The sequence below is a fragment of the Ambystoma mexicanum genome, chromosome 6q, assembly GCF_040938575.1.
Source record: "Ambystoma mexicanum isolate Mex_15411 chromosome 6q, UKY_AmexF1_1, whole genome shotgun sequence".
Taxonomy (NCBI): domain Eukaryota; kingdom Metazoa; phylum Chordata; class Amphibia; order Caudata; family Ambystomatidae; genus Ambystoma; species Ambystoma mexicanum.
The window spans coordinates 916,572,999-916,645,087 of NC_090937.1; positions in this window are offsets into that span (position 1 = coordinate 916,572,999).

Genomic DNA, 72,089 nt, shown 5'->3' on the forward strand with positions numbered 1-72,089 from the left:
GTGGTCGCCAAGAACGAGGACTTGGAGGGACGGTCAAGAAGAAATAATGTAAGGATAAAAGGGTTTGCCGAGTCCACCCCCATCGACAATATGGAACTCTTTGTGGAATAATTGCTTAGAGAGGTTCTCGACGACCCCCCCCCCGTTACAGATATGCTTATGGTGGAGTAGGCCCATCGCTCTCTTGCGGCCAGACCTCCCCCAGGGGCTCCGGAGAGAGCCATCATCGCTCGCATATTCAATTATCGGGACCAGGACATTCTGCTCCGAGCAGCAAGAGAAAAAAAGACCCTACGGTAGGGCTCGGCAACAATAAGACTTTTCCCAGACTTCAGCCAACAGGTTCAAGATCAGCGGAAACCCTTCCAATCAGCAAAAAACATCCTGAGAAAAAAAGATATTCACTACTTGATGATGTACTCCGCCAAACTTAGGGTTGTCTACAAGGGGAAAACTTTATTCTTCACTTCACCAGAATCTGCGGAACGATTCGGTTTTGGGGTCCCGGATCCAAAGGCCTCCCCCCATTGACCATCCTAAAGCTGACCCGGTCGGGTCTTAATTCTTTCCACAGCCGCAACCTCTTTGCTGACCCCCCGGCGTGTTCCGGGGCCTCACTCGGCAACCTCTGGAACAATAACTATGTTTGGAAATATTGAAATTAAAAGTTAAAATGTGGTATTTGAGCCTCTCGCCACTGGGAGGCACAGCGGCCGCTGGCACCCCCCTATGCCAACTCCACCCCTACGACAATCCACTGCGGGGTCCCTCAAGGATCATGCACTGCACCCACACTCTATAACTTATTCACCAAGCCCCTCTTTGACAAACTCGACTCTTACGGCATCACATACACGAACTACGCAGATGACACACAAGTACTTCTACCTTCAGGATCATACAACAAAGACGCTACGGCTCTCCACACAATCTACTCCACTATCAAGGCATGGATGGCAGTTACTGGCCTCTGCCTCAATGGAGGCAAGACTGAAATCATGATATTAGGTCAACAGAACACCCTAGACAAATTTGACAAACTGTACGCTAACTTCTCCATTGACAACTCCATCATCCCCGTATCCACTACCATAAAGACTCTGGGAGTATACCTTGACTCCTCACTATCTATGACTAGACAAGTCAGCGCAATAACTTCCTCCTCTGTGCACACCAACAAACTCATAAACGCCATCAAGCCCTACCTCTCCAAACCCAACTGCCTCTCTATAGCGAGAGCAACCATTGGAGCCAAACTGGACTACTGTAATGCAATCCTAGCAGGCACATCAGCCAAAAACCTAAACAGACTACAAGTCACGCAAAACAATGCTCTCCGGGCCGCTCTCAGTATCCCAAGAAGAGAGCATATCACCCATGCCAGGCACTCAGCCCAATGGCTCCCGGTCAAAGAGCGGATCACTCTCAAAATCCTCACACTCACACACAAATGCCTCTCTCTCTCCGCCCCGTCCTATCTATCAGAAACCATCTTGAAACCATCCTCCTCCCGTCCCACCAGGACGCAATACTTCAACCTACTCTGCATCCCACGCATCAAAAAAGCCAAAGCCGGAGGTCTAAGCTTCCCCTACATCGCAGCCAAGACCTGGAACGCTCTTCCTGCAGACATTAAAGCGGAAAACTCACTCCCTGTTTTTCGCAGGAAACTGAAAACCTCATTCCTTGCAAAATAATAGGAAACTTTCAGGAATCCTTGTAAATATACTCTTCTGCTAATGTGTACATGTCTATTGTAAATATTGTAATTGTATGTAAATATTGTGCCCTACGTAACTAAGACATTGTCTGTAACAAGCGTCACGATTCCCACGGGCTGACGTGCGCTCTACAAATCTGAATAAATAAATAAATAAATGCCCAGCGGCATCTGATCAAGTTAAAGTTTAGTGGTTGGAGTTGAGTGGGTGGGGGGTGGGATACATTGGCCGGTAGGTTGGATTTTCTGGCGTGGCGGGAGGGTTTGGGTAGTTACAGTTATGCACCAGTTGGGGCCCCTAGTTCAGTCGGGAGGGATTGGAGGGAAACTTCTTCCAGGACCCTTGGATCCTTTGTGCACTCCGCATTCACAAAGCACATAAAATGTCTTAGACCAGATGGAATATTGTTCATTGTGCACTCGACATTCACAAAGCACTTAAAATACCTAAGGCCAGACGGAATACGCGTGTCTCAATCATTGGGTAATGCCCACAATCTAGGAACAACATGACACTCCCTCAGGGGGTACCCACCCCCCACGAACACAATCATAACCCTGATTACATGGAACATCTGGGGTCTCACCAATGGCAAAAAGATGCGCCATATCTCTAATTACGTGACTAATCACCATGCTAATGTTCTCTGCATGCAGGAAACCCACCTGGGTAAGGAACATAACCTCCCAGCCCTGGCTGCCTGGGGTATCCATAGGTACTGCTCATTGCACAATACCCAGTTACGGGGCGTCGCAATATATATACATCGCTCGCTGGTGGCCGGGAAGATGGGGGGGATGGTCTGTCTTATTCATAAATTTATACGGTCCTAATTTTGATTCCCTGGAATTTTTCCAGTCGTGCTCCGAACACCTATGCACATTCCCAGGATACGAGGTGATCTGGGTGGGTGATTTCAATCTTGCTTTATCATTATCACTGGATAGGTCCACAACGTCTCAGACGTCCCTTACCCATGCAGCCCAAAAATAGCAATCCATTGCAACAGACTACACCCTGGTTGATATCTGGCCCCTCCACCACCCCGACAATCGCAAGTTCACCTTTCATTCAAGTGTACACTCCAGCTCCTCCAGAATAGAGTATATCCATATGTCTTCAGAACTGGCCCGGACGTCAGCAGCGATTCTTCCCTGTACCCTGTCTGACCACTCTCCGGTCTTGGTACAGTTCACAGGCCCGATCACTCCCCCCATGCAACTCTGTTGGAGGTTCTGTGCCCGGGCACTAGGAGATGTAGCTTTCCGTGAGGATATGCGTCGGCCATCTCCAAATTCTTCCGACTAAACATGGAATCGGTCCCCGATCCAGGGATTGTCTGGCAAACGTTTAAGGTGTATATTCGGGGCTGGTGTATATCACAAGAGGGAGGTGTCCTTAAAAGCATCCATAAAGCTATTGCAGCCAAAGAAAAAGATATAAAAAGCATGGAGCTAAGGCAGACCCAGCTGGACCCCCCCCAACTCCAATCTACCCTGTCGGCCATGCGCCGAGAGATACAGACTCTAATGGACGACGAGGAAAGATTCCTGGGCTACCAGATACGGGGAAGGGCACATCCGAATAGGGCTCTGGCCTGAGCCATCAGGCAGGAACGCCACCTGGACCCCATAATAGAAATAGAGTCACCTGAGGGGGAACCCACTAGGGACTAGGCAGGATAAATGCTGTGTTCCGACAATATTATGAGAAATTATATACGTCCCAGTGCACAGAAGGCCATGACTCCATAGTCCGTTACCTAGATAGGATTGCCCTGGGATGGCTGGACCCGGAGATCGGTGCCCTCGTCAATGACCCTCCCACGGATGAGGAATTCCTTAAAGTTATATGCTCACTCCCAAATGGTAAAGCCCCCAGAACTGACGGCATCACTGCCGAGCTATATAAAGCCTTCTCGACCCAACTCATCCCCCATTTACGTAACATGTACGAAGCGGCTATATCATCAGGGGACCTCCCAGAGTCTGCCAGGACGGCACTGGTGACGGTACTGCTTAAGCCTAACAAGGACCCAAAAAAATGCCTGTCATATAGTCTTCTATCATTGGTAAATGCCAATAACAAGATCCTGGTGAAACTTCTTGCTGACAGGCTTCTGCCTCATATGCCCACTCTGGTCCTCCCAGACCAAGCAGGTTTTATACCGGGTCGCTCCTGTGGGATGTCTCAACCTACTGGTACAGGCCCTGCAACATTACTGTGCATTGCTGGCAGCAGAAACCTCAGAAATGGCCACTGGAAAGCATGCTGCTCGCTGAAAATCACCAGAAAGTGTGCAGTAAAAATCTGAAAAATAGGCCGCCATCCACTTTTGCCTATGTCAGTGCTAACACACAAGACCACTGCCAAAACCCACCATTAGGCTACCCACAAAGTAGCCTGAGATCACTTGAAAAAGCAATGCTGATTGCCAAAAAGAAACACAGAGCTGTTTGGAAATCCGTTTTCTTGATTGTCAAAAATGTGCAAAATTCATGGCTCACAAACCACCTAAAAGATCCAGCTTCCTTGTTGGGTGTTCCACATTATTCTACTGCAAGAATCCACATAAATACAATGTCAGCAAGAATCATATGTTATCAGAACAAAATCCTCTTTTAAAGATACTTGATGGAAGGAAAGCTGTCAAAAATGGGTGTAGTACCGTTACTCACCTCTGTCAGAAGCCAGCGATTTAAAACCTATTATCTGTAAAGTTGAACATTGAACTCAAACTATGCCAAAGAAGAGAGTTCCATCAAAATGCCATATAAGAGTGCCACACATTGATTTTCATGTTGAAAAAGGACTGGAAGTAAAGATGGGTTTGCTTATATTAAATTTATAAATGTATTTCTTTCACAAGGTAATATGTTACAATTGACCAGAAGGTAACCTGATTCAGTTAAACCTTCCAAGAGGCCTTCTTCCACTGAGAATCTCACACCTTGTTCATTCCCATCAAAAGGAGAGCATTTCGCATTGGCATGTTAATCAGAAGGGGAGGAGATTTCCCCTGCTGCCCAGACCAAGAAACAATGGATTCCTTGGGCTGAATAGGAATGCTAATTCAGGTGTGACTGACATCGAACTGCTCTGGCAGGAATGCAGGCCATGTGACCCTCTGACTCAGCCCATCTCTGGAGGCGGGCCAGACTGAAATTGTTGATTGAAGTTGGTGTAAATGTATGTTTTAGGAAAATGCTTATAGCAAAGTGTACTGAACTGACAAAAATATGAAACTTAGAGATTCTTAAAATGAAAAATTCGCTCACAGTTTAAGACTAAGTTGGAATCTGTGCGATTTTCTGAGACTGAACCCCGGAAATTATTCATATTGTAGCCATGGTGTTTATGTTAGGAACATAAAAAATGACAGGAATGTGCCCAGAGCGGACGTGCATGCATATATAAAAATTGGTGCAGAACTAACATTGAGAAACCCACCAAAAGCGTGAAAAAGTTGTCATTTATGAACCATAGCTCACAGGAAGATGGGAGTTGAACAGAAATGTACCTTAGGTAATCTGTCATGTAATTATAAACAACTTGTGTATCTTGGAAATATGTTTTTTGGGGGAAAATAGAGTTCCTAAGAAAAAGCAAAGGGGAGGGATTTCCTTTGGGCCATAAACACCGCATCACTCTGACACCTGATGACACACTGCTCCTGTCTCAAATCAGGAGAGATGAAATTCTGTGACCTCTCAGATCCATAGAGGGTTGGGCATAGTAGAATCAGCCTCCCAACCCACTTTGGAAATACATAAATAGGGACTGCTGAGGAGAGACAGACACACTTTCCACTCATCAACTGATTTCTTGGCAAAGCACCCTGCAGGAAGATCCGGGCTCCAGACTTTAGAACCAGACCCAGAATCCAGACTCTAGAACTTTGAATCAGAAAGGCCCAACCCAAAAGCTGAACTCTTCTCAGCTGGCCTTCAGAGTCTTTTGCAACCTGATTCTAACTCCTAAACTTCCGAGGGACACCACAAAATCCAACAGCCTGGCTGAGCTGTTTTGCTATTCTAGCTAAGAACCCCGTGCTAGAACCAAGATCCAGATCCATAGAGCAGAGCTGTAACCAACCCGTCAGATCCAGTCCAAGAGGCCGCACAGACCAGAGTGCCGTGCTGAGAGCAGAACCCAGTGCCTGAGACCTGTCCGGTGGCAAGCGAATCCCAGCCAAACCCTTGACCGGATCTTTGACGGGCCCATTCCATTCTAAAGCCATAGGAGTGAGTATTTAGTCTAGAACTGTCCATAGTCATCTCTTGGTTTCAAATAATCCTATTCAATCCATTTCAACCTATCCAGAACTGCATTATAGAATCTCGTGTCCATCCTGAATTCTTCTCATTATATTGTCTGTGATAACTGTAGCGATAATCATCTGTGCGCTGACATTTTTTGAAGAAAGTCAAGTGTCCTGGTGCACAACAATCAGAGTGGAAGGCGCCCTGTTCTAGTGGTTGTCCTGTTGGGTTTCTTGTACTTTCATAGCCCCTTACTGTAAGTCCATATTGGTTCCTAATCTTTAAAGATCAATCTTTAATTTTGAATCTTGACTCTGTTTCTGAAAAATCTACCTTCACTAAAACCTCTGTAACATTTGAACCGTACGTCCTAGTGCCGCGATTTGCAATTTGGCTCAATTTCATTCTATGTGAAAACAGCTATTTCTTGATTTCAACTTTTGAATTTCATTTTCCATTTGCTAATCATTCTATAATCATTGCTAGTGTTGGCCTGACCCAATCCAAAGCAACTCTCACTAGTTCTGAGTCCCATTTAGCGAATTAAAATCATTTTAATCATTTTTCCCATTCAATTCAAACCACATTTAAAAGCAATTGACCTGTTCAAAATCATACTTCTTCTCTCTAAACTTGCTCGGGGGGATCGGGATTGAAAATGCAATTGTTAATTATTATTCCCGATACCTGTGTGCCCTCATTCATCTCTTCATATTGTATATTGGAGGGAGTGCGTAACAGGGGGAAAGAGTGATTACATTGTCTTTGGTTAAATTCATGTCAAGTTTATTTCTGTGTTGCATTTCTTCCTATCATTGCAATTTCTTGAACCCATACAAAGTATTCTCTGTTAGATTATTCTTCCTTTTCCTACTCCTAATTGATTAAAGAGATTGTTGATATTGTAATATTACCCATTGCTGATCATTGTTCATATACATAAGTGTGATATTAAGATATTATTCATATTCATAAAAGTGTAATTGATATATTGTTAAATTCTTCAAATAAATCTTTTAATTTGCAAAACAAACCTATTTCTTGGTTCAGTGAGACCGGGGGAATTCAAAGAGAGGGGCGTTATATAAGGGTACATCATCCAGAATTAAACGAACTTTGACATAAAAATATATAAATAAGGGTTTCCATTGGGCATCCAATACTAGGCATTGACTTAGTTGGAGTGCTGGATTGAAATCACTTACAGATTGGGGGCTCGTAGCGGGACTTCCGGATTAGAACTACCACTGTGCCGCTTAATACAGTGTGCCAACTAATAGTATCACACCACAGATCACTGCAACAGGGTCAGATATATGGAGAGACCAGGGTCCCTTACATGTGGCCCTGACCTCTAAGGCCAAGGATGAGCACAACAGGATTGCCAAGATAGCGGCATACCTATATTTGTCTATTGGAGCCATACAGGATCAATATGCTGAAGGCCAAGATCTGGCAAGTAGGCAACTGATGGCATTAGAAAAGGCCCAATCTGATCTGGACTCTTCTGAGCAGAGGCTGCAGAGGAGCCAGGAGTCAGAAAATGAAAGCAGGCAGTATTTCAACAGAAAAAGGCAGACCAGGATACCAGAATTCTGGCCTTGCAGACTCCCTACTGCAGAGCCAGAAAAAGCTGGAGCAACAACTGGATTTCAACAGGGCATGCGCAGAGCAGGTAGTTACCCTGCACAGCCACCTAGATAGAGAGAAGGCAGAGAGCAACAAATTAATTCTGAAAGACCTGGACACCCAGACAGAGTTTGAAGAGCGCCAGAAGGCTGGTGCCCTTCAAAGACAGAGGGATGACCTGGCGGCACAGAGGCAGGCTCTTACTCAGGAAAGGGACACCTTAGGCCAGGAAGTCTGTCACTTAAAAGGGAAACTGGAAGAAGATCACCTGGCCCTCCATGGACTGAGTGACCTCCAAAAAGAGCATCAAAACTTGTTAGAGCACACCAGGAGGGTGGAAGATGCTCTGGCAAGGAAAGAGCAGGCCAATATGGACAGGACTCAGGAGGTAACCCTCCTGCAGGAAAGACTGGCCCAGTATTCAAAGACAAACCAGGAAGTATTCAAAGACAAACCAGGAAGCACAGAGAGAAAATTAGGCTCTCTGTCAGCACAATGATAAGCTCCTCAGACAGATAGCCATGCAAGAGGGACTGATAGAGACTAGTAAGGCCTTGATTGAGGAACAGAAAGCTCAGGTTCTTGCATGGCAGGGGCTGATAGAGATGAGGTTCACTGGGAAAGGGAAACACCTGAGCATAACCTCAGGAACCCTAGTACCAGAGGCCTTCATCTCTCCCAGTCCCTGGACTCTGCCACCCCCATGTCCCCTGGCGCACATGAGCCCAGGGCCACGGGGATGGCAGATTACTATCCAGTTAGAAGTATGGGGCTCATAGATCAGCACCTCCCCGGTATGGATGGGGATGGCATCTGGGTATGGGCACCCAAGTACTGTGAAGTTTAGTGGGGAACTCCAGGAGAGTGGGCCCACTAAGGGCATCCTAAAGACCTTTGCCCTGTTAGGACAGTGGCGGGGGGTACCCATCAAATCCTGGGAGCAAGGAGGAATCGCAAGACTCCTCTGACCGCCCCAGGATACAGGAGACTAGGTCCCCACATTCTGGCAGCCATTCCCAGGCTCACAGAATCCGGGAGAACCTAGAAGACAAGACAGGCACCTATGGGAGCAGTGCCTCTGAGTCAGAGGATGAATGGACCAGGGTTACCCGAACCAAGAAGGCCAATAAGGCAAAAAGGGCCTTGTGTAAGGACCCTTTAAAACAGATCAAGGCAATAAGGAGCGTCATCACGCCTTATCATAAGAACGCTAAGTATTCTGTTTGGGAACACTCAAGAGCTCTTTGAGCAAATGGTGGAGACTTTCCATTTGAAAGACAGCAGTAGCTGCATTCAGTATGTGAAATGGACATTCTCCCCAGAATACTCCAGTTTCTTTGCGGGGCTGGAGGACCAAAATCATTCAAGATGGTCCACATATAGGGCGGCCATCATGAAGCATTTTTCTGTTCACAGAAATCCCCAAGAGGCTCGCAAGGCAGCCTACAACTTGCAATGTGGGGAGGATCAGACCCCACAAGAATTTGTGCAGGAGTTAAAGCGTGCCTTTGTGCAGACTACCAGAAGGGTGCGCACGGACCGCAGAGAATTTGTTAATACATTTTTCCATGCTCTACCAAAATACATCATGACCCAGCTAGTGAGAGATTTTCATGAGAAAAGATCACTAGACCGGGTCATTGAACAGGCCACCCAGATCTATGAGGTGCAAAAGCCCATAGACAACAAGAATACTCAAAAAAGCCCCAAACCAACAAACACGCCTACTGCTGCTAAGGCGGCAGAGGTAAAGGTTGCCCCCATTTTGGATTTGGAGATGGGGGGCCTAAAAACTTTCCTGCACAACAGAATAATTCCAAGCCCAGAAGGCCCTCGGGCAGTCAAAGACAGGGAGCCAAGGAGCTAGTCCCACAAATGGGACCCCTCACTCCCCTGACTATGTAAGTCCCCGCTACAAGGGGAACAGACCCATCCTGGGTTATGTGTGGACTCCTCCTGCCCAAGGGGCGGGACCCAACCAGGCACCTAACACAGGGAACATCCCTCCCCATTTCCCCCAGGAGTGCAGAAATTCCCCAAATCATGGGGAGAGCTTTTTCCCCAGGTATCCACAAAATGTCCAACCCCAGAACAATCCATCCTTCTTTCCCCACTTTCCTGAAACCAGACAACCTAATCCGGGAGAGGGGAGGCCAAGGGTGGAGGGGTACCCAAATCTTCGCAACCCGGGGTATTACCAGAGAAGGGATAGCTACCCTTCCCGGGATCAGCCCAGGGGAGAAAACAGAACCCCATATCAGCCTGAGCAGGTTTCACAGTTAGAGCGCCAGGTCCCAAACATGGCACAGGATCTGGGTCGCATGCTCAGGGCTCAACAGAACCCTCAGATGGGGATGCCGGCACAGAATGCCTCCAACTCTGGACCTGGTGCTCCAGAGCAATGACAGGGGCAGCACCCCGACAACCCACCGGTTCCCAGGGAGGAGGCGCAAGGGGAAGATGAGTGTAAAGCCTTGGAGGAAGCTTCCTTCCCAACTTGTAAACAGCCCCTGGAGACCCAGGAACTGGAAACAAAATCTCCTACCCCTGAATGTCTGCCACCCAAGGAGCAGAGGGGGGTGGGAGAAACAAAGTACCCAAACAGACCCATTTTGTGGAGGAGGGACATATCTTCCAATTTGAAGGAGAGGGGTCCTCAGAGGATACTGGGAAAAGGATCTTCTCCTTCAGAGATGGGGGAACTCCTCCCAAGAAATAATGGGTCCCAAAGGATTCAAATCCTGACTGTGTAGATGTGGGGACTGAGCTAGTGCCGCCCATCATCCCATCCCAGAACCAACAACATTAAAATCCCCTGTTTCAAACCCATCCTGGTGACTGCCTCCAAAAAGGGGGGGGGGCAGAACCGGAACCAGGGGAACTCAAAACTGCTCCATCTCCAGTTGCCAACTTTTCTTTGCAGATTCCCAAGACTCCCCACATAATTCTTCCCAAGTCTCTTTTCTCTCAATGTCCAAAACTAGAAAATTAACCCACCAGTTGTCCAAAAATGTACATTATCTGTGCCCTCTTGCGGAGAAGGAGGGAAGATACTATGCCTCGGTCCAAGTACAGGCGCAGGGTACAATTTTGGCACTGGTGGACACTGGATCCCAAGCTACCCTTCTGTCCAAAAAGGCCTTTGATGAACTGAATTCAGGAAGGGGGGAGAAATACCAAATTCCTCTCACTTCTCTTCCTGGACAACTTCAGAACTTTGACGGGAAGGAAATTTCCGTCGAGGGGACTGCGGATTTGGACATTAAAATTGGGCAACACAAGGTGAAACACCCGGTCATAGTTGTGACTCCACAGGGCACCCCTTGTTTACTAGGGAATGACCTCCTGAGAAGGTTGTCACCCCTAATATATTGCGTAAACAAGGTCCTGTGGACCCACACTAGCCGACCAATAAAGTTAAAACAGAGTGTCAACCATGTTAGTTTAAACGGCACATGCCACATGGTTGAACAAAAATCTGACCAAGTAAAATTTCACTTCCAGAACAACCAAATTCCAGAGGTGACAGTAATAGCAGTAGGACAACAGACTGGTGATGGGGGGTCCTCTCTATTTCTGAAAATCAACCTTCCTTCCAGTTTAAGGTGGCATTCCACACTGAAAGGAAACACTCTGAAATTCTTTACCAATCCACAATCAGACCTTCCCACTGCTATAGTCCAGAAAGATGTGAAATCAGCTCAGAGTGAGCAGTTGTTCATCCCTGTTCAGTTAAATGAAGGGAAGGGCTCTGTTCTCGCCCGAGTGTGTGTGAACAATGGTAAGAGCTTCATCAGCGAAGGCATGTTCCGCCAACTCCCAAAAGATCCAGCCATTCCCACATTCAAACTGATAGACAAATGGGTAATGGATCTGGAAGCACCCAATTCCAAACATCTCCTGCCAAGCAGGTGTATGCTCAAAATCTCCATTGGCAACAAGAGCATAGTCCATAATTGTTGGGTCGTGCGAGACGTCACTGCCGCCTCTACTTAGCAGTGACATTCTCAATCGCTTTGCCATTGGTTTGGACCTAATAAACTTCAAAGCTTGGTCCCGATTTGCGGATAATCCCATGGGCTTTGATGACCCAGAGAAAGCATTTAAGTCAGCTCAATTGCTGCCTTATGCAGTTGAAATTCAGATTGGAGAGGAAGTCACCACCGCAGAAAGGACCCGACAATTCTCCCTGGAAGTGAAAGTTAAAAGAGGACAGAAAAACCCTGATGCTTATATTCATCTAAATGCTTCTCTCCAACAGCAAGGGTTGGGGGTAAACCCAACACATTAGTCAACATAGAACATGACACCATTCCAATAGAGGTGGATAACAGTGACTTAAAGAGTATCACTCTAGCCGCAGGCACCATTATTGGAATGGCTGTTGATGACGGACATTTTTCCATTGATTTAGGAAATGAACTGTTAGGACCAATCCCCAAGGACTGTTTTGACAGTGACAGTGATGACAACACAACACCAGACAGGATCTTTAACGGGCATGGGGGGAACTTCCTGGTGTACACTTCCTGCCCTTATGGCAAGGAAGATGTGACTTGTGACTTCAGGAGGGATGAGGTGATTTTCCAGGTCCATGAGGGCTGCCTTTCCCACCTGAAGCTACCAGTCCAAATCAGCACTTTGACCAGGGACTTCTCCACCCAGCTGGAGGAGGCCGCTGAGAAAGCGAAACCAGAAGTCTTTCCAGGCCTCTCTTGAACCCATACAAAGTATTCTCTGCTAGATTATTCTTCCTATTCCTACTCCTAATTGATTAAAGAGATTGTTGATATTGTAATATTACCCATTGCTGATCATTGTTCATACACATAAGTGTGATATTCAGATATTATTCATATTCATAAAAGTGTAATCTATAGATTGTTCAATTCTTCAATTAAATCTTTTAATTTGCAAAACAAACCTATTTCTTGGTTCAGTGAGACCGGGGCAATTCAAAGAGAGGGACGTTATATAAGGGTACATCATCCAGGATTAAACTAACTTTGACATAAAAATATATAAATAAGGGTTTCCATTGGGCATCCCATACTAGGCATTGACTTAGTTGGAGTGCTGGATTGAAATCACTTACACTCCACACAGAATAACCTGCAGAGGCTATTCACCCCGATGCATAATGTAAACCCTGAGATTCCGATAGCTGTAGCGGCCTTGGATGTGGAAACGTCGTTCGATTCGGTCGATTGGCCTTTTCTGTTTGAAGTCCTCTGGCGTTCTGGGGTGGGCACCTCGTTTTTACAATGGATCAAGCTACTCTACACTTTTACACAAATGGGATCCAATCAGCACCTATTCTTCCAACCCGGGATACCAGGCAGGGCTGTGCCTTCTCGCCCATTCTGTTTGCCCTAGCAATCGAGCCGATCACCTGTGCACTTAGGGAATTCCATGCCCACCGGGGGGTATCTCTCCGTTCACACACATCTATCGTCTCATTGTACGTGGACGATATGTTAATATACATGAAAAAACCCCAGACCGACCTAAACCCAGTAATGGAAGACATTACTAAATTTGGAGCCCTATCCGGCCTTCAGATAAATTGGTCCAAATCTGAGATACTCTTGCTCACCCCAGGTGTCTCTCCACAGGACATTAGCGGCGCCTTTGACTGGTGCCCACAGGGGATCCGTTATTTTGGTGTTCAAGTGTCCACATCCCCAGCCCGATTGTACGAGGAGAACTATGTAGCAGCCCTACAACACTTGGAGCACAGGGTGGGCACATGGGTCTGCCTTCCTATCTCACAGTCGGCCCGTATATCCCTATCCAAAATGGTCATTCTGATGAAATTATTGTACATTTTCCGATATGGCCTCCCGCGACCTTCTTGTCTCGTTTAAAGAGCATGATCACCAAACTGATTTGGGCTCGGAAGCAACCTTGCATCTCACTGCTCACAATGACTCTCCCATGCTCCCAGGGTGGTTTGGATGTCGCTGATCTTAAACTGTATTATCTTGTGGCCCAGGTCCAATACGCTGTATGGTGGTGGTCCCCTACGAGCAACCTCCCCCATTCACGCCTGGAGAAAGCCATCACCAAGCCTGACAACTCAAGGGTCTCCTCTGGTCTACCCGGGAGCACCAGATGAGGGCAGAACTACAACCCTTATAGATCACCCTTAAAGCATGGGACTACCTGGTGGAAAGGGTGGGCATGGGCCACTGGTACTCTCCATCCATGGCCATATATAACGTTTGCAGCATCCCCCTCACGCACGAGACCATATTCATACAACATTTCACTAACCTTCAGATCTACACTCTGGGTGATGTTGCGCCGGGGGGTACATTCATTACATGGGAAGAACTCAAGACTAAGGGCACATGGACCCCTAACATGCTACTATTATACTACCGACTTCACAAGGTTTTGAGGGCCAGATGGCCTGATTTTCCGAATGCACCACACACATCCCCGTTGTTGACGAATGCAACCACGCTGACACCCACCAAAAATTGTATCTCTTCCCTATATGGTCTGACCCGGACGCTTGGATCCCGATCTCCTGCCCCATATAGGAATAAGGGGGAGGGCAGCTTGTGGAGGTCGCTGTCAGATGACCAGTGGGGCATAATTCAGACCCAGATCAAAACGATCTCTATCAACAACAGGTTCCACTTGATACACTTTAAATTTATGCATCAGATATATTACACTCTCCTTGCCCTTCACAAACTATTCGCATTCAGATCCCCCTATGTAAAAATTGTCTCCAGACCCCAGCCGATTTTTATCATGTCGCATGGTCCTGCCCTCAAATCCAGCCCTACTGGAAAGGCGATGGATTGTATGGTGGACGACCCGATCCCATATACCTCTGAGATTTGGTTACTAGCCTTGTTTGAATTGAAATCTTGAAGCGAGAAACTCCTAGTTGCCATGGCTTCCATGTTCACCAGGTCCCTGCTAGCACATTCATGGGGGGCTACAAGAGCACCAACAGTTCAAAACTGGCTCAATCTTATGTTGACATGTGAGCGAAGGGAGACATAGTACAATTTGAAGCTCCCACCCACTGGCAGACCCAAAGACTATGGGACATCCTTCAGGAGCTACATCTCCAGGGATCCTGACTCAGACCCACTTCGGCCCGGAACACCCCCGATAGACCGCCTCCGGGGTCACTACTCCGGTTAACACCTACATAGTTGGTCCTTGAGGGGTCGTAGATGAATTTATGACCTGTGGTCAAAGGGATAAATGCATGGATGTGCCTCTCGTGTGGCCTGTCATTGTAAGATATGCAAATGGACTCTGTTTGCGTATAACGGAAGGAAGTTGGGGGTGGGAATTATGTTGCCATAATGGGATCTTAATCTGTAATGTTCGCCATGACAAAAGTTAATTAAATATAAACAGTTTAAAAAAGCAATAAATAAATGCTGAAATGCAAGAAAACAAGAGATGCAGAGCAAGTTTACAGCCGCTTATTGCAACAAACCATATGGAACTACACGATCGTATAAGGAACCTAGGAAGAGCCAAGCACCACTAACCCATAAGGAAAATAGTACAATATAGACATATAGAAATCAGAGCATATCTATAGTAGAGTTACATGAATCCACAGGCCTCATAATAAGGGACAAAGGAAAACTGATTTTACAGCATGCTGCTCAGAACTGGTGCTCACAGCCATGTTGCAACCTGCAGGCACTACCTCACTCTAGGTGGATATACCAGTGGCAACAATGGGGACATTACTGAACCAGCAATCAGGGTCTATAGTCACTAGAGATGAATGGCTTAGGATGTGAATAAAGATTCTTGTATAGTACGAGTGATGCACTGGATGCTCAAAGGTTAGCCAGACAAAAGGAGGGTATGGGATGAAGAATGCCCATTATGGGAGGACAAAGACCAATTATCAAAGGTTGATGGCATACTGTTACGTTGTTGACCTATTGTGGAACCTACGACCCTTAGAGAGGAGTTGATTAAAAAATCTCATGAGGGTCATCCTGGATTTGCAGGCACTAAAAAAAGATACAGGAGCGATATTGGTGGCCTGGATGGATACTACAGTCAGTAGAGAGGGTAATATGAGAATATTGCCCGTGTCAAAATTCTGGTAAAAGTTGAGAGTATGGAAACAAAAGTCGTATCCCATAACACCATCCGAAGGGGCTTGGAAACACCTGGAAATAGACCTGCTGGGTCCATATTCCTTTTGGGTCCATAGCATTGGTACAATCACACAATTTATAAATATGGCCATAGATTACTTTTCCAAGTGGCCAGGGTTGCAATCAGAGAGAGGTAGCAAAAGCAATGATATCATACAAATCCTAGAGCAAAAATCTGCTAGAGAAGATTACCCATTAGAAATCATGTTACATTGGCCCCTAGTTCTGTAGCACAGAAATGCTAAATGATGCCAACAATAAAGGAGTACAATGGAATGTTCCTGCACCGGGTACAATACCCACATTATGTGAGACATAGTCCGTGTTGCTGACTTTTATGCAGTCTCGGAATGGGGGATCTTTCAGGGATTCACTTCTAAGTCTCCACCTAGGTATCAGTGCTCGTGAACGTGGCAGCAACAAGGTTGGGAGCATACATGTTGACCAGACAAGTGTATACTTGTTTGTGGAGACACTGTACCAGCACCATTCTGCCCTTGTTATCAGTTTTAATATGGGTAACCTTGAAAGATACCGTGGGCGCTATCCCTATCATGACCCCTCGGGCATAGGCGGAATATGAATAGCCAAATACCCGCCCCCTCGATTTACTTGCTAACAATGTTTGTTTTTCAGCCATAAGATGTGTTTCCTGCAACAAGGCAATGTCCACCTTGCATCTCCTTAGGTACGAATAAATGCTATTTCTCTTTACATAAGCATTCAAACCCCTTACATTCCAGGAAAGTAGTTTGTGTCCCTTTCTGACAGACCATCCTCCTCTGACACAACAAATGGCATTCAATTTTCCCCATGCAGTGATTCAATCAAGGATATTGTGCTACCATACCTCTTCGGCATACATGCAGGCAAAACCCCATCCTGTTTAACCCAACATCCCCAAATAAGAACAACAGCGCAGCATCGTTACACTTGCTCTGGCATATCTTCTTCTCGCAATTCACCTCCAGTAGGCATACTAGAGGCCTGTGCACAGCGGGTGGGCACAAACATGAGTGCCCCCAAAATATAGAACTTGGAGCGCGTGGTGCCTCAGCCGTAGATCAGGTCTCCCCCTTGCAGTGTGTGAGGCGTCGACCATTAGTGTATCCAACCATGTGGATAAAGTATAAGCTCTAAGGACCACCTCTAAGGAGACCTATTTTCTTCGTGAGAGCCTGTTTGTCTTGAGGTGTTTGTTGAGCAACAGACAGAGCAGCAACAAACAGCAAGAGGGTTTATAGACTTGCCTGGCCTCCGGTTATGTAAAGCTTCCCTTGTGCTTCACATGATCGTCTGCTCCGTCCGCTTCGCAGGGGCTTATCTTCTCCCTGTCCATCCATGCCTGCACCTTCTCTGGGAGTTCAAAGAACAAGGCCCTGTTTTTATGTATGACTTTTAGGCATGCTGGGTAGATCAACATGTATTTCAGATTAGCTGTCCGGAGCCTAGCTTTAGCCAATGAGAATAGTGCTCGGTTCTTCTGCACCTGGAAAGTATAATCAGGGTAGACCGCCAGGTCTACCGAAGCTCTCTTCAGTTCCCCTACCTGTGTGGAGTAGGCTAGTATTTTTTCCCTGTCCTTGTAGTTCAGGACCTTTGGCATTATTGTTTTAGGGGTGTTCTGGGGGGAGGGGCGGTGCCTAGCCAGCCCCTTGTGTGCCCCCTCAATTGTGAAGCCCTGCGTAAGGTTTCTGGGCCCGAGTTCCTGGTGTAACATCTTCTCTATGTAGGCTGTAGGGCCTGTGCCTTCCACTCCCTCAGGCAGACCTACTATGCAGATATTGGGCTTCATTATAAGTCTGGCGGTAAGGCAACAACGGTGCCAGTAGCCCTACTGGCACCATTGCTACTGTACCGCTATACTATGAGCTGTGCTTGCGGGTGCCTGTCAGCCCACCAGGTGTGACCTAGTGGGCATTGCGGCACCAGCGAGCACAGCAAGTCGGATGCACCGGCACCATTGTAAACGCTGCCAGTGCATCCAATGTCCCCATTCCCATTGAGCACTATTGGACTCAAATGGGAATGGGGATGTACCGTGCCCGGCACCTGCAAAAGGGCAATTACCGGGTCCGGCTGGCTGGGATTAGCCTGGTAATTGCCCATTCGCGGGTGCAGACCCGGATGCGAGTTTGGAGGTAGCCTTGCCGGTTTTACCGGCAAGGCTTCCTCCAACCTCGTAATGAGGCCCAATTGTTTCTGCTGGCCCGACCCTCCGCTTCTTCTACCCTGTTTCCAGCAGGCTAACCTTCTGCTGCAGGACATGGACATTAGCATGCGTCTCCCGGAGCGCTCCAGTATTGTCCTTCACCTGGGTTACCAGAGTAGTAGTGCGCTCTGCCAGGTTATGCACGTCCTGGCGCAGCAGTCCTACGTCTATTTGCCCCCCCTGCTATCTGTGTCCCCAATGAGGCTTTTAAATCAGCTATAGCTTGCACCACTTGGTTGTGCAGTTCCATGGCCTCTCCCCCTTTCTCCTGTGCTGGGTCCATGTTTCATCCAGGAGCCTGTTGCATGGTCCTGGCGTAGTTGTCCAGTGTCGGTTGACTTGCTTTCGTTTTGGCCAGTTTGGGAGGCATCCGAGTCTGCCTGTTGCTCCAGCAGCGAGCTGCTATTGTTATTCACCCAGGGCACTGCAATACCATTTCTAGGCGTAAGTTGAGGAGTCGTGGTCGCTGCTCCAGGGATGAGTGAGTGTCATGTGTGTGTTTCACGTGCAGGAGCAGTTACTGACACTTGTGCACTAATGTCATACAGTCGCTCTCTAGTATTTTGCCCTTTAGCAGGCCTTTTGCTCGGATCCGTCCCCTGGGGCCTCCCAAATGAAACTAGCAGCAGTGGCCAGTCTGTTGTTGTGCCTCGGCAGCTCCCTTTGATGCTCAGGGTCCAAGAGATCCTTCCTTTATGTCACTGCATAGACCGGGTCCTCCTATCCCTGCCTCTGAGTCCCTTAGCCCTTAGCCTTCTGCCAGGTACTCTGGGGGTCCAGTGGACTGCTGAGCCTTGTCTGCTTTTTTTGGCCTAAAATAACATGGGATATAGCTTCTAGGTATCACCACCCCGCCCGGGTTCGCCAGCGTATACCCCCACCTCTGATACTCTGCCAATCACCATCAGGCATCTTGGGGGAGACTGTGCTTTACGCGTGCCTTTCGTGTACGGCATTGTCCGGGCTCTGCAAGCTTAGTCTGTGCTCCTCGACGGGAGTACTCATTCGCTTCCCTCCACGCGACTTCTCGCGTCCAGCCTATCTGGTTCAGGAGCGCCCCTCCTCCCCTGTAATCGATCCTCTGCTGCACTATGCAGCTAATCCGGACCTTCTCTACCACACCGCTTCTCTGCTGGGATTCTCCGGTCCTCTTCCTCCTTCCCAGGTTCGTCTGCACTTCTGCCCGCTACCTCATATCGCAGTCGCCATCTTGTTTTCAGACGCTGTCCACCGTCTCTCGCTTCCATGCCTTACTCCTGGATGGTGACTAAGGCTCCGCACTCATGCTTCCAGCTTGGCACTCCGGAGGGCCTTATCTTCGTTCCCATTCGTTGTCAGGTTATATTTCTGGAGTTAAACTTAGTTTCCAGGCGGATTGTGCAGGATCAGGCGGGAGTCGACCTACTCCATGGCGGCAAGCCACCCCTCCTCAGAAACCCAGCAACCTAAACATAAAAACCTAAAAAGACTCCACTGGTGTGTAGAAAATTATGTGTCTGTAAAAAGGCTTTTGGTCATCAAAGCGGTAGTGTAGCATGAGATGAGGTTCAACCAAAATACAATGTCCACCAACAGGGGAGAGGGTCCGAAAAACATATCCTTCTGTCCCACCAGCTAGCACTACCACCCATCACAACAAGTGACCTTAAATAACACTACTCAAGCCACAGCTTAAATATAGGTGCCTTTAATAGGTCTGACTACTGGGTGCCTACAAGCAAAACATTGATGCTGCTTGCCAAACAGAAAACCTACTGATAAGTTTATACAACTGGATCCCTCAAGAGTCTTTCCTCACTTATTAAAATGTGCACCCTTTTAATAGAGGTGCCATGCTGGGGGTTAACCCTACTGCAAAATCGTTCATATTGGTAAAATAGCACAGTTTAAAACAACCTTTTTCAATAGAAGTGACCTCGCCTAGTCCAGTGAGTTCCTGAGTCAAGCAAAGCATTAGGAAACACTCAATTGCATGAACCACATGCTGAAAAATCCCCATTGGATGATAAATACCTACATTTGGAGAATCACTTGTAGAGATATGGCAGAGACTGCACTAAATCCTGGGGTGCAATGTTAGGAAAGCTTTTCTTTTCATCATTTCGTTCATTGGTTTCTATGGCGTTACCCAGCACAGCTGCTATCTGTCTGAGTTGTGGCTGATTTTTGGGGTGAGTTAGGTCACTTGAACTCATTTTCTGCTCTCATTTTGTTTGGGGTGCACTGGCTAGTTGGTCTGTTCATACGATATCAGTTATGCAAATGTGTCTTCTTTTGTTTTTTACCATTATTTTGAAAGTGTAGTACAAGCCACTGTGTGCTACACGGACACATTGTGTCCCTTTTCATTTGCCTTTGATTAACATTTCAATTACTTTTACAATATGTACCGAACAGGCTGGTGGCAGAAAACTGTTTTTTCTCATCTTCCAGATGCACAGTTATGCACCTTTATTTTTAACCGTCATAATGCCTTCTTGAGTAACATATACTCAAAATCAATGTTTCTAGTAGTACATGACATGTTCTTTGCACTATCTTCTTTGTTGGCCATCTTCCCTTTTTTCAGCTCTGACGTTGCCAATTAAGGGCAGGAACTCAACGTTGTAGTCCGACTATGGACTCCCAAGGACCGTACGTGAGCCGTATTCATGGATTTAAAGGTGCATTACTAGCCGTCATGCAAGTAAAAACAAGCTGTGTCCACCCCTGACCCACCATCCAGTACCCCTGCAGAAATGTCTGCCTCACCTCACAAGCCCAGGCTGCACCCCTGTGAAAACGTGGGCCCTCCCTCACAAGCCCAGGCTGCACCCTGTGAAAACACGGGCCCTCCCTTGCAAGGTCCACCCCCTACACCCTTGCCACCCATTCTGACTGCATACCCCTATACTGCACATCAACCACTCTAGCCCAGACACCACCCACCAGCTCCCTCCAGACTGGACACCACCCACAAGCTCCCCTCACATCTGACACCTCCCCAGGCTGCCCCCTCCAGTCTGGACACCACCCACCAGCCCCCCTCACCGGTGACACTGACTCCCCAGGCTGCCCCCTCCAGTCTGGACACCACCCACCAGCCCCCCTCACCTGTGACACTGACTCCCCAGGCAGCCTCCTCCAGTCTGGACACCACCCACCAGCCCCCTCCAGTCCAGACACCAGCCCCCTCACCTGTGACCTCCCCCCTCCCAGGCAGCCCTGTCCTGTCTGAACACCACCCACCAGCCCCCCTCATCCGTGACGCCCCCCAGGCAGCCTCCTCTAGTCTGGACACCACCCACCATCCCCCCTCACCTGTGACACCCCCCAGGTAACCCCCTCCAGTCAGGACACCCCCCCACAAGCCCCCTCCAGTCTGGACACCAGCCACCAACCCCCCTCACCGGTGACACCCCCCCCCCCCGGAGCCCCATCCAGTCTGGACACCACCCACCAGCACCCTCACCTGTGACACCACCCCCAGGCAGCCCCCTCCAGTCTGGACACCACCCACCAGCCCCCCTCACCTGTGACACCCCAAGGCAGCCCCTCCAGTCTGGACACCACCCACCAGCCCCCTCCAGTCTGGACACCCACCAGCCCCCCGCACCTGTGACATCCGCTCCAGGCAGCCCACTCCAGTCAGGACACCACCCGCCAGCCCCCCTCACCTGTTACACCCCCAGACAGCCCCCTCCAGTCTGGAAACCACCCACCAGCCCCCTTCACCTGTGACCTCACCCAGGCAACCCTGACTAGTCTGGACACCAACCACCAGCCCCCTCCAGTCTGGACACCATCCACCAGCCTCCCTCACCTGTGACACCCATCAGGTAGCCCCCTGACAGTCTCCCACAATACCAGTGCAATGCATGTCTGCAGCTCACCTGACTCCCTGGGGTCTGCCAACACCCTGAAGTGGAACACCAACATGTCCACTGCAAACACGATCAACAGGAATCACCAGAGATCCATACACGACTGGAACATCTGCTGACACCCCCCCAGACCTTAATCAGCCCACCCCATACACATGTGACAAGTTAATGCAATGCCAAGTGGCATGTGCATGTTGGCCATGGCACATTTCCAAGGCATCAAAGCACACTAACTGAATGTGTGCCCATGACAGAAGTAAACATACAAAAAATGTAAAATATCCACAAACAATGGCCAGGCGCGTCACAGCCTGAGCATCAGTGACCTGGGGGAATGGGTGGCAAAATACCTTTCAGGGAACAATAACATGACAGGGCCATGCATGGGTGACAGGATGGCAGTCAGAGAGTGAATGAGTCACAGAGACCGGAGAATTGTGCTGACACTCTGAAAGAGCAAACATGGCTCGCTACTGCATTCCAGTGTCCGAGGTGGAGCAACACATGAGAGAAGGCAGTGTATGACACATTGTGTCTCTTTTCATTTGCCATTGATTAACATTTCAATTACTTTTACAATATGTACCGAACAGGCTGGTGGCAGAAAACTGTTTTTTCTCATCTTCCAGATGCACAGTTATGCACCTTTATTTTTAACAGTCATAATGCCTTTTTGAGTAACATATACTCAAAATCAATGTTTCTAGTAGTACAAGACATGTTCTTTGCACTGTCTTCTTTGTTGGTCATCTTCCCTTTTTTCAGCTCTGACGTTGCCAATTAAGGGCAGGAACTCAACGTTGTAGTCTGACTATGGACTCCCAAGGATCCTGCGCGAACCGTGATGCAGAAAAAATATTGCGTGCCCGCGTATTCATGGATTTAAAGGTGCATTACTAGCCATCATGCAAGTAAAAACAAGCTGTGTCCACCCCTGACCCACCATCCAGTACCCCTGCAGAAATGTCTGCCTCACCTCGCAAGCCCAGGCTGCACCCCTGTGAAAACGTGGGCCCTCCCTCACAAGGCCAGACTGCACCCCAGAAAAATCGCACATCTCACCTTCAAAGTCCAGGCTGCACCCCTGCGAAAACGCGGGCCCTCTTCGCAAGGCCAGACTTCACCCCACTGAAATCGCATGCCTCACCTTGGAAGGCCGGGCTGCACCCCTGCGAAAACGCAGGCCCTCCCTTGCAAGGTCCACCCCCTACACCCTCGCCACCCATTCTGATTGCATACCCCTATACTGCACATCAACCACACTAGCCCAGACACCACCCACCAGCTCCCTCCAGACTGGACACCACCCACAAGCTCCCCTCACATCTGACACCTCCCCAGGCAGCCCCCTCCAGTCTGGACACAACCCACCAGCCGCCCTCACCTGTGACACTGACTCCCCAGGCAGCCTCCTCCAGTCTGGACACCACCCACCAGCCCCCTCCAGTCCAGCAACCAGCCCCCTCACCTGTGACCTCCCCCCTCCCAGGCAGCCCTATCCTGTCTGGACACCACCCACCAGCCCCCCTCACCTGTGATACCCCCCAGGCAGCCTCCTCTAGTCTGGACACCACCCACCATCCCCCCTCACCTGTGACACCCTCCCCCCCCGGGTAGCCCCCTCCAGTCAGGACACCACCCACCAGACCCCTCCAGTCTGGACACCAGCCACCAGCCCCCTCACCTGTGATACCCCCCAGGCAGCCTCCTCTAGTCTGGACACCACCCACCATCCCCCCTCACCTGTGACACCCCCCCGGGTAGACCCCTCCAGTCAGGACACCAGCCACCAGACCCCTCCAGTCTGGACACCAGCCACCAGCCCCCTCACCGGTGACACCCCCCGACCCCGGGAGCCCCATCCAGTCTGGACACAACCCACCAGCACCCTCACCTGTGACACCACCCCCAGGCAGCCCCTTCCAGTCTGCACACCACCCACCAGCCCCCCTCACCTGTGACACTCCCAGGCAGCCCCTCCAGTCTGGACCCAACCTACCAGCCCCCTCCAGTCAGGACACCACCCGCCAGCCCCCCTCACCTGTTACACCCCCAGACAGCCCCCTCCAGTCTGGACACCAACCACCAGCCCCCTCCAGTCTGGACACCATCCACCAGCCTCCCTCACCTGTGACACCTCCCAGGCAGCCCCCTGACAGTCTCCCACAATACCAGTGCAATGCATGTCTGCAGCTCACCTGACTCTCTGGGGTCTGCCAGCACCCTGAAGTGGAACACCAACATGTCCACTGCAAACACGATCAACAGGAAGCACCAGAGATCCATCCAGGACTGGAACATCTGCTGACACCCCCACAGACCTTAATCAGCCCACCCCATACACATGTGACAAGTTAATGCAATGCCAAGTGGCATGTGCATGTTGGCCATAGCACATTTCCAAGGCATCAAAGCACACTAACTGAATGTGTGCCCATGACAGAAGTAAACATACAAAAAATGTGAAATATCCACAAACAATGGCTAGGCGTGTCACAGCCTGAGCATCAGTGACCTGGGGGAATGGGTGGCAAAATACCTTTCAGGGAACAATAACATGACAGGTCCATGCATGGGTGACAAGAGGACAGTCAGAGAGTGAATGAGTCACAGAGACAGGAGAATTGTGCTGACACTCTGAAAGAGCAAACATGGCTCGCTACTGCATTCCAGTGTCCGAGGTGGAGCAACACATGAGAGAAGGCAGTGTGTGACTGCCTTCTCTCATGTGAGCGTGTATGCATGACATGGGTTTAACACAGCGATGACAAACAAATGTGCCATTAACGTGACCATGGAACACCTCCACAGTCAGGATGGGGAACTATGTATGTATTTATCTTCCTGAATCAAGATGGGTACTTGTCCTAGTTATGACCCCTCCATTTGTATTTGTTATCTGTATTGTCATTTGAGGCCGAACACTGCTCCTATATTTTATTAGTGTCTCCAGCGTGTCCACCTTGGGTCTTTTGCTCCCTATTTTGTATCCTTACAGCAATTAGCGAGCTGCATTTTGTGGCCGTTTCCGCACTTGTGACATCATCATGTTGTGCGTGATGACATTACTGCGTTGCGTGTGATGATGTCATTGCACCAGGGCGCATTAACTGGCAGCCATTTTGCAGCGAAAATGCCCCCAGGAAATTTGAGCATAATATTACCAGGAGCTTTTTTGAACAAATATGGCCTTATTGTTTACTTGCTGGCATTTGGCCCTTTTGGAACTTAGGTTTTTGATTTGAATTGAGTATTTTCTATTGCTCAATAGGTTGGTCACTTAGCATACTGTTTTTCAGCAGGTAGCCATTCAGTGGCCCCCTTTCTCGGAGTGAATGTTCTCCGGGTCTTGCACCTGTTGAGGACGTTCTGAGATCACGTATCTTTGAAGTAAGTCTTCCGACTTCTTTGTTTCCACGATGTGCATAGCATCTTAGATCATTTTTGATAAGCCATATCTTAGTTTAGTGTGTATATGTCTCTCTTCATATTAGATTGAGGAACACTACTATATGACTAATTGAAAGGTAAGACTTGGTAGTAAAGGTTTCTCAAGTTTGTCTTGAGATTTTTGCAATTCTTAGAAAGTTTTTGAGCAGGTATTCATATTCTATTCTAGAATCCACAACCAAGGTTGTTTTTTCTCCAAGGTTAGTGGGTGGAAGACTGACATTCCCCAGTAAGGAAGCCAGTTTCAGCAACACTCATTGGTTGCACTGAGTATTTGGAAAATTAAGTCCAAACCTATCAAGTAGGTATTCCATTTGATATGTTATACCTATCTAATCACAAGACTTTTCGAGCATATTACAATTGTGCTTTCATCCCACTCTGATTTTTTAGGAAGGCTAAGGCAGTGAATGTTGCCCTACAGATAAAACACACAAGAAGAAGTTATCTACGCCCCTGATGAATGTCCATCTATCAACTTCGCTGTTACAGAAACTTGTTCAAGTCGGGCTATGTTTTTCAATTTCAAGTTCAAGTTCAATTCTACATGTTGCCCTACAGATAAAACACACAAGAAGAAGTTATCTACGCCCCTGATGAATGTCCATCTATCAACTTCGCTGTTACAGAAACTTGTTCAAGTCGGGCTATGTTTTTCAATAGAATTGTCCACAAATGTACACATTGAACTGATTACAAACTAATGGTCATTGAGATATTGAAATCTTCTCCACGATTGACGAATTGTGTCTACATATGTGTATTATTGTATAGTGTGAGTTTTTTAGATTGTTTTTTACATTGGTTTTTACATGAATTTGTGTTTTATGTGTGTAATATGTTTTTTACATTTGTTTTTACATGAATTTGTGTTTTATGTGTGTAATATGTATAATAAAATTTGAAATATATATTGTTTTAAATAAGAGGTTTGGGTATAGTTCCATACTTGAGACTAAAGGCTGAAGCACTTTGGGATCGTTCCTTTTGTATATGTTATTTTGCGCACCCACAAAGTAGGAGGGCTTTGAATCCCCCATGTGGGATTAGCCATTGTGAGACAAGCACAGCTCCACATTGGGCACACCTCCCTCCACCCCAACCACACTGATGCCAAACACAGAGTGATGCTGCACAGGTAAATGCAAATGAAAACATACAGTGCAGACCCAGGCTTCTGATGTCCCCACCCCCAGATGTCAGGCACATGTGCATCCTTCCAGCCACATATCACAGCAACAACACACATGCATGCACACCACAAGACACATGACTTGCAATGCAGAGATGCACTGGCTGAAAAGTGAACTATCAAAGTTGCCGACACACAAATGAACTGCATGAAGCATGGAATGTAACCAAATGAAAGATGTATTGAATATAAATATGTGCAATTAAAATGGGGAATGAAGGTCAAAGCAGTCCAGGGGAAGGGGGCGTGGCTTGGAAGCCATGTGAAAGGACGTGCCTGTACGGGAGCTCCCGCTGATCCGTACATAATCCGACTGAAACCACGCAAGGACCGCTGTGATTTGGCGGAAAGTGGGAAGACTGTGAACATGAAGTCCGGCTGCACGCGAGGACACATTTTTACACGGGTTCATGGTGCGCACGTGTACTTAAGAGCCGAATGAAGCACTGGTGGCGAAATCTCAACGGACGACAAAATGGCCGCCGCCGCTTGACGAGAGGACAAAGGAGCGGTAGATTGGGACCACAGCATATGTGCGCCCTCTCAGCGGAACGAAGAGGGCAGCGCGACCCTGCCTATCTGGGGGGAGCGCCGTACAACAGCGGTGCCTGAGGCGGTCGGGCGAGCTGGGACTCTCAACTGAGTCGTGGTGTATGGACATGGTACCTCCCTGGCCTGGACCGGAGCGCGGCCAGAAGGATGCTCCTGACTGGAGATATGTCGAACAAACCTCTGAGGGCGAAGAATAAACAGCCTACGCTCGATGAATACGCCAAGACGTCGCCCGGCCTGGAGGGTGCCAGGAGCAAGGATAAGACTCAGACCAAGGAGATGGCCGCCGGGGGTGCGAACCAGGAGGTCCTCGCTGCGATCGCGAACCTGAAAGCGACGTGGGAGACCAAGCTCCAACTTGCTGTGGTCGAATTGAAGACTGCGTTGGAACTACAGGTCGGGGCGGTGCAGGAGGACGTGAACCTCCTGAGGCAGGATGTACGAGCCCTGGCTGAGCGCACGGAAACTCGGGAAAAGGAGATGGGCCCTACTGTGGCGGACTGCACTGCATATAAGCGCGATATCCACGCCCTGGTACAGCGGGTGGGTAACTTGGAAAGTAGGGCTGAAGAGGCGGAAGGACGCGCTCGGAGAAATAACGTTCGCATCGTGGGCCTGCCGGAGGGGGCTGAAGGCCAGAATCCCACGGAGTTTATTGAGAACTTGCTGCTGCAGGAGGTCACTGGGGGAGCCCTGTCGCAGGGGTTTGCGGTGGAGAGGGCGCATAGGGCCTTGAACAGAAGACCACCGCCGGGGAACCCACCCAGGCCTGTGATCGCCAAGATCCTTAACTATCAGGATCGAGAAAGGATCCTTGAGCACTTTCGTAAGGGGGGCACCATACAGCGAGGAGAGGCGACCATTACTGCCTACCCCGATTACACCCTGCAAGTGCAGCGTAGTCGCATGAACCTTGGAGCGGTCAAGAGGCGATTGCGGGCAGCGGGGTACAAGTATATGTTGCTTTGCCCGGCCAGATTGAAGATATTCTTCAAGACTAAGACACTGTTTTTTGACACTCCGGAGGAGGCCATGGAATGGCTCGATGCACAAAATTGTCCTCAAGAGCCAGATGAGCGGATGGCGGATAGAACGGGAAGAGATAAGTGACGCTGCGGGCCCGGTTGGGCTATGAATATTGGGACTGGAATATAGTCGGTGGGACTTTGTTATGGTAGTGTATGCGTTAGGACTTTGAAACATGGTCCGTGTGCGCGGATACGGAAGTGTGGGAGGGGAGCCTCCGGGGGCTGTTCTTTGTACCCCAGCTTGAGTTTAGGTTAGTCACGGTGTGTGGGGTGACACCCTGTCGGGTTCTCTACTTGGGTTGCAGAGAGAACCGAACACAGGGATGCCTGAGATCCAGGGATGGAGCTGGGCAGTTGGTTGGGTTAGGGGGGGTGGGGTGGGTCAGTTTTTATATGAGCCTGGGAGAGAAACTGGGGATGGGGGCCCTTGCGGTAGGGGGGAGGCGAGTGGACCTGGGTGAGGGATGGGAGCTACTGATGCATCATGGGGGACCTTAGGATACTAACGTGGAACGTTAGAGGGCTTAACAGCTACCTTAAGCGTAACAAGGTCATGTTGTACCTAAAAAGACAAAAGATAGACATCGCCTTGTTACAGGAGACACATCTGACACGGGACAAACTGGAACTGGTGGGGAGAAAGTGGAGAGGGACAGTAGTTGGATCTACATATTCTGCCTATGCTAGAGGTGTGCTGATTTGGGTTGCACCACATGTCCCGTTTAAGCTACTTGGGGAGGTTGTGGAGTCCAATGGGAGGCTGGTCATGGTAAGGGGGCTTGTGGAAAATAAAGTAGTGTGCATTATAAATACTTATGCTCCCAACCGTGACACGGCGACATACTTTAGGACACTGACCACTAGACTGGGTGAAGGGATGGGGGGTCCAGTGATTTGGGGAGGGGACTTTAACTGTGTACTAAACCCCAAAGAGGACAGGTCGGATGACAGGGTGGACAGGCCCAGCCCAACGGCTAGGGTACTGCAGGCGCTGCTGGTAGACCTTGGCCTGGCAGACGTGTGGAGGACGAGACACCCTGGCGTGAGGCAATATTCGCATTACTCGGCCCCGCACCAGTTACACACAAGGCTAGATTACTTTTTCGCAACGCCGGACGTTGTCGCGGAGTGTGACCAGATAGACTACAGGGCGTTCTTTCGGACCACTCGCCCCTGGTTATGCGTTGGCAGCTTTGTCCCCCACGTGCGCGAATTCCAACATGGCGCCTTAGGGCGGAAGCGCTCAGGGACCCAGTCTTCAGAGAGGAAGTGAGGGAGGAGATAGTTGCTTACTTTGAGGCAAACACAGGCAGCGTCAAGTCGGCGGGTACTTTGTGGGAGGCCTTTAAGGTTGTAATGAGGGGGGTTGCCATTGCTAAATCCAAGGGATTAATGGGAGGAGTCCTGGCGGATCTGCGTAGAGCTGAGATTGAGTTGGAGAGAGAACTGGGGGAGGGGGGGGACGGACATGGAGGAGGTCATTAATCTGCAACAGAGGTGTGCAGAACAGTGGGACAGGCTTTGTAATCTGAATTACAGGAAGTACATTGAGAGGTTGCATGCCGGGGGAGACAAGACGGGAAGGCTTCTTGCTTGGCTGTATAAGAACGAGACCCCAAGAACCCCGATCCGATCAGTTATCACTGAAAAGGGAGTGGAGGAGGACACCCAGGAAGGGGTGAATGGAGCATTCGCGGAATATTATCAAGCATTATATGAGGATCGAGAGGGGGGAAGCCGGGAGGAGATCGAGGTAGTACTTGAAGATATAGGCCTGCCCAAGATAAGTGACGAAGAGCGAGAGGAGATGGATGCTCCGATCACTCTTGAGGAGCTGCAGGAGATTGTGCGGCAGCTACCCACTTGCAAGGCCCCAGGTGCGGACGGGTTCCCCAGTGAGTTTTATAAAGCGTATGGGGAGGAGGTGCTCCCGCCCATGCTGGAGATGTTTAATGAAGCGTTCGAGGTGGGGCGGCTGCCGGAATCACTCAGGGAGGCGATTATAGTACCGCTCCCCAAACCCAATAAACCGGGGCACGATTGTGGCTCCTACCGGCCCCTGTCGATGCTGAACCAGGACAGCAAGATCCTGACAGCTGTCCTGGCGGCCAGAATGCGGAGGGTAATAGGCAAGCTGATCCATCCTGACCAGACGGGCTATGTCCCAAACAGGAATATTACTCACAATCACAGACGCCTTCACAGGGTGGTGGAATGGGGGGGCAGTGAGGACAGCGAAATGGCGATAGTGGCGCTGGACGCGGTTAAAGCGTTCGATTCTGTTTGATGGCCATGGCTGCTGGCAGCTTTGGGGCAGTTCGGGCTGGGACCATGCTACATGAGGTGGGCCGAGCTATTATATAGTGCGCCTCTGGCTAGGGTCCGTACGGGTGCAGTGGTGTCAGATAGATGGCAGTTAGGCAGAGGCACCAGGCAGGGGTGTCCTTGGTCCCCAATGTTGTACATACTGGCCCTCGAACCCTTAGCAGTTTACCTCCGGCAGCAGTATGATCCGGTGGGCATAGAGGTGGGAGGAGAGTGCCATCTCATATCCCTGTATGCAGACGATATGCTGTTATACCTGAAACATCCGGAAGAGAATTTGCAGTATATTTTGGAGGTATTGGAGAGGTATGCCTGGTTGTCCGGCATAGCGGTTAACCCTCAGAAATCCGTACTATTCCCGCTAGGCAGTTATGTGGGGATACCGGCGGAGAGGTTGCCAGTGCTGCGGATTCCGTGGGCAACGAGCTCCTTCCAGTACTTGGGCATTGACGTGTATCACACGACCGAGGAAGAACACAGGTATAATACTGAACTAGCTGTTGGAAAGATTGAGAGGTGCATGAGGTTCTGGGAAAGATTGCCTTTAGCTATGATGGGTCGTGGAGCTATGCTTAAAATGGTGGTGCTGCCCAGGCTCCTGCATTACTTTAATAACATCCCGTATATGATACCTAGGAAGTTTTTCGCTAAGTTACATAGCGTGTGTAGGAATTTCCTGTGGCACGGCACCCGCAACAGGGTTGCATTATGGAAATTGCAGAACTCTTACGAGAAAGGTGGCGTGAAGCTGCCGAACTTTGAGGCCTATTATATTGCGGCGCAACTGCAATATGTGGCCAGGTGGCTTTCAGATGAAGAGACCCCCGAACATAGGCTGCTAGGGAGAGACTGTTCCCCCTTCTATCTGCGGGAGGTGATTTGGGTGACTGGCTCATGGATGAGAGAGCGTCCTAAGATGCTAGCCCTTGGCAGGAATATATGTCGGCGGGCCTGTCGGATGATGGGTGACCCCTTGCCGTGTATGACGCAGTTGCCTCTGATCGCCCTGGCAAAGGAGGACGGGCAGCTGAGAACTATTATCCGGACGTATTGGGAGTCAGTGGGACTGATCACTATGGGCGACATCTGGCAGGATGGGACCCTGATGGAGTTCGATGAACTGGAGGCAGGGTCGGGGCTACACAGGGGTCAATATGTGACATATCATAGGGTGGTCCGGGAGGTCCGGAGCACGTGGCCCGAAACTACTTTGGCCGATGAACCGGATGCCACGCTGGAGACAATGTATGACGCATCAGAGGGTGGACACGAGGTCTCTAGGTTGTACGAAATGTTGATGACAAAGGTTGGGAAGGATTTGGGGCACCTGAGACTGGAGTGGGAAGCGGAGATGGGGGCCCCGATGTCGGATGGGATGTGGGAGCGCGCCCTGGGGTATCACAAAAAGGTATCGAGGAACGGCAGGTTCAAGCAGATACAGCTCTATATTACGCACAGGGCATACATGACCCCCCTTAGAATTTCCAAATTTCTGGGTAGTGGGCGCCAGGCGTGCCCCAAGTGTAACGAAGAGAATGCGGACATGATACATATGTTCTGGGCGTGCCCAGTGATTGCAACTTACTGGGGTGAAGTGGCGCGGAGGCTGGCAGGGAGGGGTATCACACTTAAGGTGGATTCGGCTTGGGCTTGTCTGCTGGGAGGGTATCCCAGGGCGCGTAAGCTTCGACATGTTGAGAAACTTAAAGATCTGGCCTATGTGCTTGCCAAACGTAGGATAGCCATGGAGTGGAAGAAATGTCATAAGCCGCGAGTGGAGGTCTGGTGGCGGGATCTCCAAAAATGGGCGGATGCCGAAACGATAGCGTGGCAAGATGGTAGTACGGCAGGGGATGAGGAAGAAATAGGCTCTCTCACGGCATGGAAGTTATTGTTAGCTGAGCTGTTTGGAGCGGGATCGGCCTCGGCTGGACTTTAGAGCGATGTGGCCCCACCGCACGGAACGGACACTGATGGTGGACACTCTACAGGCTCATAGGGGGGAGGGATGGGGATTGCAGTGCCTTACTTTTTGTTTCTTTGGTTTTGTTGTTTGAAGTGTTTTATTTATGTTTCTTTGTAATGTTGTTTGGTTGAGATAAAATAAAAATATATTTAAAAAAAAAAAAAAAAGCAGTCCAGGGGAAAATCTGAGATTAAATAAAAACTCTATGCCTAAAACTATATACATGAAAAACTGGGAACGCAAGTCTGCAAAGTCCAGGGAAAATAATAAATAAAAAAAGGAAACCTACACCTAAATAACTATGTACAAAGGCAGTGGGATAGTCCTTCTCTCCGATTTCACTCAGCCTTTCCACCAGGGCTGGGTCCAACACCACGTCCCCCCTCAGGCGGGCCTCTGTTGTTGCCTGGAGGGCTTGCAGGTCGCCCAGCGTCTGTGTCTCTATCACTCGCCCTCCCCTGCAAGTGGCCTCCAGGATGGCATCCCGCCTCCTTGAACGATGCAGCGCAATCCCAGCCTTGGCCATCAGTACTCTTGCTTCCTGTGCCTGCTGCCTCTCTGCCACGATCTGCCCTTGATACTGCTGGAACACGGAAGACATGTCCATGTGTACCACCTGCCTCACACTCCCTACATGCATCCTTTGGGTGGTCTTCTCTGCAACCAATTGCCTCCTCTTCGTTGCCACCTACTGCCTCAGTGCCAAGTACCTGCTACATTGGTACACCCTCTGAGCTGATGACGATCCCCAGGGGTGTACGGCACCTGCACTGCTCATAGGTGCCTGCTGTCCCTCCATTGCCTGTGACCATGCCGGTGCCTGGGTAGGCACGTTGACCACCTCAGCTGCTGTGCCTAGGACTCCCACCTCGGGCAGGGATGAGAGCTCTACCAGATGGGGTGTTGTGGGTGGGACTGGTGGAGGCATCCCTGCAGCCCTGCTAGTACGTTCGCCGGAAGGCACCCTAGAGGACGACTTGTGCACAGAGGAGGAAGACGAGGAGGGGTTTGCAGCAGTGAATTGTCCAGAGCGGTATAGCTCACTGTGATAATGGGCAAGTAGACTACGAAGAGCCTGCCCATCATCACGAATGACACCTGTCCGCCTCTTCATCCCGGCTAGCAGGGGTAGCACATAATCCTGGATGGATAAAGTAGATGGCAAGGGGGTGTCGGTCTGGGTGGACACACCAGCCGTCAAGGGGCGGTGGGTCTGGGTGAAGGCATCCTGGCAGGTGCACACTGCTGCATTTGATGCCCCAGGGAGTGGATTTTGCACAGGCACCTCCACGGTGGCCTGCACAACCTCATGCCCATTGGACAAACTGCAGTAAGCATGCCCATTTCAACACACCCACCTGACCCCATGGCTGGGCTGCAATGGCCACCTCCCCCAACTCCCCCTCCGTCAACCTGGATGACTCCAGGGCATCTTCTGCCATGGATGGCCCCTGTGTGGCATCACCGGGCCCCACAGCTGATGAGGAGTCCACTCCCACCTTCACCTTCTCGGACTTACCCCCAAAAGCCATGCCAGATGGCACCAGCCCTGCCAAAGCCACACCGCTCCCCATCTAAAAGCTGTCACAGGGGTGTGGATGTGGCCTGCGCCTCTGACTGGTGGAGGCATCCCTGCAGCCTTGCTCCACAGCACTACTTCGGCCTTCTTCATCAGATGCAACTGTGGAAAAGGAGACCCAGAACAGCAACATCAGTGTACTGCACCAAAGCTAGCGTGGCATCACCAACATTCACATGGACATGACTTGTCAAGGGAACAACCATCAACTTCCACACCCACACACATGGACATGCAATCCACATCCATGTAGACACCTGCCTGCCCATCACTTCACACAATCACATCAAACTACATGCCACTGCACAACCAATCAATTGCGTATGCTATACACACATGCATCAATTGCACATGCACTTGTGAGCATGCCATGGCACCAAGCACATACACATGCCATGCACACTCATCATCTCAGAGGGCCCAAGCAGCGCCATGACCAATCACATCAAAGTCCCGGCAACTGCAATGCCTCAAAGTGACTAAGCCAGACATCCAAATGCATGTGTTGCATCCAGGCGTGAGTGATGCCCAGTCACACATTCCATTTTGGGCACATACACATGAGCATCATGCATGCACATGATGGCAACACTACCTCAACTGGCACACTTGCCACCCTGGCACGTCTACTACACAAGTAACATTGCATATGCAAGCTCTACAAGCCAGCACCACAACACACAATGCAAGTAAGAACACATTTAAATCAAAAGATATATGAATGCACACATGGAGAGCAATGTCTGGGGCATGCATGCAGACATCCGTCTTGGAAACATTCTTGCTGCAAGCCTAAGGGAGTCACTGTCATGATCTCTGCTTCCAAAAGATCATGACTTGCCCGACTCCCTTGGAAGCAGACCCATAACCCCGGTTCCGAGTGTCAGCCAGTCCCAATTGGGACCTTTTGGACCCTGTCCTGGCGCCAGTGGCACCAGGCTCATAAAGATGCCCAGTCCCAGCGCTGGAAGCGCCGGGCTCATAATGCTTGGGTGGACTTACCTGCAGCAGACCATGCTGCTTACTTACCTGCCAGTTGAACCCCTGATCCTCTTCTGTTTGGGACTACTTTTCCTGTTGGGTGGGGCAGGAGCCACTCCCTAGGTTCAGAACACTGGAACTCTTCTGGAAAGCAGGAACTCTTTTCTTAGGCGTGGCTGTGGAAGGAGAGACCTAAGCACTACAGGAGGCTATTTAAACCACACCCGATGGATGAATCTTGCTTTGCGTTATTCTGCATTCTCTGCAGCAGAACGCTCATCGTGTCTTCTGCTTCTGATCCTGGGCCTAAGGGAACAAAGGCTTACCATCCTGGAATCCAGTCTTCAGCAGCACCTGTAAAGACAAAGAAAGAACAGGTTAGCACTACGGTCTTGAGTGGCAGTGCATCTCTTCCCTGGTTCATCGGCTGTCACCAACGCCTTGCGCTGCATTCTGGCATCTGAAAGACAAAGGCTTACCTACTCTTCGCATGCTCCGGAGGTCTTCGCACTGCATTCCGGCATCTGAAAGACAAAAGCTTACCAGCTCTTCGCACGCTCCGGAGGCCTTCGGCGCTGCATCCCGCATCTGAAAGACAAAAGAAGGTGCGTTTAAAGACATTGGGCAACTTTATTACTCACGTGCCATTACTCCTTCCCACGCCGAATCCAGTGGGTATTCCAGCACCCTTCAGCTTCTCTAAAGCTCCGAACTTGTGCCTGCAAGATAAAAGGGGACAGTTAGTGCGCATCGTGAAGCAGGCTACAAGCGCTTACTTACGTGCTTCCAGGCGCTTCTATTCCTCACGCGGGTTCGATCCTCAACTCTCATCAGCCCGCCATCCGCCATCGCCGGAACCCTGCAAAACAAGAGATATCATTACAAAAGACTTTTAAGACATTTGAAGTGCCCAGAACTTACCGTTCGTGCAGTTAACGACGGACAGCAGTCCTCTGAGGTCAAGAGGCCTGCACCTTTATCCAGTGAAGAAACTGGTTACGGCATCCTGTCCCGAGGCAGATGGAGAGCTCGGCGTTCACTTACCTAAGACATCTTACTCTTCGAGTCAGACATACAGTGCACAGAGGTCCAGCCCAAAGAGCCAACCGTGTGTTACACATCACCTTTGAAGATACGGCATTCACCCAGTCAAGACCAGCGCCTCTGCGGGAATCAGGTGAGCGTTACAGAACGCAAAGCCTATCGCAAAACTCCCACCCAGGCACTATGGAAACCTCGGATACCGACCAGCTAGCCCAGTTACTTGGGGAACTAAGAGCAGAAGTGCATGCAGCCCGTCAGGAAACTAATGCTCTAAGAAGGGAACTGATTATTTCGAAGGAGCGAACAGACGATCTCGCTAGACAATTGGTACAGTCACAAGCCGGACAAACTCCGTTACCCGCATCAGGGGCAAATGTTCCTTCAACATCCTCTACGAACCCAGTGCAGATCAACCTACCTGGGAATGTACCTCTGGCTCCGCCCGAACGATTTTCTGGTGACCCAAAGAGGTTTGCAGTATTTATTAATCAGTGCCGGTTGCACTTCTTATGCCGGCCAGCAGCCTTTCCAACTGATCAAGCTAAGGTAGCTTTCGTGCTTTCGTACCTTAGTGGCAATGCGGCAGACTGGTCGATCCCTCTAGTTAATCAAGATGATCCGGTTCTCCATGATTTTCGAGCTTTTCAGCTCAGTATGGAAAAACTGTTTGCAAGACATTCACAGGGGCAGGCCTTGGACAATGAGCTCCTTTCATTGCGACAGGGTAATCAAGACCTTTTGGCTTATATTGCGTCTTTCAACAGACTGATAGTGGAAACTCGATGGCCTGAGGACAAAAGGATTACGCTGTTTTATAGAGGTCTACGTGGAGAGCTCAAAGATGTGTTAGCCCAAGTAGTGAATCCCCCGCAAGACTGTTCGGACTATATTGACTTAGTCGTTCAAATTGACCACAGACTGCAGAACAGGAAGGCCGATCGTTGCAAGTTTGATGCTCGAGTATTTTCCAAACCACCAACTCCTACCAAAGGAGTAGACTCCGGGGAACCCATGCAAATAGGGGGCCTGAAAGGACCACTAACACAAAAGGAGCGGGAAAGGAGAAAACAGCTGCAATTATGCCTCTATTGCGGAAACTCGGGGCACTTTCTTCGAGACTGTCCGGTGAAACCAGCCAAGAAGGCAGTAGGAGCTGCAGTTACCAGGGTCACAAACTCTGAGCAGGGAAACAACCTCGCCCGACAAGAATAGAGGTCCTCTTGCCGAGCGTTAAAACCAGTTCCGGGACCTCGCATTTCGTGATACCTATGGTCCTCATTAGCCCTGAACATCCGGATCGATTACATGCGATTGAAGCTTACGTCGACAGCGGTGCCATCGGCAATTATGTGGATCATGAAATGGTTTTGAGGATGAATCTGACTCTTTGTCCAAAGGCTGTAAAGGACGTCATTACTATGGTGGATGGTAGGGAGATAGCCTCCGGACCAGTAACGCATACCACCCAAGAAGTGACGCTAGTAAGTCAAGATGGACACCATGAGAAGATCGTGTTCGATGTGATCAAGGCCCCCCAGTTCCAGATTATTCTAGGAATTCCTTGGTTAGAGAAGCACAATCCTCAGATCAATTGGCGAGCAAGAACGGTTCAGTTTCCAGAATGTGTCTCTACTTGTCACCCTCGACCTGGTGTTGCACTGGCAGCAATTTCCTCGGAGGCTCCTCAGTTACCTCCTGAATACCTAGAATTCCAAGATGTTTTCCGGAAGGATCAGGCTAACTCTCTACCTCCTCATAGGTCTTATGACTGCCAGATAGACCTGATACCTGGATCTACTCCTCCCTGTAGTAGAATTTATGCCCTCACCGAGCCTGAGAATCTTCACCTCCGACAATACCTGGATCAATACCTAGCGAATGGGTTTATTCGTCCTTCCAAGTCCCCTGCTTCCTCAGCTTTGTTCTTCGTTCCAAAAAAAGAACGGGACCTTAGAACTTGTATAGATTATCGCGCCCTGAACCAGATCACCGTTAAGAATAGATATCCGTTACCTTTGATCCCTGAACTCCTGGACCAAGTCAGAAAAGCATGCATATATACAAAGCTGGATCTTAGAGGAGCCTACCACTTGGTACGAGTAAAAGAGGGCGATGAATGGAAGACGGCCTTCCGCACCAAGTATGGGCTATTTGAATATCAGGTCATGCCCTTCGGACTTTGCAATGCCCCGGCCGCCTTTCAATATTTTATGAACGATGTCCTCAGAGAGCTCATAGATATGTGTGTTGTTGTTTACATTGACGACATCCTCGTTTATTCTTCATCGGAAACTGAACATCGGAAACACGTGAAAATGGTCCTCGAGAGATTGCGTCAACACAAACTTTTCGCTAAGTTGGAAAAATGTGTTTTCAACGTGACTGAAGTTGAATTCTTGGGATTCATATTATCACCTAGCGGAGTGCGTATGGATTCAAAGAAGGTCGATGCAATTCTCAAATGGCCATCGCCATCCTCCGTAAAAGGTGTTCAAAGCATGTTAGGCTTCGCTAACTTTTACCGCAGGTTTATCCCCGAATTCTCTTGAATAGTCCAGCCCATCACCGCCTTGTTAAAGAAAAACAAACGTTTTGAATGGTCTACCGAGGCGGAACAAGCTTTCCAGAATTTGAAGACTAGATTTATCTCTGCACCGATCTTAAAACATCCTCGCCCAGAACTCCCCTACATCGTTGAAACTGATGCTTCGAGCCTTGCCATGGGGGCAGTTCTATCACAAAAGGACCCAGTAACCAATCAGTTGCATCCCGTGGCATTTTGGTCCCGCAAATTCTCGCCTCCTGAAATCAATTACACTATTACTGATAAGGAACTTCTAGCTATCAAGTCCGCCTTTAAGGCTTGGCGGCATTATCTCCTGGGGGCCCGACACACCGTTACTGTGATTACAGATCACCGAAACCTGCAATATTTGAAAACCGCAAAAGCTCAATCCTCTAGGCAACTCCGTTGGGCACTATTCTTTGCCGAGTTTGACTTCATAATCACCTATCGACCTAGTACAAAAAACGGTAAAGCTGATGCCCTTTCTCGGATGGGAGTGGAAGAACATTTGATCAATCCTAAACCTGTACCTATCATTCCCGAACAAAGAATTCTAGATGTAATCGCCACACAATCCATAGAGGAAGTTAAGGATAAAGCCAGGCTACTGGTAACTCCAGCAGACATACAGAATTGGCATCTGCAGGTAAAGGACTTTACGGTGAAGGACAACCTATTATATTTCCAAGAACGGTTATACCTGCCCAGCACAGATTTACACAGAAAAAGGTAATCTCTTGTTATCACGATTCTTTAATGGAAGGACATCCCGGTATGACCAAGACCTCGGAAAAGATCAAGCGCTACTTCTGGTGGCCGTCTTGGAAAAAAGATATCAGAGACTTTATAATGTCCTGTGGAGTATGCGCCCAAAACAAGAGTCAAAAGGAAAAACCAGCCGGCCTCTTACGCCCTATTGACATCCCGCCTCGCCCTTGGCATACGCTATCTATGGACTTCATCACCGATCTACCTCCATGCTCCGGATACAATACGATCCTAGTAATCGTGGACCTATTTTCCAAGATGGCGCATTTCATTCCACTCAAAGGCTTACCAACAGCAGCAACTCTGGCCCGAGAATTTCTCGAAAACATCGTCCGACTGCACGGTTTTCCTTCAGTTCTAATTTCGGATCGAGGTAGTCAATTTATTTCTCATTTTTGGCGAAGTTGCTGTCGGTCGGCTCAAATTGATGTGAGACTTTCGACCAGCCACCACCCTCAAACCGACGGACAAACCGAGAGGACCAATCAAACTCTGGAACAGTATTTGTGCTGCATGCTACAACAAACTGAAAAAACTTGGAAAGATATCCTTTGGATAGCCGAATATGCCTATAATAACTCGGTCCACTCGGGAACTGGGAAGACCCCGTTTTTTCTTTTATACGGTAGTCACCCTCGAACCTCGGAGTTGGATCCACTCCAAGATCTTGGAACACCAGCAGTAGACCACCTGCATTCTACAATCACCCAAGCCTTTAAGGAAGCCGTTTCTCACCTTCAAAGGGCTAAAGAACAATACAAGAAAGGAGAAGACCAACATCGGAAGGAAGCCCCCCAATATCAAGTAGGAGATCAAGTCTGGTTATCCACCAAATATCTACCTCTAAAAGGACCACGCACATTCAACCCAAGATACCTTGGTCCCTATTCCATCACTACCATAGTAAATCCAGTAGCGGTCAAGTTGGACTTGCCCCCTCACATGAAGATACATCCGGTCTTCCACGTCTCTCTATTAAAACCCGTGCAACCTCAAACCCGACTAACTACATCTCCAAAACCTATTCTAGTTGATGGAGAACTCGAGTTTGAAGTCAAAAGCATCCTGGATTCAAAGATCTCCAAATCTAAACTATTTTACCTGATTCACTGGAAAGGCTACGGTCCCCAAGAAAGATCCTGGGAACCTGCAGAATATGTCCACGCGCCTCGTCTAATCAAAAGATTTCATCGAACATTTCCTAACAAGCCCAAACCCCCGGAGAAGCCCGGTTTGGGAGATGCCTTGAGGGGGGGTGCTGTCATGATCTCTGCTTCCAAAAGATCAGGACTTGCCCGACTCCATTGGAAGCAGACCCATAACCCTGGTTCCGAGTGCCAGCCAGTCCCAATTGGGACCTTTTGGACCCTGTCCTGGCGCCAGTGGCACCAGGCTCATAAAGATGCCCAGTCCCAGCGCTGGAAGCGCCGGGCTCATAATGCTTGGGTGGACTTACCTGCAGCAGACCATGCTGCTTATTTACCTGCCAGTTGAACCCCTGATCCTCTTCTGTTTGGGAATACTTTTCCTGTTGGGTGGGGCAGGAGCCACTCCCTAGGTTCAGAACACTGGAACTCTTCTGGAAAGCAGGAACTCTTTTCTTAGGCGTGGCTGTGGAAGGAGACACCTAAGCACTACAGGAGGCTATTTAAACCACACCCGATGGATGAATCTTGCTTTGCGTTATTCTGCATTCTCTGCAGCAGAACGCTCATCGTGTCTTCTGCTTCTGATCCTGGGCCTAAGGGAACAAAGGCTTACCATCCTGGAATCCAGTCTTCAGCAGCACCTGTAAAGACAAAGAAAGAACAGGTTAGCACTACGGTCTTCAGTGGCAGTGCATCTCTTACCTGGTTCATCGGCTGTCACCAACGCCTCGCGCTGCATTCCGGCATCTGAAAGACAAAGGCTTACCTACTCTTCGCATGCTCCGGAGGTCTTCGCACTGCATTCCGGCATCTGAAAGACAAAAGCTTACCAGCTCTTCGCACGCTCCGGAGGCCTTCGGCGCTGCATCCCGCATCTGAAAGACAAAAGAAGGTGCGTTTAAAGACATTGGGCAACTTTATTACTCACGTGCCATTACTCCTTCCCACGCCAAATCCAGTGGGTATTCCAGCACCCTTCAGCTTCTCTAAAGCTCTGAACTTGTGCCTGCAAGATAAAAGGGGACAGTTAGTGCGCATCGTGAAGCAGGCTACAAGCGCTTACTTACGTGCTTCCAGGCGCTTCTATTCCTCACGCGGGTTCGATCCTCAACTCTCATCAGCCCGCCATCCGCCATCGCCGGAACCCTGCAAAACAAGAGATATCATTACAAAAGACTTTTAAGACATTTGAAGTGCCCAGAACTTACCATTCGTGCAGTTAACGACGGACAGCAGTCCTCTGAGGTCAAGAGGCCTGCACCTTTATCCAGTGAAGAAACTGGTTACGGCACCCTGCCCCGAGGCAGATGGAGAGCTCGGCGTTCACTTACCTAAGACATCTTACTCTTCGAGTCAGACATACAGTGCACAGAGGTCCAGCCCAAAGAGCCAACCGTGTGTTATACATCACCTTTGAAGATACGGCATTCACCCAGTCAAGACCAGCGCCTCTGCGGGAATCAGGTGAGCGTTACAGTCACTGCCAACATGCTTGTATATGCACAACACACGTGGACCGAGGAGCAATGCACCGCATGGCTACTCACCATTCAACTCCAGAAGTTGACATAACTCGCTGACCTGAGAATGCAGCGCTGAGTGGAAAATCTCCAGGACCCACATTTTGTTACCCGGCAGCCTGTACCTGCATGCACAGTGCCCCTCTGCAGTAGCATCGACCTGGATGTATCACAGGGCCTTGCCGTGGGTCCTGATTTCAGATCCTCCCAGCGCTTATGGACGGTCTTGAAGGTGCAGACCGCCACCCTCTCCGCATTGATGGCATCTGTGATCCCATCCCAGATCTTCGTTGCATCACAGGGTTGAAGAGAACATCATAATGCTCCTGGACCTTCTCCACTACGATGTCAACTTCCCTGGTGCTGAAGTTGACAGCCCTCTGTCTCGCTGCCATGGGGTTGCCATTCTGGTCAGAGGATGATGGTGCTGACATGGCAACCCTCAAGGGAGCTGGGGGTGGGCAAGGTGGTCCTGGAGCTGGGCTGTGGAGCGGTGGTGGTGGTACGGCATGGTGGGAGTCCAACAAAGCAGCAGAGGTGGTCACAGGGCCAGAGACAGGAGCATAGGCAATGGCTGGACAGCAGGCACTCCAAACGCAGTGCAGGTGGGCAGCAGGCACACACACTTTACAGGCAGCAAGTGGAAGGAGGAGGCAGGTAAAATTGCATGGTGGCAGGAGCGTGGGTTTTCTGTGTCTCGCAATGAAGGCAGCTGGAAGCAGTGAAGGGACTTAGCACATAAAAACAGAGAAGAGCGTGAACATGTAAAAACAGAGGAAAGGCGCTCAGCGTGTAACTTATGTGACATGCGCTGCATCCAGGCGTTGAGCACACCATATTCGGAAATACATAAGTATGTGTAAAAGCAACGCCGGACGTGCGTGCGAAGGGGAGGAGATGGACGTGTGGGGTACAGGTGTTTTTTGGGGTGCCACACATTCCGTTCACTTCAGGGACCGTACCTACTTCTTATTTTGGCAGGGGCTTTGCCACTGTGCATACGCACATTTACTTTTGATTTTTGCGAGGCTAACAGTGAGGCACATACGCCTTTGTTTCAACTCTGGGTGCCTCTGTGCATCGCGTACCACTATTCTTACTTTTCTTGTAGCTTTCTGGGGTTGGCCTACGCAGTTTTTGTGTTGCTGGGTGCCACTGCGTATCACATACCGTGTTTTTCTTATGTTGGACGCTCTCCTGATATCGCGTATGCATTCTTTTTTTTTCGGGGTGCCTGTGCGTTACGCATACCATACTATCCACACCTGGGGTACATTTGAGCCTTGCTGGACCACAGAACTACATCTACCATCATGTAGACTGCCCCCTCACTCATATTGCCCAGGACAATTACTTGGTGTGGCTTCCATATTTCCATTACACCAGGAACATGAGTGGAAAGGCCCCAAGAGGGAAAAGGGGCAGACAGGGCCGGGGTCAGGGGTTTGCTTTGGAAGCAGCAGCCCCAGCCCCAAGGGGTCATGGGCATGCTGTAGTAGCAGCAGCTCAAGCCCCAAGTGTCGGGGGGGATTCTGCCGGGGTCGGCCGGGCCGTCCGCAGACCTCCGGGCAGGGAGGCCCCAACTCCTCCCGTGTATATCTCGGATCGAGACAGAGTATGAGGCACACACAAGGAGCAAGGCGACTTCTGTCGTTTATTATGCAAACGGCAGGGATGGGTCAAGGAGCGCACGCGTTCGTCCTGACACACACACAATAGTGGGGCTCGCAGGCCCTTTTTACTACATTATGACGCGCTACTTGCGTCATTCCAAAAAGTTACCAAAAGAACCTATCGCCACTCTTGATTGGTTGCTCGAGTGGTGGGGTTAGTATAGTACGCATATAGAGAATGATATTAGTGGTTAAGATGTAGTCAGGTGGTATATCTGGGTTGTCCCTACAATTAGATACATAAGAATTGTTACATGAAGACCCCTGAGGATTGGCTAACGTTACTGACGTCTGAGATAAGAACCTCATGTTCTGATTGGTGCATCCGTGAGCTCCCCAGCCTGGGACCACCGTTGTTCCCAGCACACGGTGCACCTGTGGTTGCAACAGTGTTTCAGTATGGGTACGTGCAGGCAATGTGAGGATTTATTCATAGGTGGGAGACTGACCGTTCCCACTGTAGCAGGTGTCCATTGAGCCTTTCAAGTGTGTCGGCCTGCGTCTCGTAGCGAGGTACCCAGACGCCTTTTCTCTCCTGGGTTTTGGCATCTCGTCAGGTTCGGCTTGGTCACGTGGGGAGGGACCGTGTTTGAGGCATAATTCTGCACAATTAATATTGTTTTTCCACTGTATGTCTGGTTTAATTTGCAGATATGATTTTAACATTGGTACGTGGAGTGCGAGGTTGCAACATCGTGCCTTTGAAGATTTGTTTCTTGACTGTGGGTTTGCAACATTACGACCTTGGCTGGTTGCTCCACTGGGTTCTTTCTGCAGGCTCAGCAACCTGACTTTTGCTTTGTTAATGTCCACGGGAACTCTTGCTTGGGGCCTACTTGGGCCTGGTGCACGAGTAATCCATTTAGTGCATGGATGCTTTAGGTTATAGTGGCATACAGTTTCATGGCCAGTATCGTGTTTCCATTATATCTCTCATGATGGTAACGGGTTTCAAGAGAAGCGTGAGCAAGCGTTATAAATGAGCTCATGGTGCGTCTTGCATTTCTGCATTCTGAAAGCCTATGTAAAAATAATAAAGATGCACGTCCGTGAATAAGCCTGTCGCCTACGTCAGAGCACTGAGTATGTTCTTCGTGTAGATTGGTGTGGAAATGTTTAGCGTGTATAATAGTTCAGCGGTGCTTCCCGTTATCTAGGTCGTCATGGCATCTCTAACGATGTGTAGATTTCAGTCTAGTTGGTCCGTGCCGCAGGTGTCGGCATGGCCAGTGCGGGCTGTTGGGCAGGCAGATGGACACATCCGTATGTTTCTGTACCAGGGTATTTGGTCATCTGGTAAATGGGCAAACTCTTCTCGTGGCGGGTGTCTGGGCCGCGACCCTCTAGGCCAAGCGCGAGAGGTGAAGGACGGGAGTCTGGTTTTCCATTCTCCCACTTCACAAGGGATCAGGGGTGTGCTGTAGAAGCAGCTGCTCCAGCCCCAAGGTTTCAAGGGCGTGCTGTGGAAACAGCTGCCCCAGACCCAAGTGGTCATGGGCGTGCTGTGGAAGCAGCTGCCCCAGCCCCAAGGGTTCATACCATGCCCCAGGCCACTTGTGGTTCAGCATCTGGATCCCAAAGTGATCCCAGCCACTCAGGAGTGGCACCAACACCTTGTGGCACCCATGGCAAGAAGGCTAAGCCTGCACAGGAGGAACAGGCTCAAACCCATGACACGACACAGGACACTGGCACGTCGAGGAAGAAGATCTTCCCCGATGAAGAACTCCAGATCCTCATGGACTACGTGGCCAGTCACCACCGTGACATGTCTCAGCATCCAGGTAGCACCCGTACAACTGCTCAGCATATGGTGAATTGGCAGAATGTCACAGACCCAATCAACGCCTTAGGGTTTGAGAAGTGCACTGCTGCACAGGTAGTCAAGCACTGGAATGCTCTCACCCATCGCACCAAGTCTAAGCTGGATGCCAACCTGGCCTATGAGCCAATTCATGCTACTGGAGCAGGTGCAAGGCATGGGAGGCCTGGAAAATTACTAGGATACGTTCGGTGAGTGACCAACATTGTGCATCCAAAGTATGTGAAGTAATGCATCAGCAAGAAGTATAATTGTGATGCACATCTGGGTGAACCATGTCATGTGGTGGACTGACTCCTGTCCAGTGGACACAATAGTGGATACAAACCATGTGGTGTACATCAGTGGAACATGTCCATTTGACACTACTCCTCCCCGACAAGCATTCCCCCCACATCTGCCATATGATACCATTATGTGCACAGTGTTTGCAGCATCCTTCATGTGAGTGGCCCTGCTCTGCTAGACATGTGCATGTTTCCCAAATCCTAGTTACACTTCATGCCATGCAGGGTATTGAATCTCTTTTCACACATGTATATATGTGCAGCCATGCCACATAGACCACCCAAGCTGACACACAACATGCCTTATGGCATGCCCTGAGTGAGTGTGCACATTTTCAGACTGTACATATCCCTGCTGCCCCAATGGCAATGACTACAGAGGCAGATCGTTGTGAGGCCTTCTCCCTGTTACCCTCCCACACTCAGCCCACACACCCTCTCCCTCTTGTGGGTCACTGTACCTTGGTCCTATATACAACTCCATTAACTTTCTCTCTCCACTTCACATACCTTGCCTAGGTGGTCCTCTTACAGCCATACATCACCTAGGACTATTTGCTGTTTCCCTAATTTACAGCATGCTCTCTTTGTCTACAGTCCCTGTACCAAGTCAACACTGTTGTGGCATGTGATGGATGCAGCGTTGTATGTGCATATGTGTGGCTGCCTGTTGCCATGTAATGTAATTGCACGTCACAGAGACACATTCCCATGCCATTTTCACTGGTATTAGTCAAAGGTGTGTGGTAATATGGCCCATAACTTGCTTCTTAACGACTCTGTTGGTTGGCAATGTGTACACTGGCACCATGACACTGGGCAGGGAATTTGTTGGCCATTCTGCATATGCCATGCTCACATTGCTTGTAGGCCATATTGTGTGGATGCTATATTTCTTCTGACTAAATGCCCTGCATTTTGTTGCATGACGGTATGTGATATATATGTTTACTGTAGACACGTTGCACATGACTCCACATGTGTTTTTCTGTCCATGTTCAGGTGAGGATGCAAAAGATGCAGAGGAGGAGGAGGAGGATGAAGAAAAGTCTGGTGCTTCAGACCACCAGCGGAGGATGTGACGTGGCAGGCCGTGAGAACCCACTAGTGCTCCAAACCATCCTAAGCCCTGCTGCAGAATCTTCTTGATCTTTGGGCTCAGCTGGCTCTGATGCCGAACCGGATGTGCAGTCCTCAATGCTGGAAGAGGTGAGTGCACCCATGGGTGGAGCAGATGTGGCCCATGAGTCTGCAGGGGGTCAGGTGCCTTCACAATGCCAGTTATTGGTGGCCCCCCCCATCTGCAGTGGTTACGGCTGCAAGGTTACCCTTCCATATATTGGTTTCTGGTCCTGTGACAGATTTCAAGGGAGGGCTGCAGACATGCAGCCAAGGACAGGGGAATCACAGCAAGGTCCATGCTCCCTTGCATCAGGCAAGTGTGGGCCACACACACGTGGGGAACATGTGGAGCCTGGGCGGGAGCAGCAGAAGTTGCATTCTGCATACCGACAGGGTGCTGCCTTTGAGAGTTTGGCTAAGGGAATGGACAGGTTGGGCACTTCCATGACCTCCACAGCAACACAGGGGGCAACAGCTGCAGGTCATGCGGTCCACATGCTGCTCCCACAGACTGTGCATGGAGGCCAACATTAGGGGCCGATGGGCAGATCTGCAGTGTCTGCAGGCATCCATGCTTGCAGAGGCTCATGCACACAGGGATGTCCTGAGGAGTGAGATGTTGGCACACAGAGCTGCAATCCATGAGGAACATGCAGCCAACTGAAGAGTATGAGGCAGACAATCTCAGAGGAACTCTGTGCAACCTGTGAGGTTGTGCATAGTGACCTCACAGCCCCCAGTCTGCTGGTGCATTCATCAGTGTTATGCGTAAAAGGAGTATGAGGTAGGTAACCAGGTTTATTTGTACAACTTCCAGAGAAACCAGACCAAGGAAAAGATATTTCTTCCTTCTTGGCGTGGTAGTTTTGAGATTGTGGACAAAATGTAACTTGTTGCTTATAAGATCTGCATCCCAAAAGGAGAACAGACAGAAGAAAAATGGGTCCATATAAATCGGTTAAAAAGCTGTCACCCTAGACTGGCTCTGAGAGTGATTGCGGATCCCACTGAAGTTAGAACTGAAGGACCATATGAGGAATAAAAGGTAAGATCAGAACCCCGGATGGAAAATAAAATATATAATGGGTGATTCATTAAGTTAAATATTCATCTAAAATGTTTGATAAAAAAGGAAGGAGTGTTTTGTTGAAAATGTGAAATGCAGTCAGTGTGTCTTATTCTGAAATGTTATCCAGGGAAATCAGGTTAAAACAAAATGTTTACTCCTCTCTTTAGAAAATTAATATATTCCTTCCAGCCTGGTGACTGGACGAAACCGAGTGCTGGGAGGACCCCTGGCACCCTGGAGAGGAACTAAGGAAGTAAAAAGAAGATGAGGATTCCATTCTGTATCCCTGAAACCCGAAATCAGCAGGTGGAGACCAGATTACCCACTCCCGGAAGAAGAAGAAGAGAGCGGGACGTGCTCCATCAAAGAATCTGACTTGTGAGAGAAACCCATCCCTCACCTGCCCATTCAGAATAGTTGCATTGTGAGAATAAAGGACAGGGGGGAGATTTGTGGGGTTAAATGCAGCCTCAAGGACAAAGGGAAACTACGTCTTGCTGACTTGGGCCTAAAAGTGTAGAAATACTTTCTTGTAATTGGAAAGCACCCTGTGGAAGAGCAGAGAAAAATGCCAACAGTTAATTTCAACTGCAAAACCATGCAAACGCTGGTTCATTTGCTAAAATAGGGAGACCATGGAAATGTGTGCATTCTGCATCTTGGAAAAAAGGACATCTTAAATATGAAACTACACTGCAGAAGGGAATTCGAAGGCACACTTTTGGCTGACAGACAAAAAGGCAGCATTTCATTTGCAACTACCAAATATCAAAATGCTGTTTTCAGAGAAAGAAAAATACAAACACTAAATGGGCTGTGTATTCGAGCGACTAGGCCAAAGGCCTGAAACTACTTTCCATTACATATGACTGATGCCTAACGTGCAGCTTTGCTAACACAGAGTGCTGCCATAGAAACAAATACATTTTGCAGTTCAGTCCGAAAGGAACTGTATACAGAGGTAACACCTTGGCCTGAACCATTCAAATGTATATTATAATGTGAAGTTGGACATTGATGGCCTGATTCAATTATAGAACAAAAGACCTCATATGTAAAGTCATTGGGCCTCATTCCGAGTACGGCGCTAACCAATGGCGCTATTAACGCTTTGGTTGACGCCGTAACCGGACCGGCAGCGCCTTGGTGGATGGCGGAATCACCGCCCCATTCCAAGGTTGGCGGGGCGGTAATTCCCCATTCACCAAGGCTCTTCCCCATTCCCAAATGAGCCCCCATAGGGCTCAATGGGAATGGGGAAGATGCAAATAACGGTGACCGTTCATTATGGTCACCGTTATTGGCTTGGAGGCCCCTTTGCGCCCTCGACTTTAACACCTGCTCAAAGCAGGCGTTAAGGGCGAGGGCGCAGAGGGAACTCGGAGTATGGCGGTAAGGGATTACCGCCACCGGTCTCGTTACCGGTGGCCGCTATCCCTTACCGCCATACTCGGAATGAGGCCCATTATAACATTTAAAAGTATGGGTTTTCTATGCATGAAGAAAAGCTGTGTTCAGCCCAAAAATAAATGTTCTCATGAGATTCAAAGCCAAAAACTGCCCACCTTCCCCCTAATCTTATCAGACTCCAGAAATGTCTTTGATGCTGTGGCAGAGCCAGGAAGAGGTGTTTATAAGGGTGATTGAACCTATAGTGTCAAAATAATGGGCCTCATTCCGAGTACGGCGCTAACCAATGGCGCTATTAACGCCTTGGTTGACGCCGTACCCGGACCGGCAGCGCCTTGGTGGATGGCGGAATCACCGCCCCATTCCAAGGTTGGCGGGGCGGTAATTCCCATTCACCAAGGCTCTTCCCCATTCCCAAATGAGCCCCCATAGGGCTCAATGGGAATGGGGAAGATGCAAATAACGTGACCGTTCATTACGGTCACCGTTATTGGCTTGGAGGCCCCTTTGTGCCCTCGACTTTAACACCTGCTCAAAGCAGGCGTTAAGGGCGAGGGCGCAGAGGGAACTCGGAGTATGGCGGTAAGGGATTACCGCCACCGGTCTCGTTACTGGTGGCCGCTATCCCTTACCGCCATACTCGGAATGAGGCCCAATGACTAAGCTAAGTGATGTGAACTTTGAATAATTCCCCAAAATTCAAGTAAATATGTGGTCCCTCACTGGGCTGACTGACAGATGACATGCAATGGGAGACCACCACATGATGGCAGTAGGCAAAGCTATCCTCAGATGGGCAGTAGCCCTGGGAGAGAGAAATGTTAAGTGATTTGAAGGCAGGCTTGGGTCAACAAAGGCCAGAGGCCAGGCCTATACATAGATCTTGGGAACAACAATATGCCAGTTAATAAACAGAAAAAATATGCATGTCCAAAATGTTCACCTAGGATTGTATGTAAGATCATACTTTGGCCATTATCCCGGGAATCATAATTCCCACAATAATGGTTCAAATATATATATATTAAAAATTGTATGAGAAGACCTATCTTTTGATTCAGTCCTCATAACAATTCCCTGTGGGAACTGAAGTTACAGACCGAAATGTAATGATATCGTCCCAGTAAATGTCACAAAGTGGAGATTCCGAGAGATGATAGCTTGTTGAATTAGAAATCTGTTTAGAAAATCCTGTGTTGTGAACTGTCAACGTTGTTGAATAAAGTGCGTAAATCTGCCATTCGAACCAGTAACATCGTACCGAAATGAGACACGTTTCATTAAGTCCAGCATGATTGCACCATTTCAGACACATATAGTTTGTGGCTCTTATTTGGAAATAATGTTTTTTGCTATGTTGTAGTTTTTAAGGTCATAAATGAAGTTGTCTAAAATGTAATTTCAAAGGGCTGGAGTCATAAACTCCCTAGGATGAAGTCCTGTAACTAAAAAGCATTAATCAGAGAAAAGGGGAGGACAGTAGATGTCCAATCCAGATCAAGAGCCAATAAACTGGCACCAGATAATTTAGATAATTTGGGGAGTGGTTAAAGATTTATAAGGAGATGCACAATGAGAAAAGAGGGGAGCTGTCTGATATCATCTGAGTAGGAGCGTCTGGAAAATCTGTTGGAGAACCAAGATTGCCTGAGAGGTGGATTACACCAGGAGAAAGACTACAGTCTGGAGGGAACACAGAGAGGCAAATAAAGGGATGGATTCTGGAGGTCTCCATGACTGAATCTGGAGATGCCATCTAACCAGATCCAGGTGCTTTCCCCATGAGATGATCCAGGAGATGGTGTAATTTATTGGCCACAAAACCCAGAGATATTCTTTGTAAGTAACCTATTCAAACAAAGCAAGTCTTGAAGGGATCTGTTTTAGTTAATACTTTCACCTTATTTAGTGGGTGGGGTACGGAACTAGATCCCTAGCATTTTCTTACCGTGTAATTATTTAATTAATTCCCCTATTGCTATCTGACACAGGGTGGTTTTGTTGAAATTTGAAAATCAACAACATCGCTTCCAGTGTAAATAGAAATATAGTATGTTAAAGTAATTGGGAACTCCTATTTCTTTTTGCCAACCACAAAATTCCCCTAAGGGCGGGGTGCATAAGAACAAAATTCCCAACTGCTCCCTATTCCCCAGCCCCTGCCTTAAAGCAGAGGGGTTTCCATAGTAAACTTAATATCTGGGTTTGGGCTGCAGCAGAAACATTTCTTGACAAATTAAAAAGAATGAAGTCACTGATGTAAAAGCACTCTCTACAGAGGGTGAGAAAGTGGCCCCTGATAAAAGAGAGATTCTTCATTGCATAGTGGTAGATACAAAAGGGTTCCATATATATATAAAAAGTGTTTTGTTTTTAAAAGTCTTTTATGCTCCAACACTGCTAGCATTGCCAAGTGCACAGGGAGATTGAAAATAAAGAGCGCTGCATGTGTGAAATTGCTTTTGTCAATAGAAAAGTCCTGCATGTTATTTAAATTAAACTTAATTTGAAGTGCATTGCCAAATATATGATCCGGTCAGGTTTCGAGATGCTACATGTTATAAAGTAAACCGCATTCAAAGTATATGGCCAAGTTATATTTTTTGTCATGTTCGGGGTGATGTACAGTTCTGTACTTTAAGAGTATTTTGAGAGTGACCCACATATCCAAAGTATTCTATAGTCCTGTGTTCCTATGCAACCAGGGTGGAAATAACCAATGAAGGGGTTAAAGAGTCTGTGATCTTTGTTTCGACCTCATTGATGTTGTTCCTTCAGAAAAGATTTGTACCCGTCATGCCGGGAATTTCTTGGTGTACTCTTCATAGCCTTATGTGACATCAGGAAGGATGAGGTGCTAGTTAGAATCAACAACCACTACCTCGAATCCAAGGAACCTATTGCTCAAGTAAACATCATCAAAAGAGATCTCTCCACACAACTGGAGGATATTGCTGATATTTCCCAAGTCTGAGGTTTCTCCAGGTTTCAGTCAGATGGTCGAGGAACATATCAATCTCGCTGATGCCTGTGAGACTGCAAAGACAGAAACGGAAACAGGTGTTCCTGGACTTCCAGGAGTTCTTCTCAGTAGATTCATATGACTGTGGACATAATCTATTAATTCAACCACCATACCCGTGGACCCTGAGATGGCTCCAGTATTCATTAAACAATCCCAGTTACCTCTCACGTATATGGAGATTATCAAGAACTTGGACTTCTGTGGTATAATTCATCTGATCCACAGTACTTTTAACAACCCTGCAATGAGAATACTAAAACCATATGGGCAATGGAGACTATGTGCAGACCTGAGGCAGTTGAAAACATGTGCCACATGTCAAGTTGGCAACTTCCCTACATCGATCAAGGTCTGGCACAGATCCAAGGGTCAAAAGTGTACACAGCCATTGATTTGACCAATGGTTACTGGATGGTACCCGTGAGTAGGGAGGACCAATACAAGCTTGCCTTTACCTTTTGGGGGTCCGCAATACAAGTGGACCCAAACATCCTTTGGCTACATAAACTCTGGAAATTAGTTCAATATATTCCTTTATAAGGCCATGCTCGACTTGGGCGAAATAGGAAGCCTGGCCAATTTGGATGAAATATTGATCAAGAGCTCAACTGTGGAAGAACATATTGTAGACATTCGCTATGTTCTGGCTCAGTTCAACAAGGCTGGAGCAAATCTTTCCTTTCAGAATGCACAGTGGTGTAAGACCTGAGTGAACTTTTTCAGACATTAAATCACCCCTGGGGATCTCAAGCCCTAGGCAAAAAAAGTGGAGGCCTTAATGAAATTTAAAGACCCTACTACTCTTTGAGAATTGAAAAGCCTTCTTGGACTCACTTATTGTAGCTGAAAGTTCACTGAAGACTACGCAGAGGTCACTCGCCCCTTGGTTCATTTATTGCAGGCTCTAGTCAAGTGGGTGTGGGGTTCGGAACAATTTGATGCAGTTAAGCAACTGAAAATAGGCCTTTCTCAGGCCTCTTGTTTGGCATACCCCGTTAAGAATAAGGAGTTATTCTTGGAGACAAGGTTTTCAGATACCTGCCTGACAGCGGTATTGTACCAAAAGCACAACAAGGGCAACAAAGTTATCGCTTATGCGAGCAAGGCTTTCCTCTAGCGCAGGGATTGGTGGACTTGTATGATTGTGCTCAAGAAAACTGTCTCAAGGGTGAAAGTCTAAAACCCAAAGACAATATGGAGGTGTACCTAGCATCCCCACACAAGGTCTATGAAGAGGACACTTGTCAGGGGATACCCACTTTATGCGTGGATCGGTGTTCCTACCATGTTGGCCATAATGGGGAAAAAGAGCTAGTGGCTGGCATTGGGAATACATGGTTTAATAATTCCCCTGAACCCTCTGCGGGTTATAAAATAGGACCATGAAGTAGTTAGGTGGCAGAGTTTATGGCCGTTCGTCAAGCCATCCTTACTGCGTTCCACCACCAACTCAAAGAACTAGTGATCATCACTGACTCTCTCTATGTCAGGAATGTGTTTGTGGAACACCTGGTAAACTGGAAAAATAGAGACATGCTTTGTGCTAGCAATAAACCATTAAAACATGGAAAACTGATCCATCCGATTAATGATCTGGGTACCTATAATGGGATGACCATATATTAAAAAAATATAAGAGGTCATTCCAAATTAGAGGGAATATGACTGGGAAAGACCTGGCTGACCAGCTTGCTAAAACCAGTGCTCTGCAGGGGGATTTCATAGATACAGAACCCCTGCTCTGTGAAATTCAAGCCACAGCTGTGACCATGTCTCAAACTCATGCCAACCATGAACCCATAACTGCTTGGTGGGGTAAAGACACAGCGGATGCAGATTTGACCTTTGCACAAAAACAGGACCCTATTATTGGAAAACTCTATCAACACATTTAAGACCCTGCAAGTTTTCCTCTAACAGAATCGGATTATACCAGTAAAGAGGATCTCTGGGTGTCGATGATATTTTCCAAAATGTTTCAAATCCAAGACGGTTTGTTGGTACAGAGTTCCCTATCTGGATATGAGCAGTGGTTGGTACCTACCTCATTCTGGAAACCTATGTTGAATCATGCCCATGACGCCGCCATTGCCGGTCATAGGGGTTTTTACACAACATTGGTAATCTTGTGTGAGGTTGTATACTGGCCACGCATGGGCCAGGACCTCAACATATATCTAAAAGGGGTGTATTGTGTGTGCACAATTTCAGTCGAGTTCCAACAAGCACATTTTCCGCTACAAAAAAGGGTAAAGACACTGCTTTAGTCAGATTTGCAAGTCAATTTCACCGGGCCAGTGAAGGGCTCCTCAAGGGGAAAGAAGTACATGTGGACTGTAACATGCTTGTTTACAAAGTGGCTAGAATGTCTTCCTGCCCCAAATTGTAATGCAGAGACAGTTGCTGTGCTAATGATGAACCACATCTTCTCTCATTTTGGCCTCCCGCAAGGGATTGAGTCAGATTGAGGAAGTCATTTTACCATTGAGGTGATGAACAAGATGTGGGATATACTAGGGGTAAAAAGATAACTCCACATCGCCTACCACCTGACTTTGAGCAGAGGGGTTGAGAGATCTAATAAGACAAATGTAAGCATACTGAAGAAGTTTGTGGCTGACTCTGAACCCAGTAGGGACATTTGTTTACCATTTGTCCTGATGGCTATTAAGTCTACACCATCTTTTGCAACTAAAATGCCTCTATTTGAATTTATGACCAGATGAAAAATTGAGTTACCTCAGCGTCTGCTCTATAGAACTCAGGAGCAGACGCTGCTTAACGCGTCCACTACTCATGAGCACATTGATAACTTAATGAGGCACCTCCCCTATACTTTTGCTTATGCGCAGCACAACTTAGAGAAGTTGGCTGAAGGGATGAAATTATGCTATGATTTAAAGACTACAAAAACAGAGCATGGGGTAGGTTACAAGGTTTATTTGTACAACTTTAAGAGAAAAAGAGAAACCAGACCAAGGAACCGATATTTCTTCCATCTTGGCGTGGTAGTTTTGAGATTGTGGACAAAATATAACTTGTTGCTTATAAGACCTGCATCCTAAAAGGAGAACAGACGCAAGAGAAATTCATCCATATCAATCAGTTAAAAAGCTCTCATCCCAGACTGGCTCTGAGAGTGATTGCGGATCCCACTGAAGTTAGAACTGAGGGACCATCTGAGGAATGAAAGGTTAGATCAGAACCCCAGATGGAAACTAAAATATATAACACGTGATTAATTATATTAAATATGCATCTTTGATGAAAAAGGAAAGAGTTTTTTATTGACAATGTGAAATACAATCAATGTGTCTTATTCTGAAATGTTATCTGGGGAAATCAGGTTCAAACAAAAATGCTTAACAATTCTTTTTACTCCTCTCTTTAGAAAATTAACCTATTCCCTCCAGCCTGGCGACCGGATTAAGCTGACTCCTGGGAGGACCACTGGCACCCTGCAGAGGAACCATAGAAGTAAAAAGAAGAAGAGGAGTCCTTTCCATACCCCTGGAACCCAAAATCAGGAGGTGGAGACGAGATCACACACTCCCAGAGGAAGCACAAGAGAGCGGGACGTGCTCCATCAAAGAATCAGACTTGTGGGTGAAACCTCACTCTCCCCTGCCCTTTCACAATAGTAACACTGTGAGAATAAACGACAAGGGAGGGGATTTGTGGGGTTAAATGCAGCCTCAAAGACAAAGGGAAACAACATCTTGCTGACTTGGGCCTAAAAGTGTACAAATATTTTCTTCTAATAGGAAAGCACACCATGGACTGGCACAGATAAGGCCAACAGTTAATTTCAACTTCAAAAGTATGCAAACACTGGTTCATTTGCTAAATTAGAGAGACTGTGGAAATGTGTGCTTTCTGCAGCTAGGAACAAATAACATCTTAAAAATGAAACTACACTGCAGAAGAGAATTCAAAGGCACACTGTTTACTGACAAATATGCAGCATTTCTCTCGCAACTGCCAAACATCACATTGCTGTTTTTAGAGAAAAAGAAATACAAATACTAAATGGGCCCTGTATTCAGGTGTCTGGACAAAAGGCCTGAAACTACTTTCCTTTACATATGACTGATATGTAAATTGTAGCCTATCTAACACAAAGAGCTGCCATAGAAATGAATACATTTTGCAGTTCAGTTTGAAAGGAACTGTATGCAGAGGAACCACATTGGCCTGAATCATTCAAATGTATATTATAATGTGAAGTTGGACATTGATGGCCTGATGCAATTACAGAACAAAAGACTTAAAGACTGATTCATGGATTATTTGTGCCAAAAAACAAAAAAAATGGGATTTGTGCGCCATTCTGCTTGCAAATCCCCATTTGTTAAACAGTGATTTGCGGGCAGAATGGCGCACAAATCCCGTTTTTTTTCGGCACAAATAATCCATGAATCATGTGTTTAATTTGTAAAGAAACTGTAACATTTAAATGTACGAGTTTTCTATGCATGAAGAAAAGCTGTGTTCAGCCCAAAAATAAATGTTCTCATGAGAACTGCCCACCTCCCCGTAACTTTTTCAGACTCCAGAAATGTATTTGAAGCTGTGACAGAGTCAGAAAGAGGGGTTTTATGAGGCGCGGGGGATTATTTAACCCACATTGTCAAAATAATGACCCTGCTAATGGATGTGAACTTTGAATAATTCCCCAAAATTCAAGTAAATTCGTGGTCCCTCCTTAGGCTGACTGACAGATGACACGCAATAGGACACCACCACATGATTGCAGTAGGCAGAGCTATCCCCTCTGTTCTCAAAGATAAGGGAATATATGTGCATTAGCCCTGGCATAACTAGATGTGAAGTGCTTTTATGGCAGGCTTGGTTCAACAAAGGCCAGAGGCCAGGCCTAGACAGACCATGGGAACAGAAATGTGCCATCTAATTGATGGGAAAAATATGCATGTCATTAATTTTCACATAGGATTGTATGCAGGATCATACTTTGGCCATTATCTTGGGAATCATAATTCCCACAATAATGGTTCAAACATATACATTTGATTTATCTTATTTTATTTGACATTTGTAAAGCGCGCTGAACCCGACGGTATCTGGATGCTAGTTATAGTACAGGCATGAAACAATATTTACAATAATTACAGGAATGGCAGCATGGTATATTTAAGTGCAGTACAGTACAGTCAGAAATTCGTAGACACAGTAATGGAGGAATTGGTTTGGGTAGTATGCCTGGGTAGAGAGCAAGGTGGTTTATAGGTCTCACGCAAGAATCCAGATTTAAACTCTTATGAGGGACCTATCTTTTGATTCAGTTCTCATAAGGTAACTGAAGTTATAGGCTGAAATGTGATGATAGCCTCTCAGAAAATGTCCAGAATTGGAGATTCAGAGAGATGATAGCTTGTTGAATTAGATATCGGTATAGAAAATCTTGTGCTATGAACTGTCATCTTTGTTGGATAAAGTACAAAAATCTGGTATTCGAACCTGCAACATCATGCCGAAATGAGACACATTTCAAGTCTGGCATGATTAGACCATTTAAGACACATAGGGCCTCATTACGAGTTTGGAGGTAGCCGTGCCGTTTTGTAGCGGCATGGCTACCTCCAAACTCGGGTCCGGGTCCTGCAAAAGGGGACTTACCGGGCCATTCCGACCTTGGAGGGCCTGGTAATTCCCTTTTGCGGGACCTCGACCCGGTAAATCCCCATTCCCATTTGAGCCCACATAGGGCTCAATGGGAATGGGGAGGATGCTAACAACGGGCTCGTTAATTACGGGCCCATTGTTAGCGTCCTGTTCTTCTAGCGGGTCCTGCTCTGCATGTCTGGTCTGACCAGGCGTGGAGAGCGGGACCCTTTGCAGAACTCATAATGTGGTGACCCGGAATGAACGGTGCCGGTTCCTTATCGGCACTGTTCATTTCGTGGCCACCACACTTCAATGAGGCCCATAGAGTTTGTGACTCTTATTTGTAAATAATGTTTTTGCCATGTTTTAGTTTTTAAGGTGACCATCTCTGACCCGGGAGAGGGCTGGAGCCTTTCATCCCCCAGCTGCAGGAGCAGCTCGCCATCCAAGCCGACTGCCCCCTTCTCCTGCTACTCGACACGTTATTTCACTGCAGACACCGTTTAATCCTCACCACTACACTGTGGTGAAACCCCTCTGGGTTTGTGCTGTCTGCATACCCTTACCGCCTTGATTCGTGGGCCTCCCCATTGGGAATCATCCGATTTGTTCTATTTCACGGAAGCGTGCATCGACCCCTGACCATAAAATGGCTGGCGCGATACGGGATGAAACCAAGGCTGGACTTGGTTTCTAGGCAACAGTGTGCCATAAAAGCCAACCCCCGTCTCTGACAGACGGAAGCCGGTCTTGCGGAAGAAGGCCTGAGGACAAAAGGCTTTCTGTTCGCCGCTGGAGCCGGTGATATATCTGCTACCTGTGATCACCATAGTATTCCTCAGGTAGCCCCTTACACGTTTACCTTGAGTGGTCAGGCTCCTCATCACGCCAACTATTGATACTAGCCCGACGTCCCTCTAACCCTTTGCGGTTGTTGAAGGCACAGTGCACGTACAGTGCTCTACCACACGCCCCCGTAAACACTATTTCTCTGAACTAGTTAAAGAACTATCTTCACCTATCAGTACACTGATTTGACTATTACAGAACAAACCCTTGCTGCTAATGGTCTCGTTAAGTTTCTGCACACCTTACATAATATGCTGCCTATATGCACGTGTCCACCATCCATTTCTAACTGCACCTAACCATTGAAATTGAATTGTTCATAACCACTGTCAATATTCAGTATTCATATTGGACTGCAGCGACGGATGTAAAAATTGAATTGGCCTATTTTGTTGTTAGGATTGACTTAACCTGACATATATTGCTTGCTCTTACCCACTGTTATTATTCCACACCTAGCCTATCTCTGCCCTAACCATACTGAGGCCTACTGCCAGATTGTACCCATCAATACTATCTTGAACGTATCCTTCCAGTTGCCCAGCACCACCAAGGCCTACTGCTGGCCTGGATCTACTGATGAATATTGTACCTACTACTGCGTTTGATTTTGCCCATTGGTCTGGATCTATTGATGAATATTGTACTTACTAATGCTTTTGAATCTGCCTATTATGCTGCCTAGCCCCATTAACGCCTACTGCTGCCCTGTATCTACTGCTGTTATCCTGAACTACCCCTTCCTTGATGCACAACCCCACCTAGATTTACTATTGATCGTAATTCACTATTGCCATTGTCATTTTTTAATTGTAGCGACTGTTTTGCTAATTGGAACTAGCCCACTCTGTTCCCTAGCCCTACCAAGGCACAATGTTGGCTTGTAACTATTACTACTATTCTGTACTAGACTATCCCATTGCTTTATCTTACGTAGACCTACTGCACAATCTCAACTACTATTGATACATCGAACTAGCCTAATATTGCAGACCATTCCCACTAGGCCTATGCTCGACCATAACCTTTGTTGCCATCTCCTGAACCAGCCCATCATACTCCTTAGACCTACACAGGTTTTTCTTGAACAATATAAATCCTCCCCATAAGTGCTGAACTTACCCATCTAGAAGGCGTCTCGGCACACAACATTGCCTCACAGCGATAACCTACACACCATGGTTACCACAGTCTGCCTGTTCCCATTGCTACTCCACATCACTTGGCTCGTCACTTGTTCATGAACACCATCCCGATGAAGTATTCACTCGACACAAACCCAAGTTCTACCCCTTCCTTCACCCCTATAATCAAAGCCACCCCCTTCTTACCTTCACTGAGCACCCTCAGTCGGGACGCAAGAATTAGGCCCACACCATTCCTTCCTAACCTACACATTGCCTCATTCCGTAATTACAAGTATGCTCCCCCAACCATTGACAATATTATTTCTAACCTATCTACCGGATTACCCGCCACCTAACCTGATACCATTAACAGAAATAATAGACTAAGAGCTAGGCTCCCTTCGGACTATAGCCGACTAGCTGACCATAACCCTAAGACCATAAGTAAATCACCCCCAGCACACACTGACCAAATATGGAACCACAAAAGACATCACTGCAAACCAAAAGAGACCCCGGCCAATAAGAACCCCCGCCTCGTTCAGAAGCATCCCCTAAAAGGGGCTTGACTAAATGCTATGTCCCTTGTGGCCCACGCGACTGAGATTGCAGACACCATTTTGTCCAACAATCTTGACTTTCTTGCAGTAACTGAAACCTGGCTGTATGATGCAGCTGGCCCGTCCATTGCCCTAGCAGTCCCCGAAAACTACTCTATTCTCAGAGAGGGACCGCCATTATCTTTAGATCGACACTAGACATGAGCATAGCCACTTCACCTCCTGTTGCCTCATGCAAACTCCTATCAGTCAAATCCAAACCTGATCCAAAAGTACTATCACCATCCAAATCATATACAGGCCCCCGATCCCTTAGGATCATTTGAAGAAGACATCTCCACTATAGCAGCAACACTAAACTCATGGCACAAAACATTATTTTAGGAGACTGTAACCTCGGCTACAATGATCCAAATGATTTACCTGCTATATCTGTAGCTAATGCCTTGTCAGAACATTGCTTCTGTTAGATTTAGGACTGTTTCAATATTCATTAGTATTACACGCTCTCACAAATAAGGTTCTTAATGTGTGGTTATGTTTTGTTTATCACATTGCAGTTTATGCTTACCTACTGTTTCAGCTTGTTTTCACATTATGTAGTCATGGACCTCTGTTCCAGAATGTTATCTTTGGAATTAGGGTTCTGTAATGTGAGGTTTTACAGTTGGCAAGGAGGCTGGTTAGCCGTTAGATCTGTACTTAATAAAATCATTATAATAATCTGCCTCCTCTGCATTGTTTTAACAGCTTGCTACAAACAAATCACCCAACCTACCCACGAGAAAGGTAGGACACGTGATTGGGTAGCGGACCTAAATTGCAATATCACAATAAAGGAGTCATCACACCTATTATGGACAGACCACCACCTCTTATCCTTTGAGCTCAACATCAACAATCAAGAGATATTAAAAAGCCCAGTGCACCACCATGCCTCACTAGAAATAAACGTAATATCACGGCTGAAGCCATCCCACCTCTAGTAATCCGGTTACTCAATGCTCTACCCCCCACGAACGACCCGAACTTGATGGTAGATCTGTAAAATGAATCCATGATCAAAGCCATAGATACTATAGCCCCACTAAAATTGCACAGTGGGAAACCAAGAGCACATCTGAACTCTTGGTTCACCCCGAACTTAAACTACTACGCACAGAAAAGAGGAAACTTGAAACGCTATGGAAGAATACCCCTTCCTCCGAGAATAAAACTAACCTAGCAAATATCACAGCCACATACAAAAGTGAGATTATCTGTACGAAAAAAGAAACTTTCAATGATAGGATAAACCAAGCAAGCTCCAGTTCCAAAGAACTGTTTAGCATTTTAAGAGAGCTGGAAAATCCTAACCCACCTGCAGATTTGTGCCTTAAGGATAAATCCTGGTGCACCAGCATCCAAAATGCAGTCACCAACAAAATCTCTGGTCTCCAGACTAAAATAGCCAACAAACAGCACCAAATAACCACCGGTACTCTAATCAGTCCGATCACGGCTGCCCCCATAAACCTTAACTCAGGCTTTAAATTCACCAATGTATCAGTACCATAGTTACAAGCACAGATCATAAAAGATGCGACCAGAGATCTGGCCCCTTTTATCACCAAATGAATGAACTCATCATTCTCTAGCAACTCTGGACCATGTAACTTAAAGGAATCATGGGTGCTCCCATTACTCAAGAAACAAACGCTAGATCCATCGATACCCACAAACTATAGACCAATTAAAATGGTCACCTTTCTTCCAAACATAGTAGACAGGGTTGCATACTTGCAAATCCAAGACTATTTTGAGACTAATAAACTACTTGGAACACGACAATCTGGCTTTAGACCGCAACATGGTATGGAAACTGCCCCTGTTGACCTCAAAGATAAAGGTAGAGTGGCCATCTTACTCCTCCTTGAACTGTCAGCAGCCTTTGACTTGGTCGACCACAAGGTACTCTGTGACCACCTTGCATCGGTAGCTCATTTCTCGAGCTCAGCTATCAAATGGATTCAGTCATTCCTTGATAAAAGAACCATGCAAGTCTTCTTACCATCGGCAGCTGCTGACCCCATTCACATCACCTGCGGCGTGCCACAAGACTCATGTCTTTCGTCTACTTTGTATAATATCTTTACAAAGCCCCTATTTGATAAACTGGACCACCTGGGTGTCACCTATACCAACTATGCAGATGACACCCAGATACTCCTACCCCTCTCAGTTACCTACAACATAGATGTAGCCTGGATCAATTAAATCTACACCATCCTTCAGGCATGGATGGCCCTCCACGGCCTCTGCCTGAATGATGATAAGACAGAGATTCTCCTGGTCGGATCACATACCAACCTACAGAAACTCAGCAAAAACTATACCAACATCTGCATGGACGGGAACAACATACCCATTGCCAAAGATGTCAAAACTTTAGCTTTTTACTTTGATGCAAATTCCAAATTTACTAAACACGCAAATATGACTCTGTCAGCTACTGCCTACACAGGCAAGCTGATCAGGGCGTGCAGACCCCTACTATCATCTAGTAGTTGTCTCATACTAGCCAGATCACTGATACAATCCAAACTGGACTATTGCAATGGTCTCTACCTAGGCGCCAATAAATCCATCCTGAACAAACTGCAGATACTGCAAAATAATGCTATCAGAGCCGCCCTAAACATACCCAGAAGAGAGCACATATCAGCAACTAGGAAACTCCACAAATGGCTCTCTATACAAGGTAAAATCAACTTGAAACTCTCTGCCTCACCCATAAAACCCTGTACCACATAGCCCAACCCTACCTGACTCACAAATTCACCCTGAGATCTTCCACCTGCACCACGAGATCCTCTAACACTTCCTGCCTTTTGGTACTAAGATTTAACCTCAAAAGAGCTGGCGGATCCAGCTTCCCTGTCCTGGCCGCCCAACTATGGAACACACTCCCACAAGACATAAAATCTATCCAACTATTTGAAAAATTCAGAAGCTGTGCTATCACCTGGCTACTCAATAAGAACTAACCTTATCCCCATCCTAGCCTCTTGCACCTAGCTCACCTATATATGTCCTCACTTGTTCATGTATGACTTTACTTGTGCTTGCACCACGGCACAGATTGAATATAATGCCTTGTATATTATGTCCTATGTTCTATCCTGTATGACCCACATTAAGTGACCTTGTACTCTTAAAATGTTTGTAACATGTATTAAGTGACCTCTGTACCTTTCTAAAGGACTGTAACATGTAACCACTATCTTATCTACTAGCGCCCAGATACCCACGGGTCAGGCGCGCTATATAACAAACAAACAAACAATAACTCAAGTGGTCTAAAATGCAATTTCAATGGGGTGGAGTCATAAACTCCCAATAATGGTGCACAGTTACTAAAAGGGACTAATCAGAGAAAAGGGGCGGACAGTAGATGTCCTTTCCAGATCAAGAGCCAATAAGTTGGCAGCTGATCATTTAGATAATTTGGGGACTACTTAAAGATTTATAAGGAGTTCCACACTGGGAAAAGAGGGGAGCTGTCTGATATCATCTGAGTAGGAACTTCTGAAAAAATTGCTGGAGAATCAAGATTGCCTTGGAAGGTGGATTAGACCAGGATGAAGACTAAAATCTGGAGGGAACCTGGAGAGGCAAATATAGGCATGGATTCTGGAGGTCCCTGTGACTGAACCTGGAGAGGCCATCAAACCAGATCCCTGTCCTTTCCCCGTGAGATGATCCAGTAGGTGGTGTTTTTTCCTGACCTCAAACCCCAGAGATATTCTATGTAAGTAATCGGTCTAAACAAACCAAGTCTTGTGGGGAACTGTTTGAGTTGATACCTTCACATTATTTGGTTGGTGGGGTATAGAAGTAGATCCCTAGCTTTTTCTTACCAAGTGATCATTTTATTAATTCCCCTATAGCCAACTGACACAGGGTGATTTTGTTGAAATTTGTATTCAATAACATTGCTTGCGTTGTCGATAGAAATATAGTATGTTAAAGTAATTGGGTACTCATAGATCTTTTGTTAACCCCAAAATTCCCTAAAGGGAGGGGTGCATAAAGAAAACTCCCAACTGCTCCCTATTCCCCAGACCCTGCCTTAAAGCAGAGGGGTTTTCATAGTAAACCTAATATGTAGGTTTGGTCTGGGGCAGAAAAGTGTCTTGCCAACTTAAAAAGAATGAAGCCGCAGATGTAAAAGCACCCTCTAGAGACGGTAAGAATGTGACCCCTTGTAGAAGAGAGATTATTCATTGCATAGTAGTGGAGGAAACAGGAGCATAACCCTCAGTTCCCAATTTCAAAAGGTTTAGGCAGGGGTGTGTTATGGTGTCTCTTTCATTCTCCTTATTTATTCATGATATTGCAGTTGGGATTAATAGTTTGGAAGCTGGTGCGCCGCTATTGGGCAGTAAAAAAGGGGGCATTTTATTATTTGCTGACAATGCTGTTTTAATTTTTAAGACCCCTTGAGGTCTTCAAAAACAACTGACTGCCTTTACAAACTATTAATGGTATAAAGATTTAAACATTAATATTACAAGTCCAAAGCTCTGATTTTTACCCTGAAGAATAATAGTTCTTGCAAATCTTGTTCTTTTTTGTGAGTAATTTTAAATTTGATTTGATGTAGAGTTATGTTTATTTGGGGCTATTGGTCTGGCATAATTGCAGCTGCAGTAGCCAGGTAGAGAAAAGTTCAAATAATTTGACCAGGCGGGGTCTGGCGGTGATCAGCTTTAATAATCATTATGGCAGGAGAAGTATCTCCACTGCCATGGAAATTTATAGAATTTCGCCTGTTCCTGCTGTGGTATTTGGAGCTGCACTCTGGGGACTCGGATACATGTAGTTTGGTGTTGGAAGAAAATAGATTATTTAAGCAGCTCCTTGAACTTCCCAATAGTGCCCCAAACGTACCAATTAAATTGGAGTTGGGTTGGTCTGGGATGGTGTATTTGATAAAGTTGCGACTTTTATTATACTGTTTACGGATATGGTCCACAAGTGAGCTTGCAGGCTTTCGGGAGGGATTGAGTGACTTGTTGCACCAGAACAGTTTATTTATTAAAAATATGGCTTTGTTGTTTTACATTCCTCTCCTTTGGAGTGATCCCCTCCAGCGGGCCACAATTATAAAACTGTCTTGAGGGAGGCATATGGCAATTTCTTTTTAATGAGTTATGTAAACAATCTTTGGGGAAAACGGTGGTGCTAGAATATTTAGAGTACAAAAGTGTTTTTTTTTATTGGAACAGTACCTGGACATTCCCTGTACTGTAAATGGATTGGAATCCTCCCAGTTCATTGTTTTGTTGCAAGATGGAATAAGGACCGTGTAGATACATTTTGTACCACTTTGGTGGAAGATGCTAGGCACTTTATTTGCATTTGTCCTTTATATATTTCCTTAAGGAGTCGTTTTCTAAGACCATTATTCATTCAGTGGCTAACTAGGTCTGTAGTTGTGGCCTACAGGCTGCTGAAAATAACAAGGGGTGAAAATTGTGTACTTAGATGAATTAAGTGTTTATATTGTGTTTGGGTTTTGCATGCAAAATCTTCAATTTCAATGCATGAGTTTTCTCTTTTTATGGTGTATATTGTACATCTTTAGTTTGTTTCTATTTTGTAACTGTTACTGCTTTGCCGAAATATAAGACTTCTAAGAGTTCTACGAGTAATTGGGTACTCCTATTTCTTTTTGCCAACCCTAAAATTCCATAAAAAGAGGGGTGCATAAAAAAAAAATTCCCAACTGCTCCCTATTTCCCAGACCCTGCCTTAAAGCAGAGGGGTTTCCATAGTAAACAATATGTAGGTTTGGGATTGGGCAGAAAAGTATCTTGCCAACTTAAAAAGAGTAAAGTCACTGATCTAAAAGCACCCTCTACAGAAGGTGAGAAAGTGACCGTTTAAAGAAGACCAAGACATTCAATGCATAGTGGTGGAGAAAAAGGGTTCAATATAAATTTAAAGTGTTTTGTTTTTAAAAGTCTTTTGTGCTCCAACACTGCTATCATTGTCAAGTGCAAAAGGAGATTAAAAATAAAGGGCACTGCATGTGTGAAATTGCTTTTGTCAATAGAAAAGTGTTGCTTATTATTTAAATAAAATTTAATTTGAAGTGTATTGCCAAGTGTATGATCCGGTCAGTTTTCACGCTGCTGCGTGTTATAAAGTAAACTCCATGCAAAGTACATGGTGAAGTTAAATTGTTTTGTCATCTCCAGGGTGCAGCACACTTCTTTACTTTAAGGGTATTTTGTGAGTTGCGCACGTATCTGAAGTGTTCTAAAGACCTGTGTTTCTATGAAACCAGGATGGAAATAACGAATGAAGGAAAACTGTACATTTGGTGGGGTTATGAGTCTGTGATCTGTGTTATCCTAAACCAACTAGTATTTTGAATTTGTGTGAAAGGTTAGTTGTTAGGAAAGAAAAGCACTTGAACATTTGGGCCATGAAGTGAGGTGGCGTGATTTGTGATTTTGTTCCTATTCATTAATAAAGATATATTCTTTCTACGCACTGGCCTAATTCTGGGTTTATATATGGCACAGGGATGAGGGATCTAAGTGGTGTGATTTGGTACATAGAAAGGGCTATTGAATATTGAATAATATAAAGAGGTATATTGGTGTGATGCTTTTGATTGGCAGGGAGAACAACTCCCTGCATTAATGGTTCCCCCATAGATATCTCCTACAGTCAACACTCCCCCTGAGTCTCTGACATAACTTCAAATAAGATATACATGCTGCCTGTTCCCCTTCCTGCCAATGCTTCTGCCCCATGTCCTCTTCACTAACCGCCTCAACCTTTTCCTTCTCTACAAGGTACATACACACACTCACATACGCATTCACACTCCATGGGAATGTGAACGTACTGGCACTCTGCCACCTGTAATATCCCAGTAATACTGGGGTATCGGTCGGCAGAGGCAGTAGGTGCAGTTTGCAGGTATTACCGGTGCGATACCGGCAAACCTATAGTGAGGGCAAATATAATTAAATATAAAAATAAATAAAAAGACCTCATAAAAAACATCAGTTCTATCCACCAAAAAGATACCCCAGCATACACATGTATTCATGCTAATCTAGTAATTCATGCTAATCTAGTATGAAGAGGCCAAGAAGTCAATTAAAAATACTTCTCTTTGTTTAAGTCTGTGTTACTCAGAGAGGGTGTTGTGGAAAACCTTTCAATACTAATCATTTTAGTTGCCAGCCATTGAGTTTCTTTTCTATGATATATCTGGCAACACTTTTTTTAAAAAACCTTTTTTATTTGCATTTTTAACACAAAACAAAACAGAACAAAACAAATAACAACTTTAACAACAACACACATCACATCTCTACTGGCACATTCACTAGGAGTTTTCAATACTCTTATTTGCTTGAATCACGGCGAGGTCCCTTCATCCTCAGTCCATAATGCTCGTCTACTACTCTTTGTGCTCCTCTCAGGCACGGGTGGGCCGCCCCATCCTCCCCGTGACTCCTTCCATCTCCTGTTCGTCGAGCTCCCTCTGTCGGCTGATTAATCTTTGTCCGAGTGTCTGGGCTTGCCTGTGCTGTCTCTTCCTTCACTTCCGAACAGACCTTGTACAAGGGTGTTCCATGCCAATAGCTTAGCCCCACTGTCGCCTTCCCCCCTTTGCGTTGCTCTTGTACACACTGTTGTGTCGGCTATCGCCCATTTTTGCAGTTCCGCCCACCACCTCTCTGTGGAAGGTCCTGTGCTCGTATTCCACGCCATTGCTATGCAGCGTTTTGCCAATATTGTCATCAGGTCTTTCATTTTTGCCCGATGTGTTCTCTGCTTACCCCCTCTCGGGAGCAGGCCCAGCAAGTAAGACTCTGGGGTCCATGCCTGCATTTGGATTCCTCCCTTCAATGCTTTTTCCTTGATATTGTCCCAAAATTGCATTATTCTCGGACATGACCAGAACATATGAAGCATGTCCGCCAGCTCGGCCGTGCAGCGCGGGCAGCTCCGGGTCTGTCTGGTCCCCATGTTCGACATCCTTGTAGGTGTCAGATATGCCCTGTGTATGAGATAGAGCTGCATCTGCCTTGCGTTCCTGGAGACTTTGCGTTCCTGGAGACTTTCTTTGCATAGCGGAAGACTCAGCTCCATTCCTTGTCCGAGAAGGGTTTAACATATGCTTGCAAGTCTCTTGTGTTGTTGGCGCCTAGTAGTTGTTTATACAGTCTGGACACTGTGTGCCCCCCTCCGAGACATCGTACCATGCATCTAGTGCCCCTCCTCCGTCTTCCACCTCCGTATGGTCTCCCATCTCTTCCTTATCATTCGGACAATGTTGTTGTACAATATGAATTGACCATTATGTATGCCCTGCTCTTCTACCAGGGTCTGAAAGTCAACCCAGCGTCTGTCTTGCCACAAGTCCCCTCTTTGGGCCACTCCCTTGTCTTCCCACTGTGTTCTATACGTTGCTAGATTCGTGATGCGGGCATCGACTAATCCCGCAAGAGGGATTTGTCTGGAGCACGGGTCCCTTATTCCTTGGATTTTCCACGCTCTTTTCCACAGGTCTAGGGCCAAGATCTAGATATTTGGGATGAGGCACCGAGAGTGCTCCACAGCAACAGACCCTACTAGTCAACTTGTCGGCTTACTCCCCTGATAAAGACAAAGTATCACTAATCAATAGAGGCTTCGGTTTTGTTCCAACGGTTCAATACGATAAGTTTTGAACACATGTGGAAGTTGAACAACTACTTCGGAAAATACACCTGCAGCAATATTTCTTTCAAAATACATATGATGATCAGAATAATCAAAGCGGATTTAGAAATAAATCCACGTTTAACCCTCCAGTGCCTAGCCATACTCCTGAGGCGATAGGTTTTGCTAAAAGAGTCTGGCACGATCTGAAGCAGCTCGAAACACAACAGGAAAAACGTTCATTTCAAAATTTAAGTAAAGTTGAGAGTAGAGCAGTCAGGAGTTTAGCCACCAACCCCGAGATTGTCTTACGAAAAGCCGATAAAGGGGGAGCTATAGTGTTGTTGAACCGACAAGATTACATCATTGTGTGCCTTCGTCAACTTGAAGATAGAGATTTCTATCAACCAATCGAAGAGGACCCAACTAAGAGACTTTCTTTACTTATTTCTACCAAAGTAGAGAAAGCAGCAGCGAGAGGATGGATATGCCAACAGGAAAGTGACTATCTCCAGGTTAAGGACCCTACTATTCCAAAGTTTTATATTCTTCCAAAAATTCATATAACTTTAGTGAATCCACCAGGTCACCCTATTGTTTCAGGGACAGGGGCAGTTTTGGAGCCATTATCGAGATTCGCGGACAGATATTTGAAACCATATGTGTCAGAGATGTATTCTTTTGTTCAAGACACTACCGAAATCATCAATATTGTAGAAGACATGCAGTTTGACTCTAGTAACCAACTCCTTGTGAGTTTGGACATTGTGTCTCTCTACCCTTGCATTCCTCAACAAGAAACATTGCAAGTGTTGGAAGAGACTTTGCTGTCTAATAGGACGGAAGGCACGACACCGAACAGCTTTATTCTTTGGTGTGCCGAAATGGCCCTGTCCGAAAATAATTTTGTGTTCAATGGCCAACTTTATCATCAAATACATGGGACAGCCATGGGGTCTTCAGTTGCCCCTTCGGCAGCAAATCTGTATGTAGAAAACTTTGAAAGAAATAAAATCTACAGCTCCACAAACCCTTTTTTCCACCACTTGGGCTTGTGGCGCTGCTACATTGATGATATTCTGATTGTGTGGAACGGGTCTCTGGCCGAGTTAAAAGAATTCATCGAGTGGATTAACACCCAAAACTGGTATCTTAAGTTTACTTCCACACTAAAGAAATACATTTTCTGGAAATCACTATTTGGGTAGACACGGTTTCTAATATTCTTAAAGTGAAACCTTTTCATAAGCCCACTGATCGAAACTCTCTTTTAGTTTTTGACAGCTGTCATCCTCGACATACCAGGGAAAACCTCCCCTTCGGCCAATTTCTGCATCTTAAAAAGAATAGCTCTACACAAGAAATCTTCCAAGCGGAAGCTAAGGCATTAAGTTCTAGATTGGAAGAGAGACGGTACCCGAAGAAAATAATCAAACATGCTTACAAAAGATCCATTAATAACAACTGTAAGGCACTCCTCGAGTACCGTGATAGGATAGCAGAGAAGAAGAAAAATCTTGTGTTCGTTAGCACTTTCAATCCTTTGGCTAACGAAGTTGTCAAAATCATTCACAAAAATTGGCATATTTTACAAGGTGGGGAATGCCCGCTGGAACGACCATTATGTGTGTTCAAAAGAGGTCCTAACTTGAAGGACTTGTTAACAAAAAATGATATTTCAAGAGGAGATGCAAAACAAAAGAGTGCTACTGAACTGTGGGGATTGCCCAAACTGATGGGACATGCCCCTTGTGGACATTGTACAAACTGTCACCTGACAAAGAGATCCAAACAAGTTGACATTGGTTTGAGCAAACCATGATCCCAAATTAGTTTTACCAATTGTAATACTAATAACGTTGTGTATGCTATTTGGTGCCCTTGCAAGAAGATGTATATCGGAATGACAAAACGCAAAGTGAAGGTACGCATCTCAGAACATAAGAGCTGTATAAAAAACAAGGTAGCCACAGCCCCTATGGTGCACCATTTCTTAATAATGAACCATGGAGAGAACGACTTTATTTGGACTGTATTGTTACATGTTGCTCCCGGTGCTAATGGAGAATCAGTTGTCAAAAAATTACAACAGAAGGAAACCTGGCTTATTTTCCTTTGTAACACCATGGAAAATGGACTTAATGAGGCCATAGATTGGAATAACATAGAATAATGCATAAGAGACGTCTTCCATCATAGTAACATCTTTTGCAAGGGCTAGTGTTACAACAGCTTTCGGTATTAGAGGAGACTACTGCTACTACACGGGCGTCCAACCGGTGTTTTTTTATAGAGGCTTATGAGTATATATAAAAAAAACTACACACTCGTTGTAGCTGAATACACGTGGCGGGCGATCAGCTTAGGCGTACTGTTTACAAACGGGTGCCTAGGTAACGAGCGTTGTAAGGAACTCATTGCAGCGTGCGTCCGTAAATGGGTGCAACCGCTATACGCACATCGTGAACTTTAGCTTCAATATAACACACAGGAAATGCGGTGTGATCAGGTGACCTGTAACGTGATTCGCAACAGGAGGAAGCGGAACAGCTCGTACACCAAACGAGTAAGTCGCCCGTGTTTTCATCTTAATTACCGACTGCTTTTGGCGGCTGTTGGCGCTGAATTGTTTTAAACAAGTTTTTTTAATTATCTAGGCTCGCTATACATAGATATGACCAATGAAACGCTGTAATAAGGCGTTCTATTAGGTTGTAACGTGCAACTTTTTGACTCGTAGGGTGTCGATTTACGAGTAAAAGTTTAAAGCCGCCGAAGCCCCATGCCACAGAATTATGAGTTTATGGCGTGAACAACAGCGGCGACCGAGATATGGAGACAAA